Source organism: Sorghum bicolor, chromosome 6 (assembly GCF_000003195.3).
Source record: "Sorghum bicolor cultivar BTx623 chromosome 6, Sorghum_bicolor_NCBIv3, whole genome shotgun sequence".
NCBI lineage: Eukaryota > Viridiplantae > Streptophyta > Magnoliopsida > Poales > Poaceae > Sorghum > Sorghum bicolor.
Genome location: NC_012875.2, coordinates 30,750,494 through 30,822,582, shown reverse-complemented (window position 1 = coordinate 30,822,582; position 72,089 = coordinate 30,750,494). Strand labels below are relative to the sequence as shown.

The 72,089-nt window shown below is 42.3% G+C and overlaps 2 protein-coding genes and 1 long non-coding RNA gene across 8 annotated transcripts; all 3 read left to right on the top strand.

Moving 5' to 3' along the window:
- LOC110436190 lies at positions 6,373 to 10,724 on the top strand. Of its 6 annotated transcripts, XR_002453930.1 has the most exons (7): positions 6,373 to 7,466; positions 8,368 to 8,385; positions 8,468 to 8,562; positions 8,657 to 8,716; positions 9,243 to 9,296; positions 9,510 to 9,681; positions 9,983 to 10,198. It is a non-coding gene; the product is annotated as an uncharacterized LOC110436190 (long non-coding RNA). The 6 variants fall into 6 exon arrangements; XR_002453926.1 differs by adding an exon at positions 10,323 to 10,724 and having other exon boundaries at positions 6,373 to 8,562; positions 9,983 to 10,231; XR_002453927.1 differs by having other exon boundaries at positions 6,373 to 6,998; positions 7,096 to 8,562.
- Positions 19,798 to 21,830, top strand: LOC8058662 (chitinase-3-like protein 1). The gene is made up of 2 exons (XM_002447599.2): positions 19,798 to 21,435; positions 21,506 to 21,830. Exons 1-2 carry the CDS (start codon positions 20,253 to 20,255, stop codon positions 21,724 to 21,726), a joined length of 1,404 nt encoding a protein of 467 aa, XP_002447644.1. The 5' UTR covers positions 19,798 to 20,252; the 3' UTR covers positions 21,727 to 21,830.
- Positions 50,317 to 52,438, top strand: LOC8058661 (indolin-2-one monooxygenase). The gene is made up of 3 exons (XM_002447598.2): positions 50,317 to 50,890; positions 51,027 to 51,491; positions 51,629 to 52,438. The coding sequence occupies exons 1-3, from the start codon at positions 50,375 to 50,377 to the stop codon at positions 52,265 to 52,267; spliced, it is 1,620 nt and encodes a 539-aa protein (XP_002447643.1). The 5' UTR covers positions 50,317 to 50,374; the 3' UTR covers positions 52,268 to 52,438.

The window sequence follows — 72,089 nt, the reverse complement described above, 5'->3', positions numbered from 1 at the left end:
TGTCATATATACCTATTAATGTCTTCTATTCTTTTGTCCACGCCTGTACAAATGCATTAGTAGTGGCGGTTGGCTTAGCCAACCGCCTGTACAAATGTATTTTCAGTTTATTTAAAGTTTTCCTTATATATATTTTTAGAAATTATTTAAATGATTCAAAAAATTATATCTTCAAAAATATTTGTCCTAAATTAGTGAAAATTTTTTTGTTGTGTTCCTCTTGACCAGATACACATGCTAAAAATATAAAATTTCATATTAGAGGTACTTTTGTATGCAGCTTTATTTAAAAGGATTTAAATTGAATATGTTCCTCATATATTGTTTAATACATAAATAATTCTAGGAATACCAGAAAAATGTAAATCCAATTTTGTTATCTTTATTGTATTGTGTAAATGCAATGAAAAATATATTCCTTTGTGCAATTTATCGTTGACAATATAAATGTGAGGAACTCATATGTTTGAGCATAGTTCGATGGAATGGCTTATACGTTTGTGAAGCATGTATGTTATGCCTATCTCCAAATGTCTTGAAATTTTTTTGGCAAGCTTCTACACTCAAATGATAACCCCACACAAGATCTTAGGATTTTCTGGTCATCCAAGCTATTATTACATTTTTCTTTGTGCTAAATGAGATGAAAAATGGTGGACTACACCTAGATCCCACTAGGTTTTTCCACCAACCACAAGGAAGTTTTATTTTCTATGGTATATAAGACCCTGTGGAGAAGTTTGGCACCATTTGGAGTCATTTCAGGGGTAGACTTAGTTCAAGCGCTAATTAGTGGGAGACGTCGCACGGAAATTCAATTAAACCAGATAAAGTAACAAATCACATTAGAAAAATCCCAAACTTGGTGGATTGAACATCAATGGCACTAGTAACCCTTAGTAAAAGTTTGAGACCAATACGATATCAAGTGTTACGACATGGTAAGTCTTAGATGTAGAAATAAGTACAGGATCTTACATGTAGAAATAGAGAAGGGCACATAGCATAAGGTACACATTTTATCATTAATAGATTACATGGCAAATGACAAATAAAATCTAGGCAGCTACTGTTCTTCCTTGTCCATCGTGACGCACCCAGGGCAACGAGCTCTATGGAATGCTTCGCTCAACATTCCTTATCTTTACTCGATGGTCGTCTACAAAGAGAGACATGTCACTGAACTGGTTAAATTCATCCAAGTCAGATGCACCATCAACTCCGATGGCTTGTTGCTTTCCAGGAAAAACTATGTGCTTTGGATGGTCCGTAATTTTCTATCATTAGGAGAGAGGACCTGCTTAGCATAGAAGACCTGTGCAGCACGGTTAGCCATTATCCATGGATCATCTTTGTAGCCTACCTTGCTTAGATCTAGAACTCTAATCCCATAGTTGTCCACTGTGACATGTTTGTCTTCAACCCATTGACACCGAAATACAGGGATCTGAAATGTACCATAGTCTAGTTCCCATATGTCCTCAACGAAGCCAAAGTAAGTTGTTTGCTCACCAGTTTCAGAGTCTATGGCGTCGTATCGAACACCACTATTTTCTGCCATGATCTTTTGGTCCTTGGACTTGGTACAGAATGTGAAGCCACTAATGTCATAGGTTTGCCAAGTCGTGACCTGGCGTGATGGGCCAGATGCCAAGACCTTGATGGTGCGATCCTTGAGTGTTTCCCCATCTGGAATGTCCTGCTCCCTTAGCCATGAGGTGAACTGATTCTTATGTTCCTTCATTATCCATTCATCTGTGTGCCCATGATTATGTTTTTGAAGCTCTTCAATGTGTAGATTGATCAAAGGCTCCATTATCGAGAGCTGATGCAGGACGCTGTGATGTGCTTCGAGGACTGAATTGTAATCTTTTGGGACATATGATTTCTTTCTCATCCTACCTCTTCCATTCAGCCTACCCTCGTGTCGTGACGGAGGCAAACCTATTGCAACCTGGTCTTTTAGGACCCTATTGCAGAATGGACCTCCGGACTCAATGGCCTCTTCGGTTAAGTACCCCTCTACCATAGACGCCTCTGGACGAGAACGAGTTGATACATAGCCATTTAGTATTGACATGAAACGTTCATACATCCACATCTCATGCAAATACATGGGACCCAATGCCTCTATTTGTGAAACCAAGTGCACCACAAGGTGAACCATCACATCGAAGAATGCTGGGGGGAAACACATCTCATACTATGAAACTGTCTCCACTGTGAATTCCTTAAGAGACGCCAACTCATCACGTTCAATCACCTTCTATGAGATCCTGTTGAAGAAGTAGCACAACTGTGTAACTGCAACCTTTATCCAGACTGGATTTATAGTCCTAATGGCAATAGAGAGAAAAGTAGTCAATATGACATGACAATCATGTGAGTTGTAGTTGGTGAGTGTAAGGTATGCTAGAGCAGAATCCAGATGGGACTTTCAATTTCTTCAACCACACACACATCTCATGTTTCTCTTCATTGTTGAGGTTGTAGCTTGCTGCCGGGAGGTGGTACTTCCCATTTTCTAGCCTAACAGGGTGAAGTTCTTTTTTTTGCCTAACTGTACCATATCCAAGCGTGAATTTAATCCTTCCTTTGTCTTGCCCTTCATGTCCAACAAGGTGCCAATTACGCCTTCAAACACGTTCTTCTGAACGTGCATACCATCGATCGCGTGGCGGACGTCTAACTCTGGCCAGTATTCCAAATACTCGAAGAAAATTGACTTCTTCTTGAATGTAGCCCCTGGAGCTGGCTTGACATTCTTTCTTGGTTTTCCATCTTTTGTCTTCTTCCCAAAAACAAATTTGAGTTTGCTGACTATGCGGAAAACTCTTTGGCCTTTACTGTTACCTGATGGAGCAGTAGTCTGTAGTTCACTATTATTGTCAAAGTACTTATCCATCTTTTTCACCCGGTACCTGTGTCCTTGTGATAAGAAGCGTCTATGCCTCATGTACAATATCTTCTTAGATGCAGTTAGGGACACGTAAGCAGTGTCATCTATGCATACCACACAACCAAACTTTCCCTTGAACTGCCCTGATAATGTAAAGAGAGCTGGGTAGTCATTGATCGTAACAAAGATAATTGCTCTCGGTGTGAATGATTCTTTGCGGTACTCGTCGAATATTTGAACACCTGTTTCCCACAGTATCTTCATGTCCTGCATTAAGGGCTCTAAGAAAACATCCATATCAACTCCAGGTTGTGTAGGTCCAGAGATAAGGATGGTTAGTAAAAGGTACTTTCGCTTCTGCATCAACCATGGAGGGAGGTTGTAGATGGTGAGGATCACTGGCCATGTGCTGTGCTTGCTGCTTCTCTCAGCAAATGGATTCATTTCGTCAGTACTCCGTGTGAACCTAACATTCCTTGGTTCATTAGCAAAGTCCTTGTGGTTTTCATTGAAATCTTTCCACTACTGGCCATCGGCTGGGTGCCGAAGCTTCCCATCGTCTTTGTGTTCATCAGAAGCATGCCAGCTCATAAGTTGGGCATCCTCTGGGTTAGCAAACAAGCACCTCAATCGATCGATCACAGGAAGGTACCACATCACCAAAGCAGGAATCTTTTTCTGCGCATAATAGTCTACTTCTTCCTTTTCTTTGCCGATGGGTTTTGAACTACTCTTCTGGGTCTTTTGTTGGGCCTTCTTTCGTTTTTTTCCCTTAGGCACAGAGGCAACACACTCTTCCTCTATGTAGTCTTTATTTGTCTTGTACCTACTTGCACCACACTTGGGACAGCTATCCAAGTCCCTATAATCATCGTCTTGATATAGGATACACTGATTTTTACAAGCGTGGATCTTCTCAACACCCATTTTGAGTGGCCTGATTAGCTTCTTTGCATAATATGTGTTAGCAGACACTTTGTTATCCTTAGGAAGCATGTCTGCGATAATGCTTAAGAACGCATCAAAGCCAGCATCAGAAAGATCATATCTAGTTTTACACACCAACAACTTTAGCACAGACCGCAGTGTCATGAACTCTTTGGTGCAACCCTTGGACTCATCATACAAAGGCTCTTCTGCTGCCTTCATTAGAGCCTCCATACCTCTCATGAAGAACATGTTTAGTGGCTAGACCATCGGTATTAGGTTGTTGTGTCTCGTGTACGAACTCAAACCCGTCAACAATTCCAGTTGTATAAGGCGCAGAGCTACCCTCTCCATGCTTTGTCCAAATCAAGTAATCTTTCATAAATTCTCGACGGACCAAATGAGTAAGGATTTGTTGAATGTCATAAGATACAACAAGATTTCTACAATCCATGCATGGACAATGTATGTGCATCTTTCTTGTTCTTGAAGCATGGTTTTGAGCAGCATCAATAAACCTCTGGACCTCAGTTATGTATGATGGATCTAGTCTTGATAAATTATACATCCAAAATGACCTCTCCATCACTACCTGTAAAACACCATTCATATGATCTAAGGGTTTACAAAGGATTTATCTAGGGTTTATTAGCTAGGGTTTATGGTTAAGCTTGAGATTAAAGGAAAAAACCTAAGTTACATAATTAAAAAAATAATCTAAGTATAGCATAACTATATAAATACATCATTCATTATAAATAGATAGATGATGTGGAAGGTGATAATAAAAAACCTAACTACCATATAATTAAAAGAATCAACAATTATCTCTCTACATATTTAGAACACACCATTGGTTTAATCTTGTAAAAACTAGCTAAATTGAGAAGCAAACATGTTGAGAGGCATTGTCCAACCATATTAAGCAACCCCATCTAACCATATCAACAAATAAAGACAAGAAGCTAGCTATTCTTCTCTCTCACTCATAAAACATACATACATGTGGATAAATAAATTGAAAAATTTATAAAAAGAGAGAGACATAAATTAGAAAACCTAAGTATAGCATAACTATATAAATACAACATTCATTATAAATAGATAGATGATGTAGAAGGTGACAATAAAAAACCTAACTGTCATATAATTAAAAAAAAATCAACAATTATCTCTCAACATAAATATACAAGAACACACCATTGGTTTAATCTTGTAAAAACTAGCTAAATTGAGAAGCAAACATGTTGAGAGACATTATCCAACCATATTAAACAACCCCATCTAACCATATCAACAAATCAAGACAAAAATCTAGCTATTCTTCTCTCTCACTCATGGTGAAACCCTAGATCCAAAAAGTGGCTCAAATTGAGCTAAAATGAGCAAATTGAGGCAATAGGGACATAAACTAACCTCTTTTAGCAACCTCCTTCCTAGAAATGAAGATCAAAAGCTCCCCCTTTTGAGAAATCTGGAACTCCAAAATCGCCCCCAATGAAAGGTGGGTGCGAGATACTGGTCTGGTCGGGGAGGAAGAAGGGGTATTTATACAGAGATAACACAGGCGGTTACTTAAGTCAACTGCCTGTGATAAACGTTTCCAGAGGCGGCCGAAAATCTCTGACACTGCCCTATTTATACCACAGGCGCGTCGTAACTAGAACCGCCTGTGGTATAAAAAGGGGGCGCCAGCTATGAGCCTGATTCTACTAGTGAAATGTCAATAAATGAGAAGAATTTACCAACTTGCTATAAATGCGAAGCTCAAATGCTAAACTATTGGATAAGGGATTTTAAGAGTTTTGGCAAAAAACAAAAATACCAAATATATTTACAAAACTGTTGGAGTTGCTCTAAAGTCATTAAGTGTTTAGATAGTAATAATAAAACAAATTACATAAGTCTTGAGTATTTCGTTAGATAAATTTATTAAGTTTAATTAATTTATCATTAACACATGTTTAATGTAGCTTTACTGTAGTATCATATTATTATCAAATTATGGACTAATTAGGCTTGAAGATTTATATTGTAAATAGTCATAAATCTGTATAATTAGTATTTTTTTTATCTGTATTTTATACTCAGATGCTTATGTGCAAACATGCGATGGATAGAGAGTAAACTCTAATTCAAACGGGCTACCCGCTACAGGTCTACGGTCTACGAAGGCTGCTCTATGTACACTCATAGTTGGCACCATTTTGGTTTTGGAGAAACATTAACCAAATTTGTTGTTAAAAACTAAAAACGGACAAAAACCAGTTATATTGATTCGGTTAATCGGTTAGTGATACATTTTCTCTCCTAAATAAGCCGTCGGCTTCCACGGGAGAAGTGGGTGCCACGTCACCCCAAATCATTCTAACCGTTCGAGCTTCAGTTCAACGTTCCAGATCGCTCGAAGCGGATTCTTGTCTGCACCTGCTTCTACTGCTTCTGGTTATCTTCTCTAGCTTTTCCTCCGCTTCTCTCGCTTCTCGTTAGAATCCAGAGAATCATATATATAGAGCAGCTTCAACTTCTCACTCCAGATTCTTCTTCTCACCCTCTCCTCTCTCTTTGCTCTCTCCCTCTTCATCCCGATGCAGACAGGGGCGACGGCGCCGACCTCGGCGGCGCGCGGCGGTGGCGGCTGCCCTCCTCTTCCTCCTCCTCCTCTTCTGGCTCTCACCTCCGTTTCTCCCTCCCCTTCCTCTCTCTCTCTCCCTCTCTCTCCCCTTCCATCATGGTGCGCCGGCGGGCACGAGGCGAGGGCGCCCCTTGCAGGCGGCGCCCTAGCATGGGTAGGGTCCAGCAGCCCTACTACCTCTCCCCCATCCTCCGCACGGGCTCCTCAACACCTCCTCCCGCCAGGAAACATGTGCTTCGCTCCTCTATGAAACCCTAGCTATCTATATGCGGCTTTCTTCTGATTTGGTTTTTGTTGATTTCAGCTTCCTTCCTTTTCTTCCTTAGGGTTCCTCTACGAACCCCATGTTTGATGCCTTCCTTTGATGCGTGCTTGTTGTGTTGTTGCTGTTATTTGTGCCATGTTTCGCTTCTGCGTTTCAGGTATCGGCGGTCATGAGGCTTCTGCCTCTTTGTCCCTACTTGCTCAACATGGCAAGGAGCTCCTGCATAATATTGTTGAGTCACAAAGCAATAATCTAACAATACCTACCAGGAGGTTGACTAACAGAATAATGTTTGTATTTGTGTTATGAGCAATTTTCTTCATATTAGATTACTGATATTGTCTAATGACAATGGATATACACTGAAAGGGTGTAGAGGATGGATATACACTAAAGGGTTTACTGATTTTGAAGATGGTTAGACGAAATTGAGATTGAAATATTGTTATTACCTGAATAAATTTCAGACTCTAGCATGTACACTTTTCAAGGTACGGTGACTACCATACCAGATGCTCTTTTTAAAGGCCATGCTGAAGCATGTATTAGAGAAAGATAAAATGTATACAAAATACATGATGGAACTTGCCGCTAGCAGCTGCTCTCTCTAATCCTCAAACATGTGTTACTAGGTATGTCGTCTGCTATTGTTGCTGCCACACACCTATTGCTCTAACTAAGACTGGTTTATTGAAAGGATGAGGACCAATCAGGGTCACCACTATAATAGTGGCATACATGTAAGGACAGCTTCCGCGCAAAGTGTTCATGTTTTTTTAGCCTTTTTAGTTGTTGCATAGGCCATGTACTCAGTGCATATTTTAAGTTATATATTATATATATAGGGTCTGAATTAAAATATTTTAAAATATATGTTTTTTTGGCCGTTTTTGTTCCTACAATAGGCCATTTAGTCCTACGATATTTTATATTTAGCCAACATATGGTGCCTGAGTTAAGATACTTTGATGCTTTAAGAATGAAGACACCATTTTTTTCCTATAGCAGCCCATTTAGGCCTTTGTGCATATTTAGCAATCCACAATTTCTTATACCATTTATTGCTCTTTTCAATGATGGCACTTCACAGTCATGATAAAGGATTAGCAAATGCAATGTTCTATCTTCTATCTTGGCATGTTACATCTATCAAATTTCTATGTTTTCTTACATATTCTCTTGCTTTCGTGCTACCTAGGTGTTTTTACCATCCTAATACTTGACAATTTTATAGTCATGTCTGTCATGGTTCACACATTTATTTGAGCATGTGGCAGTCCTACACATCTATAACTCACTTGATTTGGGGATGCCTTTGCACCCATTGTTCTTTTTTTTTCTTCCAATTTCTCTTCTCCAGTGAAATAAAGAAGCTATTCATTGCCAGTTAGGCAGTTGAGTTAATCACAGATTGCCTGCTATGATCTAAATATGAAGATCTCATTTTACTTTCTGATATTGCACTGACCATCTTCAAAATAGAGCTTGCGAGAGCGATAGGGAAGGATTTGTATTTCTTTTTCCTACGTACTGTAGTTTTGTGTTCACGCTTGGTTTACTCCATATTTGGGTTCTTAAGACTTCTCATTTTCGTCATCTTAACACTGCTTTGTTTCCGGTGTGGCTGTCGTGAATGAGTAGAAATCTACTTTCCTCAGGGTACTACTCAATCCTATAGTCATTGTGCCCCCCTTAATATCTACTGGTTGCTACCATTATTTTTGTTCATATTTATTTGCAGGGGGCAAAGTTTTGCTGTAACTAAGGAGATTGGTCACCCGATGACGGTCATTCGTGCAATGAGCTATACAAAAATATTGTCCTGTCCTTTTTTGGGTAAATTGGTTGGCCTTGCCCTTGGCTTTGCAGCTGTTCATTTATCTTTGCCTGTGCTGCAAATGGTAATTTGCTTCTTGGCATATTGGTGCAGACCTACCAACTCCATCGAATTCATCTTGAAGGATATGGTGTTGACATTCACCAGCTTAAGGTTTGTGTTGAAGTTGGGGAAATGATTCAATTTAATATTAATGTGATCCAGTACTAGGTTTGTATCTACAAATTAGACTCCATCTTAATGTTTTTTGTCTTACCATTTTTCCTGATATATCCCAGATATAGAAATTTCATTTTTATCTGAAGCGCCCTTGCTGTCGTTATAGGTCTAGTTTCTTCTACTTCCTCTTATTTCTAAATTTGGTGTTCAAGTCCTTTTTTCCAATGTCAAACAAACTATATGTTCAGTTAGCTATTGGACCTTAGATTTCTAAAAGGTTAGTATTTTCTTCTGACCCTCTCTTTGGGTGTTTTGGTTTGTTCTATTATATGACATAGGATTGTACATTCTTCAGTATGGTGCATTGTGGTTGACTATATTGAAAGCATTCATTGTCGATTGAACTAAGTGACTTATTCCATGCACTTATCTAAAGCTACCTCGCCTGCTAAATTTTTGTGGCTATGGTTCCATGACATGTTTCGATTTTGTTGAAGTGTAATTTACTTTTTGGTGTCAGGTGCAGCAGCACTTCATTTGGTGATAGTTTGTACCTAAGAAGCATAAATGCCCAGTGAGTTTCCCATCTACCTTGTACTTTCCCTAACAATTGTTTATGCATTCATAGCTGATCCGAGTTCCCAACTATCTCTTGCAAATTAGTGCCCATATGAACATCTTGAAGCTACATGCACTGGAAATTGATATTTGGAACAGATCCACAATATATATTGAGTTAACATGTGTTAGTAACTTTTGTAAAACACTATTTTTATACCACGAACAGGTACAAATCCGATGGCTCAGGCATCAGGCAAAAGGCATTACCCCTATCGGTGGCCTTTTTTGAGTGCCCACTAAACCACATCTGCACAACCACTGATGAAAACAGACGCTGAATCTAGATAAAAAAAAGTCATTTCCTAATTTAAAGGTATATCCATGAACAACACTATTAGGTAAGCCTTACTTACATAACCTTTCAGCTTCTTCAGACTTTAAAAAATAGTTACCATGTCTATCCTCTTTATAAGTAAGGCCATTTCATTTCCCTAGATATAGCAAAAATTTTTGAAGGTGACAATATCATTTTAAGAGTTGGCAACTAAACAAGAACCATAAAACGTTTCCCTGTTTTTGCTGATTGTAGCAGCAAGATTGGTCCTTCCTTATTGCACTACTAATTTAAATTGGACACCTTTTTTGGTTTATTGTTTGTATATTCAGTTTGCTCATTGTATTAATATAGAGCATTCACAGGATTTATATAGGTGGCTTGGCTTCTTCAGCATAAACGTTCTATAATATAGAGCATTCACAGGAGTTTTCCAAGCCATAGCACATTGGTTATTCAGATGCTATGGCTTGGAAAAATCCTTTGGATAATATTGTGAAAAAGCCAGAGCATTCACAGGATGTTTCCCTGCTTGTGCTTTGGGCAAAAAATGTTGCCTTCATACAAATCCGATTTTGGAATTCTTGGAGTAGTGGGGCGCAGAAACTTTTGGGGTTTGTTTTTGTTTCATTATCAGTGTGTATATGCATTTAATAGTTTATTATACCCTCCCAAACCTTAGAGTTCTGTACTAATTTCCTGCAGGAAGTACCACCGGCCACCATTCCGATCCACAGGCCGCTTACATTTTTTCTCAATGGTTGTTAGGTTGGAAATCCATAGGAGCTTTGACCTATTGGTTAAGACTCTTAGGTGGTTAACAAGACAAGTTTGTTCCATGCTATACTTTGTACTTGCTGAAAGTAAGACAAATTAAATGAGTCACAAACAAAACTGATTTTATACAAGAGTTTTTTTAAATAAACCTACCGCTATTTACTACCAATTCAAATATACAAGCTTCAGTAATATATATAAAGCTAATCGAGGTAATTGTTTTCAACAATGGTGTTTTCATTTACTTTGGATACATAGACAGGTAGCACTGCATGTCATTAAAGGGTGCACTTCAACGGCCTTAATATTTCAGATTTGCTTTTTTTTCATTTTCAGATTGATGTGAACACTGAAGCTCATGAGGTTCGGCATATCGGTCTTAAAGAACCTTTTCAACTCTACATGGAATATGAAGGTTGTAATCGTCCATCGTTTATTGTTGAGGGCTAGAAGCTGCTCATTAAGAAATGTCGATGTTAGCAACCCTTCAACTGGTTCATAGAATAGCTCGATTCAAATATAAATCAGAGTACACGACCTCAGGGGAAGGGAGGCCCGGAGCTTAGCAAAGCAATCTAGACGAAGGATTGGAGAACTAGAATTTGGGAAGGATGAGAGTTTGAGACCTAAAGATGGAGGCTCGAGGAGGAAGAAGTGCAGTAGGAGATGAAGATGTGTTTCTTCTGAATAATTCTTGATGCCCTGATCTGCTACCGCTGTCATACTTTTATTACTCCACCGTTCTCTTGGCTGCTTGGGCCTTGCGTGAGCACACGTCGGCCCATTAAGCCCAAGGCGTATACTGACATTCCCCTCTTCTTTAGAATCGGCTTGCCACCAAGCCGATGGAGCAGTTTGGCACCACCAGGATCCCAATAAAACGACGAGCTCTTGTTCCGAAGATCAACTCCGCAGCACAATCCACTTAGAATTGTGGTCTGTTCACTGAAAACACCACCACACTTGTGTTGTCTTGACTCTGTTTTCAGCTCACATACTGTCCATAGTTGTTCCCAAAACTGAAGCTCCTCTGTAACCTGTGGCAAGTTGACTAGCACTGCTCCATCAAGCAACTTCGTGTTACTTGAGAGCCACATTAGGTTGATAGCATGCATATCAATCAATATGTTTGAAAGTGATGTCCATGAAGCAAGCTTCTGTAATCTGATATGAACATATTTGCATGTGGAATATCTCTTCTGATGGCAGTCAGAAATTTGGAGATGAAATTGCTCATATGGCTTTGCCCATATTCCAGGATCAGTAGAGCACCGACTTGCATCAGCTAGACAACACAGTATACAATAGGCACTGTCCTTCACAAGCATCACCTGCAGGTACTCCCAGGCTGCAACAATTTCAGTAAGGCAACATATATGGTGGATCTGCTTGAACTGTTTGTCTAATAGCTGTGAGGATTCAATTGAGTTTTCACTGTGCTTGCCCTTTAGTAGCAACCAAACCATGGTGTCCAGAATGTCACGTGGCAGGCAAAGTGTATGTTGAGAAAATGCCTTGAATAGAACAAACATGAGCTCCACTGGCAATTCCAAAGAAAGATAATATCTGAACAACACTTGCACAAAGGCCTGCCATTGTGAACACATTACCACAACAACCAACGTCTTTGTACTGTCCCTGTCAGAGTTCATCATATTTTTTAGGGACTCCATTTCCGCTAACACACAAGAGAATTCACAATGAGCGAAAGGTGGCCATGGCTGCAAACAAATTAAACCACCATAGTTCTGCTGTACTCGCTCTTAAATCAGACCATTAGATGATGCTTTCAGAGTAAAATCATGGCCAGGCTTCTCACTGCAAGTCTGATCGCCTGCAAGCCAAGTACTCATAATAATATGCGCAGCTTCTGAAAATTGTCCTTCATGCAGGAACTCACAGCTAGCCATCCACCATGGGGGTTTCCAGAATCGACCAGAAAGAGACGTGACCGAAAACCTCTCAACCATGTCGAACGACGGCCAAGGAAGAGGACCAACTGGAGTTCTGAAGGTGGAGGCCATTGCCTGTGCTGCCAGCGGATCACTACATCCCAGCTGTAATTGAATGGAAGTGGAAAACAACTCTGTTGATGAAGAGGCAATTCATCAAACACCTATTGGGCAAGGTGCTGGGAACTGCATCCTCCTCCTCGGGCACCACCATCTTCTTCTCGAAGACAGTTGTGTTAGTGGAGTGAAGGTTGGGCGTGACCACGATGTGCTCCTCCTGGATGTGGTCGACGTGAGCGGAATCTGACCCAACGAGGGTGACCACGGGGTTAGCGTTGTCGTGGATGGGAGGCGAAGGGAGGGCCGCGTCACGGTACAGCTCGTCCACGATGGAAGGAGGATGTAGAGGGCGTGCCGCATCGCGGAACGGCTCGTCGACGATGGGAGGAGGAGCCATGACCTCTGACTCGGATGACCCAGCAGTGTCGGTGGCGGCCGAAGCTGTGACCGAGGCGGCGAAAACTGCAGGTGCTACCGAGGCCGCGACCATAGGCGCGGGAAGGACCCCAGCGATAGTAGAAGGTGCCGCCGTGGTGTACTTGTCGAACAGCCGATCCAACCGCGCAGACTGCTCAGCGAAGAGCCTGCGCATCTCGACGAGGAGGAGCTCGGTGGAAGGATTCATGGTGGTGAAGGCAGGAAGTCGATCTAGATCACGTCGATTCCCCACAAATCAACTCACCGTCGAAGGGATTCACGGAGAAATCGCTGGCGACAGCGGCTCACTGTCGATCAACGATCTCGATCCAACCTAGGGAAGGTGCGAATCGATCGATGGAATATGGAATCAAACATGAACAGAAACACAGTCTCTGATACCAGATGTTAGCAACCCTTCAACTGGTTCATAGAATAGCTCGATTCAAATATAAATCAGAGTACACGACCTCAGGGGAAGGGAGGCCTGGAGCTTAGCAAAGCAATCTAGACGAAGGATTGGAGAACTAGAATTTGGGAAGGATGAGAGTTCGAGACCTAAAGATGGAGGCTCGAGGAGGAAGAAGTGCAGTAGGAGATGAAGATGTGTTTCTTCTGAATAATTCTTGATGCCCTGATCTGCTACCGTTGTCATACTTTTATTACTCCACCGTTCTCTTGGCTGCTTGGGCCTTGCGTGAGCACACGTCGGCCCATTAAGCCCAAGGCGTATACTGACATTCCCCTCTTCTTTAGAATCGGCTTGCCCCCAAGCCGATGGAGCAGTTTGGCACCACCAGGATCCCAATAAAACGACGAGTTCTTGTTCCGAAGATCAACTCCTCAGCACAATCCACTTAGAATTGTGGTCTGTTCACTGAAAACACCACCACACTTGTGTTGTCTTGACTCTGTTTTCAGCTCACATACTGTCCATAGTTGTTCCCAAAACTGAAGCTCCTCTGTAACCTGTGGCAAGTTGACTAGCACTGCTCCATCAAGCAACTTCCTGTTACTTGAGAGCCACATTAGGTTGATAGCATGCATATCAATCAATATGTTTGAAAGTGATGTCCATGAAGCAAGCTTCTGTAATCTGATATGAACATATTTGCATGTGGAATATCTCTTCTGATGGCAGTCAGAAATTTGGAGATGAAATTGCTCATATGGCTTTGCCCATATTCCAGGATCAGTAGAGCACCGACTTGCATCAGCTAGACAACACAGTATACAATAGGCACTGTCCTTCACAAGCATCACCTGCAGGTACTCCCAGGCTGCAACAATTTCAGTAAAGCAACATATATGGTGGATCTGCTTGAACTGTTTGTCTAATAGCTGTGAGGATTCAATTGAGTTTTCACTGTGCTTGCCCTTTAGTAGCAACCAAACCATGGTGTCCAGAATGTCACGTGGCAGGCAAAGTGTATGTTGAGAAAATGCCTTGAATAGAACAAACATGAGCTCCACTGGCAATTCCAAAGAAAGATAATATCTGAACAACACTTGCACAAAGGCCTGCCATTGTGAACACATTACCACAACAACCAACGTCTTTGTACTGTCCCTGTCAGAGTTCATCATATTTTTTAGGGACTCCATTTCCGCTAACACACAAGAGAATTCACAATGAGCTAAAGGTGGCCATGGCTGCAAACAAATTAAACCACCATACTTCTGCTGTACTCGCTCTTGAATCAGACCATTAGATGATGCTTTCAGAGTAAAATCATGGCCAGGCTTCTCACTGCAAGTCTGATCGCCTGCAAGCCAAGTACTCATAATAATATGCGCAGCTTCTGAAAATTGTCCTTCATGCAGGAACTCACAGCTAGCCATCCACCATGGGGGTTTCCAGAATCGACCAGAAAGAGACGTGACCGAAAACCTCTCAACCATGTCGAACGACGGCCAAGGAAGAGGACCAACTGGAGTTCTGAAGGTGGAGGCCATTGCCTGTGCTGCCAGCGGATCACTACATCCCAGCTGTAATTGAATGGAAGTGGAAAACAACTCTGTATGATGAAGAGGCAATTCATCAAACACCTATTGGGCAAGGTGCTGGGAACTGCATCCTCCTCCACGGGCACCACCATCTGCTTCTCGAAGACAGTTGTGTTAGTGGAGTGAAGGTTGGGCGTGACCACGATGTGCTCCTCCTGGATGTGGTCGTCGTGAGCGGAATCTGACCCAACGAGGGTGACCACGGGGTTAGCGTTGTCGTGGATGGGAGGCGAAGGGAGGGCCGCGTCACGGTACAGCTCGTCCACGATGGAAGGAGGATGTAGATGGCGTGCCGCATCGCGGAACGGCTCGTCGACGATGGGAGGAGGAGCCACGACCTCTGACTCGGATGACCCAGCAGTGTCGGTGGCGGCCGGAGCTGTGACCGAGGCGGCGAAAACTGCAGGTGCTACCGAGGCCGCGACCATAGGCGCGGGAAGGACCCCAGCGATAGTAGAAGGTGCCGCCGTGGTGTACTTGTCGAACAGCCGATCCAACCGCGCAGACTGCTCAGCGAAGAGCCTGCGCATCTCGACGAGGAGGAGCTCGGTGGAAGGATTCATGGTGGTGAAGGCAGGAAGTCGATCTAGATCACGTCGATTCCCCACAAATCAACTCCCCATCGAAGGGATTCACGGAGAAATCGCTGGCGACAGCGGCTCACTGTCGATCAACGATCTCGATCCAACCTAGGGAAGGTGCGAATCGATCGATGGAATATGGAATCAAACATGAACAGAAACACAGTCTCTGATACCAGATGTTAGCAACCCTTCAACTGGTTCATAGAATAGCTCGATTCAAATATAAATCAGAGTACACGACCTCAGGGGAAGGGAGGCCTGGAGCTTAGCAAAGCAATCTAGACGAAGGATTGGAGAACTAGAATTTGGGAAGGATGAGAGTTCGAGACCTAAAGATGGAGGCTCGAGGAGGAAGAAGTGCAGTAGGAGATGAAGATGTGTTTCTTCTGAATAATTCTTGATGCCCTGATCTGCTACCGCTGTCATACTTTTATTACTCCACCGTTCTCTTGGCTGCTTGGGCCTTGCGTGAGCACACGTCGGCCCATTAAGCCCAAGGCGTATACTGACATTCCCCTGTTCTTTAGAATCGGCTTGCCCCCAAGCCGATGGAGCAGTTTGGCACCACCAGGATCCCAATAAAACGATGAGCTCTTGTTCCGAAGATCAACTCCGCAGCACAATCCACTTAGAATTGTGGTCTGTTCACTGAAAACACCACCACACTTGTGTTGTCTTGACTCTGTTTTCAGCTCACATACTGTCCATAGTTGTTCCCAAAACTGAAGCTCCTCTGTAACCTGTGGCAAGTTGACTAGCACTGCTCCATCAAGCAACTTCCTGTTACTTGAGAGCCACATTAGGTTGATAGCATGCATATCAATCAATATGTTTGAAAGTGATGTCCATGAAGCAAGCTTCTGTAATCTGATATGAACATATTTGCATGTGGAATATCTCTTCTGATGGCAGTCAGAATTTTGGAGATGAAATTGCTCATATGGCTTTGCCCATATTCCAGGATCAGTAGAGCACCGACTTGCATCAGCTAGACAACACAGTATACAATAGGCACTGTCCTTCACAAGCATCACCTGCAGGTACTCCCAGGCTGCAACAATTTCAGTAAAGCAACATATATGGTGGATCTGCTTGAACTGTTTGTCTAATAGCTGTGAGGATTCAATTGAGTTTTCACTGTGCTTGCCCTTTAGTAGCAACCAAACCATGGTGTCCAGAATGTCACGTGGCAGGCAAAGTGTATGTTGAGAAAATGCCTTGAATAGAACAAACATGAGCTCCACTGGCAATTCCAAAGAAAGATAATATCTGAACAACACTTGCACAAAGGCCTGCCATTGTGAACACATTACCACAACAACCAACGTCTTTGTACTGTCCCTGTCAGAGTTCATCATATTTTTTAGGGACTCCATTTCCGCTAACACACAAGAGAATTCACAATGAGCTAAAGGTGGCCATGGCTGCAAACAAATTAAACCACCATACTTCTGCTATACTCGCTCTTGAATCAGACCATTAGATGATGCTTTCAGAGTAAAATCATGGCCAGGCTTCTCACTGCAAGTCTGATCGCCTGCAAGCCAAGTACTCATAATAATATGCGCAGCTTCTAAAAATTGTCCTTCATGCAGGAACTCACAGCTAGCCATCCACCATGGGGGTTTCCAGAATCGACCAGAAAGAGACGTGACCGAAAACCTCTCAACCATGTCGAACGACGGCCAAGGAAGAGGACCAACTGGAGTTCTGAAGGTGGAGGCCATTGCCTGTGCTGCCAGCGGATCACTACATCCCAGCTGTAATTGAATGGAAGTGGAAAACAACTCTGTATGATGAAGAGGCAATTCATCAAACACCTATTGGGCAAGGTGCTGGGAACTGCATCCTCCTCCACGGGCACCACCATCTGCTTCTCGAAGACAGTTGTGTTAGTGGAGTGAAGGTTGGGCGCGACCACGATGTGCTCCTCCTGGATGTGGTCGTCGTGAGCGGAATCTGACCCAACGAGGGTGACCACGGGGTTAGCGTTGTCGTGGATGGGAGGCGAAGGGAGGGCCGCGTCACGGTACAGCTCGTCCACGATGGAAGGAGGATGTAGATGGCGTGCCGCATCGCGGAACGGCTCGTCGACGATGGGAGGAGGAGCCACGACCTCTGACTCGGATGACCCAGCAGTGTCGGTGGCGGCCGGAGCTGTGACCGAGGCGGCGAAAACTGCAGGTGCTACCGAGGCCGCGACCATAGGCGCGGGAAGGACCCCAGCGATAGTAGAAGGTGCCGCCGTGGTGTACTTGTCGAACAGCCGATCCAACCGCGCAGACTGCTCAGCGAAGAGCCTGCGCATCTCGACGAGGAGGAGCTCGGTGGAAGGATTCATGGTGGTGAAGGCAGGAAATCGATCTATATCACGTCGATTCCCCACAAATCAACTCCCCATCGAAGGGATTCACGGAGAAATCGCTGGCGACAGCGGCTCACTGTCGATCAACGATCTCGATCCAACCTAGGGAAGGTGCGAATCGATCGATGGAATATGGAATCAAACATGAACAGAAACACAGTCTCTGATACCAGATGTTAGCAACCCTTCAACTGGTTCATAGAATAGCTCGATTCAAATATAAATCAGAGTACACGACCTCAGGGGAAGGGAGGCCTGGAGCTTAGCAAAGCAATCTAGACGAAGGATTGGAGAACTAGAATTTGGGAAGGATGAGAGTTCGAGACCTACAGATGGAGGCTCGAGGAGGAAGAAGTGCAGTAGGAGATGAAGATGTGTTTGTTCTGAATAATTCTTGGTGCCCTGATCTGCTACCGCTGTCATACTTTTATTACTCCACCGTTCTCTTGGCTGCTTGGGCCTTGCGTGAGCACACGTCGGCCCATTAAGCCCAAGGCGTATACTGACAGTCGATCAGTTCACTTTTCTTCATTGTACTACTTCATTGTCACTATATAGTCAGGGATGAGGAAAGGATCCAATACTTTTTTTGCTAAGTCTTCAATTCCTGATATACTAAGGCCTTGTTTACTTGGCAAAAATTTTGGATTTTGGGTACTGTAGCACTTTCGTTTGTTTGTGTTAAATATTATCCAATCATAAACTAACTAGGATCAAAAGATTCATCTCGTGATTTACAGATATACTGTGTAATTAGTTTTTATTTTCGTCTAAATTTAATACTCCATGCATGTGCCGCAAGATTCGATGTAATGGGGAATCTTGAAATTTTTTGGCAACTAAACAAGGCCTAAATCCTTGGATCATTTCAGTTTCATATATGTATTGCACAATTGAATATTTACACTTAGTCATGGTATGCCTACGCGCGCCAGGCGCGCGTTCTACACTAGTATTATACTTTTGTAGGAATACACCAACATAATTGTATTGGAAAATACCTAAAAAGAAATGAAATGAAGTAATAATACAAAACAGAAAGCAGCAAATAATGCTTCAAACAAATAAACTGTCCCATAGAGATATATTTGCAAATAGGAACAATTTTAATGTCTAATATAATACTTTCTCCATCCTAAATCATAAGATATTTGACTTTTTATCCTAAGTTTGACTATTCGTCTTATTAAAAAAAATATGTAAATATAGTAAAATTTAAATTATTTTTGAAGAATTTTTATTAATAAACCAAGCCACGATAAAAAAAAGTGATATTTTGTACAAATTTTTGAATGAGACAAATGATCGAACTTGTTGTCAAAAAGTCAAATGTGTTATAATTTGGGTGGAGAGAATAGTAAGAAAGAATTTTGGTTAAACCGATTAATGCCAGCTTAAAACGAACTAAATAAACAGTGACAAAATTATCATCGAATAGATCATAAGTTTCAGTTAACTGGTCAAAAGTTTCTATTAACTGACCTTTTGGGGTACTAGGTTCAGTTAATCAATTTCGGTGAATTACCCACCCCTAAGGGTATGCGCACCTTGGATTTGATAATTTATTCATCCATCCATCCGATCCACACTTCCTCCGTCTTAAATAAAAAACGTAAATTCCATTTTCTCAGTCTAACTATCATAAATTTAAGTAAATATAAAAAACTAATATTTTAGATGTCTAATATGTATCGCAAAATTAACTATATAATTTATTTTCACAATAAATTTTATTGAAGATATAAATATTGATAATGTCTCTATAAATTTGGTAAACTTGAGATTGTTTTGCTTCTTATAGGACATTAGATTTTCATTATTTTCATCCGAAGTGAATTCAGTTTTATATTAGTCCAGCCTGTAATTACTTGTGCCTTCATCTGAGTGATCTGACTACAGTATCGTGCGTCCAAATCTCTGAAGTTTGTGCTTCTTCAGTCTGAAGTTGCCTGTTCAGTTCAGGTGCATATAACTTTTGTTCTCAATCTCTTTCTCCGGTGTGCACTGATTCAACTTGGGAGTTGGGACCGATTGTTCTTGGTGGCATCAACGGTCGGGGACCCTCTACCGGTACAGTTGGTCACGGGGACAATCCTTTCCAAATTCCAAATTGAAGTAGCCAATCATCAAGAACAATCCGCTTGTTTCTACTGCTACTACCACCATTTGCATGTGAGCACTATCCCTGAGGCATACTGTAAAGGAGTTTTTTTTTCCCCAGTGTAACCATGTCGGATTGTAATTAGCGAAGTTGTGCAATTCAGTTACCGGAAGTGAAAAGAGCAGGCAACAGAGCTGTGTAGTTGATTGAGCTTTTTGCAGGAACTTTATAGTTTGCAAAGAACAACAACAAGAATCAAACAGGAGCATAGCAACACAAGCAAAGATACCACCAAAATTTCTCTCCATTGAGACCAATACAACAGCAAAGGACACTGCCCCATTGAGTTCCCCACCCAGTCCCATCGGCACCATGAGGGCCACCCTCCGCCTCGCCATTGCCGTGGCCATGGCCGTGGTGGTCTCCCAATCGCTTGCTGCGACGGCTCCTGCGCCGCGTGACGCCCGAGAAACGCCACCGGCGTCGACGACGGTGCGCGCCGGATTCTACCTCGCCGCCGACGCCCGTCTCCGGCATCTCGATAGGCTCGACCCCTCCCTCTACACGCACCTCTACTACTCCGCGCTGGCCGTGCACCCCACCACCCACAAGCTCGTGCTCCCCACGGACCCGGCCCAGGCGGGCCTCCTCGCCACCTTCTCCCCCACGCTCAAGTCCAAGAACCGGGCGCTCGAGACCCTGCTCTCTGTCGGCACCGCCGGCATTGGCGCAGGTGCGGATTCGCAGACCGACCCAGCGTTCGCCGCCATGGCCGCGGACCCGGCGTCCCGCGCGGCGTTCGTTGCCGAGGCCGTCGCGCTGGCCCGGGACAGCGGCTTCGACGGGCTCGACGTCGCGTGGCGGTTCCCGGCATCTGCCGTGGAGATGGCCAACTTCGGGTTCCTCGTTTCCGAGTGGCGCGCCGCCGCGCCGCCGGGGTTCCTGCTCACCGCCACGGTCTACTTCTCCAACCACGTCTTTGACGCGCCGCTCCCGGGCGTGGACTACCCGTCCGAGGCCGTGGCGAGATGCCTCGACTGGGTCAATGTCGTGGCGTTCGGTCTCCACCCGCTCGCCGCGGGTGCGACCAACGCGACGGCCTTCGACGCGCCGCTCTATGACCGGGCGTCCCACTTCTCGGCGAGCTACGGCGTCGTGTCTTGGATCGACGCCGGCGTGCCCGCGAGCAAGGTTGTCATGGGCCTCCCGCTCTACGCCTGCTCGTGGTTCCTACGCAACAAGGCAAACAGCGGCGTCGGGGCGCCGGTGGTCGCCGCGGGGCCGAAGCAGCACGGGAGCAACGCCACCGGCATTATGTCCTACGCCGAGGTCCAGAAAATCGCCGCTGCCGGCGGGGGCAGCCACCGCGCGGTCACCACGACGTTCGACAACGCGTCCGTAGCGTCCTACCTGTCCATGGGTGACGTCTGGGTCGCCTTCGACGGTGCGGCAGTCGTGGCCGAGAAGCTCGCCTTCGCAGCGCGGCGTGGGCTCCTCGGCTACTTCCTATGGCCGGTGAACTACGACGACGCCAACCTCACCGTCTCAAGAAGTGGTCAGTGACTGACTCTGTTCCATTGATGTCCCTCACTACTGATTCTTACAGATCTAGCTCCCTGTCGCAGCATTGGATGTCTGGATGAAGAACGAGATTTCGTCGAATTCGAAGAATGACACCGGCGTCAGGCAGACACAGGGGCCGGTTCGGTTGCCGCCGGCTCTCCAGTCCCCTGCAGGAACGCCAGGACCAGGGCCGGCGCCGACGTCTGGGTCGCGCTCATGGCTGCCTTGGACGAAGCTTGACGCGTTCCTGCATTTTGGGGGGTTAATTCTTGTGTGCTTTTAGTCGTAACAAGCTTGCTATGGTCCTGCATTTGGGATTACTTGAGTTCTGTAATCGAACTATCGAAGAGAAGCATCATTGCATAAATTGTGCATTTTGTATTCTAATTTGGTTCAGGTGTAGCTTAGCAGCATTTTCAAGTATCTTTATTACTATTTTTTCTCTGAAAGCGACAAGAATATCCACTGGTGTAACCAACTGACTAGCCAAACTGACATTGAGAATCCAGATGCTAAGGTGGTGCGCTACAATTTTCATATGCAACGCTTCGAAACAAATTGCTCAATGCATTGGACAATCAATAACGTCCCGTGTGCTTACGACCTCACAACATTATGCCCGAAAATAAACATTGGAACAAGCCGCATCTTAGAAATTTCGAAAGTGAACAGTACTACACTGCTACTGAAATGGGTTCCAGTGACGGGAGCTGTTTTTTTTTTTACACTGATGACAGAGATGGCTCGATATATAGCTGCTTATACAAATTAGTACAAACCGAACAGCCTTTAGAAATACATTTGTCAAGGTGACTGTTATTTGCATGATGTATTTCATGTGTCACAATTTAAACAGTGTTTGTGAGTACCTGCAGAGCAAATACTCTTAGAAGAAGTTAGTGTTAAAGATGATCTTACATATGACGAATTTCTGGTTATGATTTTTGAGACAACAAAAAGAGTCACTAGAAGTCGGGTTATTAAAATGTCCAAAATGTAATAAAATTGGTATTTAGAAGTAGAAGTAAGTTGGGAAAGAGAGGATGATCTGAAAAAGTCACATTCGCACTGTTCAATCTCGAGAACGAGATTCTTTTAAGGGGGCTAGAATTTGTAACACCCAAAAAATTGCTTTATAATAACTAGTATTAAATTGGATTTATTTAAGTATTTTATGGGCATTTAATTTAGCATGTCAATAACTTTTGTTGAAATTAAAACCCATGATAAGGTTAGGAACATGTTTTTGCATATATGTTGGTCATTGTTTTATTTTGGTGTTGTGTGTTTTTGTTTAAAATTTCAGATGAACTCAAATTCTATTTGAAAATGGTTTAGAAATTAGAAAAAAGGAAATACAATTACTCCATCCCTCTCTGGTTTTGGCCCGAAGGCCCAACTCCCTCACCTCCCAGCCTGATATCGTAGCCTACCGGAGGCAACTCGGCCCAGTGCTCCCATGGCCCGCCAAACCATCCCCTCCTTGGCAGCGCGCAATGGCACCGGTCCAACTCCCACGCGGCCAGCTCTCTCGCTTTGGCCCAGCTCACGGTGTCTACCTCCCCTTCCTTTATTCTCCCTGCGTTGAGCTTGACAAGGACCCCAAGGATGGCAACCTAATCCCAGTATCCTCAGGATTTCGTGAACAAGCCACAATCTCCCTCCCTATAAAGCCCGTGACTCTTTCCCACGCTCCCTTTTCCTGATTTTGCAGCACCAGACTTGCCCTAGACACCGCATCGCGAAGGTCAAATCTCACCGATTTTCTTGTCTGCCATCCCACGCTGCCGTTCTCTTCCGAGCTCTCCATGATCACGAAAAGGCCCTAGGTAAGTTTCGGTTGACACTTGTTAACAACCAACATTTTTTATCAATTATCCCTGCATTATACATGAATATCTATTAGAATAGGGTTGTTACTAATAATTTCCATGAGTTTTGGTGAATTATTTATTTTCTAGGGACTATTTCAGAGAAGCGTAAAAGAGGTTTAAAGTGCATAAAAATCACAAAACTTAACCACGAAGAAATCACGCGCCATTAGGATCAGAGAAGGCTCTCGAACATTTGAGAGAAGACAGGATCCGCACGGAGACCCAGTGGGGCCGGCCGCCCCCACCAGGTGCTGATCGGCGCCTGTTGGGTATTCTTAACGTCATTACCAAAAGTAGACTTAGTTTTCATTTCTGATAACAGCGTCAAAAATGTCGAACCTATCTCTCATGCCGCTTAAGCCAAGTTGTCATGCGAAGCATGACATGAGAGATGCTGTATTGAAATATGCAATTGCTCATCTAGATAAATAATAAATGGAATCTGCAAACGCACAGATTAATACCGATGTAGCATTTTAACCGGGAAGTATTCCAGGTATCGTTATTTATATTTTTACCACTAGGAAGGGATTACTAATAATGATGGAATGAAATATGGAACTGAGTATCATTGCATGTGTAATAGAGAGCATTCATCTATCTCATCAATACAGGGGTAAGTGTCACATAAAATATAGATAAAATATGAATGGTGACAAAGATAACTATTCTGATCAGCATAACTAGCCACATATGATAATGATACGCACCTCAACAGATATTCTAGTAAGTCATTAGCATGGAATTAGGATGAACTACAAGAATATTTCCTAAGTTATTCTTAACTATAAAGTCTAGCATATCATAGTTAGTGTAATTATACATGGCAATCATTGCGAGACAAGATTACGCACATGCATAGTGATATTATCAAGGAAGATGAGAAACATAGCAATCACTCCCCTGTAATAATGTTGCTCTGCCTGCCCTATACACAGGAGGGGGACTATATAAGAATCAACAGAGCTGTCACCACCGCGAACCACCCCACGATCCGGCATATAGGGTATAATCGTAGATAAATACGGTATAGGCACCACGCCTACACAATACTTATAATTTACCCACTGTACACATGGATAAATGCTATACGATCCTAAGCATGTATATAATTCAGATTTAACTAAGCCAACCATGATAAACTAAGAACGATATAATTGCAAATATAAATAAGTAGAGCAAAGTCATAATGAATATATTGAAATAGAGCAAAGTCATATTCATAATATTGAAGAACAATGATGAACAAATGAAGAACAATAGAGGAATTACCAAGAATCCTCTTGACAGATCCAGAAACCAATCGAAGATTAACTCCTAGTTCTAATCCTATGTAGCTATGCTAAACTAGAGATCTAGATGATGTGGTGGCTCTAGGGCTTGATCATAGGCTCTTCTCCTTAGATGAATGAATGAATTAAGGTTCGAGAGAGTTGCTCTCATCCAGGGGCCAAGGGCCTTGCTTATATAGCCCTTCTAAATGAACATGGGTCGTCGGATCAAACTGACCTTAATCACGCGGTTTTCCTTGATCTCTTAGGTTGGTGGAGCATGATCCGTGAGGCGAAGCCTGATTGGCTCTCAGGCCAGGGCGGACACCCTAGGGGGGAGGGCAGGCGCCCTGCCCCCGGGCCCGCTCGGCCTCCTGCTCGTTCCCGTGGCTTCTGGAGTCTTCTAGATGACAGAAAATTGCCGCACACTGTTGGCATTTCTTAACGTCATCACTAAGAATAGGGTTTAATCCGTCCTCAGCAACAATGCCAGAATTGTTGTGATAACACTTACTAATGCAATCACCAAGATTAGAGTATAAATCTATCCTAAGCAACGGTGCCAGAAATACTTGTTAGCGTTTCTTAGCGTCGCTACCTAGAATAGGGTTCTGCTCTACTCATGATAATGACATTGGCAGTGTTATATTGGCAGATCCGTAGCATCACCACCTTGAATAGGAAGCTAGATCTACCTTCCCGATAACGGCGCCTTATTACCGTTAGGGTAGGGTTCCACTTCTTAATCATGGTAGTGGCACTAGGATTGCCATGTTGGTATTCCTTAACAAGTCACTAGCTCGGCGCATGTCTAGCAACAGTGTTAAGTATATACCGGGGTGATAGTTCCTTAGGTTTAGAGTTTAAGTACCGCAAGCGGACGAGAATTATCGTGTAGCATTTCAACCCGGGGATTTACCGAGTGTCGTATTTATAGGTTCGCTCTAAGGAAGGCTTAATATGTTAAGGATTCTAAGATAAGCATAGATCAAAGTAATTATGATAGCAATAATGGAATCAAAGGTCATAGCAGGTGATAAACATTTATATGTAGAATAGTGATCCATCACAATCTAGGCATGGCATATGGGCTAAGGAATAAAAAGAGACTAAAAAGAATGAATTGAATCAAAGAATAAACAAACAACCTATTGGAGCAGGTGTGGTCCTAGATACAGATCATGTCATAGAACAAGTTAATCATGTAATTATACTACTTAGATCTAGTCCTGTGTTTAGATGGTTTGGGAGGTTACGCGAGTACTGGTCTGCCAGCAACCTCCGCAACTATTTAGACTCCTACACCCTAGCCGAACGTGGGGGAATGCCAAGGACGGACAGGGCTGTCACCACCTGCCGCCATCCCCTCAACCGTGGACTAGGACAATGCATTTACCCGGCCTTTACACACAAGCACCATGCTTACATACAAAGAACCTACTCGGACTCCCCCGGGTCCCCGACCCTACGGATCGACAGGTAAGAAGCCCGAGCCTACTCAAAAGAGCATGATCAACCCCCCATCTTCACACAAAGCTATTTCTAGGCAATTAATTAACATGAAGCAATTAGACTAAAGTCCTAAGTGAGAATAATACAACATACACTTAGCACTAGTTCATATAATACACTACTAGCCCTAGGGTAGCATTATGCTATAAGAACTATATACTAAAATGTATGTCATATCATTTCCACTAGAACTATATTCTAGTTCATATGCTAGCATCATAAAACATGGCCTATGATCTATATCATATACCATAGCATAAGAACTATACTTTAGTTCATATGAAGAACTATATCGGACATGATAAGGCATGGACTTGGAGTAAAGATATTTTTTATTCATACCAAAGTTTCTCTCCAAGGAGCCAAGCCCTCCTTGATAGCTCACCCAACTCTCTCTCTAAAAGCTAAAAGGAAAAACTAAGAAGAGGTAGTGCCCAAGTGCCTTGAAGGTGGAGTGTTGATTGTGAATGTGATGAGATGAATGGAGCCTCCCTCTCCCCCTCCTTAAATAGGTGGGGAAGGTCGGTTCCCCAGGGTGTAAACTGCAATTTGCACGCGGGGACTGCGGGAGGATAGGCTCAGCACCGCCTCTGCGAAAGGCGGTGCCGGGATGGGCTGGGCTAGGGTCGGCCGACCCTAGGGGGCGGCCGCCCCCTGGTGGGCCCCGCTGGCCCCGGCCCGAAGCCCGCTGCCTTCCTCTCGGCCCCCTGAGTCCAGATCCAACTGCAAATTGATGCACTTCTATATTGGGCTTTTGGGTACTTGTTTATTTGCGCATTTTTTGACGTGTCGGATTGCGCCTTTTTATTTGCTTTCCACCTGTATGCCTGTATATGATCTGCAAAACACAACTTGCACTACATGTGGAACTTGGTAAGCATTTAATAAGTATATGTGAGTAAAATACATGCTTTTCTTCCTTTGCATGGACTATGTTGGCGGGGTAAATATGTCATTAAGAACCGCCAACAAACTCCCCTAAGCTTACCCCTTGCTCGTCCTCGAGCAAGAAGCTAAGATCTTGGTTGTTGATCAGGAGTTGCTACAATATTTTCACTTCTATCTAGTACATACCTTCAAACAAGAATTCTCCTTTGAATTTTGAACAGATATGTCATGGGGCTTATTGCTCATACCTTGGGTCCTTAAGCATTTGCAGGATGGATTTGATCAGATCCAGCGCTATGTCCCCAGTTGTTTACTTCACTTTTGTTCTAGAGTTTTTTTATTTTCAAAACTTAGCACATTTATTTGTCAAATTAAACAATGGATCCAAAGAGAAAGTTAATCATACCATTGAATTTTTGAAAACTTTTTCTTTTCCATCATTCTCTTTTTGTCTATTAGAGACACATGGCTATGTGGCTAATTCTACTGTTGGGCACTTGTCCTTTTTTTATTTTTTTTATTTTTATTTTTTCGAGGTTCCAGACACATGTCCCTTTTTATTTTCTCGTGATCTTTCTTTTTTGAGGTTTCGGACACATGTCCCTTTTTATTTCCTCGGATGCATTTTTTTCTTTTTCATTGCCATATGCCTTCTGACAAACTTTTGAGATGATAACATAATGAAATATTTTTGTTTTCAATGGTATGACAACCTCTCAAAGGGTCAACAAAGCTTAATCTAACTCGATGTGATTATTTTATTTTTGTAAAAACTCCAGAACTCTAGCGTTGTTTAGAACAGGATACTAGCAGCTCAGATCATCACAAATATATCCATTAGTTACTTTAGACTTTAGATAGAGCATTTTGCAACCCACGCATTTAATCATTTTATTAATTTGGAGAATTCAAGGTTGAAACTAGATACTGGAAAGAAATTACGATAGAGCAACTATTCATCATTTGAACAAGGAAGAAGCATATATCTTACATCACATATAAGAGTGGAATTATATTTTTGTCTTTTTAGCATTTTTCATCATTTTTTTATATGCAATAATTAAAACATGGAAATTTCATAAAGTAAACATGCTAATTTAAAATTAAGGATGCACGAAAATAAATATGCAATGCAGATAACCTCGAGATTGGGGGTCCTCCCCCAAGCTAGCTTATGGTCGGTGTTTATTATTATTATTGTTTAATTTTTTTTCAGGGCTTACCTTTTTAGGTCTGGTGAGCAAGACCTTTTTCTCCCGTGCTTGGTGATGGATCTCCTTGTCTAGGAGAAGTGGACGGAGATGCTTGTTCCTTCTTTGGCCTCCACTTCATCTGATTGGTTTTTGGTGGTGTGGTGGCCTTTTGGATCTCCTTCCATACCTTCTTTGGTGGAAGGGGACTCTCTTTTTCTTCCGGAGCCTTGTTTTGCTTACAAGCTTTATTTTGCTCCTCATGTTTCTTTTTGGGAGCTGCCTTTTTCTTTTGCTCCGGCTTTTGTGTAGGTCTTTTTACTGATTTAGAGATGCTATAAATAATTTCAGGCTGTATCTACACCTCTTTTATCTGTTTATTTGGTCCATATCTAACCCAGATCATTGAGCATTGCTCTTGATGCCTTGGTTTGAACTCAAACTTCTCCTCCTTCCCATTGATGTGTAAACTGATCTTTCCTTCCTTCACATCAATCTGTGCTCCTACGGTGCTCAAGAAGGGTCTCCCAAGGATCAATGGTGATTCCTTGGTTAACTCCATATCAAGCACCACAAAGTCCACGAGAACAAACAGTCCTCTGATTTGTACTGGTACATCTTCGGCTATTCCCGTTGGATGCCTGACCGAAGAGTCGGCCAGTTGGAGAGTCATCGTGGTTGGCTTGAGTTGAGTGAAGTTGAGCTGGTCAAATGCATCACACTTACGCTTGCTCCTAAATCACATAGCGCATGATCAAAGCGCTGAGTTCCGATTGAGCTTGTGATTGTAGGGCACCCCGGGTCCTTCCTCTTCTCCGGGAGACGGTTGAGTATAGCAGCGCTACACTCTTCCATCAGCTTAATTGTTTCAGTGGATGGCAGTGGGCGCTTGTTATTGATGATATCCTTGATGTACTTGGCATAAGAAGGTACATGTAGAACGTCCATCAAAGAAACGCTTACATGTATCTTCTCGATCATCTCAACAAAGCGAGTGAATTGTTCATCCACAGCTAGTTTTCTATTTCTTGTGGGAAATGGCAGGTACGTGGTGTCCGTGTACCCCAATGGGTCTTTTGGTGCCATTTCCTCTTCTTCTGGTCTGACATCTTTTTGGGTTTTCTTTGTTATCTCCTGTTGCTCTTTGTCCTTCCCTGCATCAGCGTTAGGGTTCGGTTGATCACGAGTGGTCTTACCACCCCTCGTGGTCACCGCTTTTACATTTTCAGAATTATTTTTATATTCAGTAGGAAGGGCAGCAGCAATCTGAGCTATTTGTGTTTCAAGCATCTTATTAAAGCTCAGTTGATTATGAACAGAAGAAGTCAAGTTTTCTAATTTCGTATTTACGTTTTCTAAAACCTTATCATTGGACAGCAACTTTTTAGTTAAGTTTTCATTTATTTTAGCTTGTCCAAGAACTAGGTCTTTTAATGAAGGTTGATTCGAATTAAAACTCGAATTACCTTGGAATGAAGAGCGTGACTGATTATTCCAACCATTACCTTGGTTGGCGCCTCCTTGTTGCCGGACCCATTGTTGATGTAGGCAGCGTCTTCACGGGTTTCGAGGCAATCATTCCCCGAATGGCCAACTTCTCCACAGACCTCGCACATCATGTGTGAGTCTATGGCCTGCACCGAGTTCGAGGGGTTCTCTTGGTTCCTCACGGTGAGTTGCTTCATCAATAAATCTATTTTTGCGGCAAGCATATCCGTCTCCTTCACGGTATGCATGCCTTTTTGTGTTTTGGCAGCTGGTGGTTGAGTTCTGTCCTCCCCCCAGCTCTGGTGTTCTACCATCTTCTCGATCAGGGCCTTGGTCTCGGCGGTGGTAAGTGATAGGAACGCGCCTCCAGCGGCGGCGTCTAGGTGTCCCTTTGACATGGGCGTGAGCCCATTGTAGAAGTTATGGAGCACCATCCAGTTCTCTATGCCGTGATGGGGGCAGCTTAGGATGTACTCTTTTAGCCGCTCCCATGCTTCAGGGATTGTTTCGCTGGCATTTTGTTGAAAACTGGCAATCCTTCCCCTCAAAGCATTGGTTTTGCTTATGGGGAAGAACTTGGCGAGGAATGCCGTAGAGCATTTTGCCCACATGGTGACAGCTTCCTTATCTTGATAGAACCACCTCTTCGCCTTCCCCACGAGGGAGAAAGGAAAGAGGCGGAGCCGAATGACATCAGGAGTGATGTCCTTCATGACAATCGTGTCACATAGCTCCAGGAAGTGTTGAAGGTGTGCATTCGCATCCTCGCTTGGCAAGCCACAGAATGGGCTCGCCTGCACCATGGTGATCAGGCCGGTGCGTAGCACGAAGTTCTTGCCGGCCGTGTCAACAGCGGGGCCAGTGGCCACGTTGGTGACAGCGAGCACGGAGAACTCGCGGAGTGTCTTCTCGGCGACCATGAGTTCGTTCGGGGTTGGTGCGGTACCGGATGGTTCACTTGTCGGTGGAGTAGCAGAAGACGAAACGGTTTGAGACCGTCTAGTCCTTAGGAGTGCCTCGGGATCGGAGATGTAGTTTTCCGGCAAAGAGAAACCAGGCATACACTATTCCTCCTGTTTCATCCGCAACAGGGAGAAAACAGGCAGAGTTAGCCTGCATAATAATTGACTCATTACGCACATCAGATTACTTGATTATATTTATCTAGAATCATTTTCATATTAGCCTTCCCCGGCAACGGCGCCAGAAATGCTTGTTGGCATTTCTTAACATCATCACTAAGAACAGGGTTTAATCCGTCCTCAGCAACGATGTCAGAAATGTCGTGATAACACTTACTAATGCAATCACCAAGATTAGAGTATAAATCTATCCTAAGCAACGGTGCCAGAAATGCTTGTTAGCGTTTCTTAGCGTCACTACCTAGAATAGGGTTCTGCTCTACTCATGATAATGACATTGGCAGTGTTATATTGGCGGATCCGTAGCATCACCACCTTGAATAGGAAGCTAGATCTACCTTCCCGATAACGGCGCCTTATTACCGTTAGGGTAGGGTTCCAGTTCTTAATCATGGTAGTGGCACTAGGATTGCCATGTTGGTATTCCTTAACAGGTCACTAGCTCGGCGCATGTCTAGCAACAGTGTTAAGTATATACCGGGGTGATAGTTCCTTAGGTTTAGAGTTTAAGTACCGTAAGCGGACGGGAATTATCGTGTAGCATTTCAACCTGGGGATTTACCGAGTGTTGTATTTATAGGTTCGCTCTAAGGAAGGCTTAATATGTTAAGGATTCTAAGATAAGCATAGATCAAGTAATTATGATAGCAATAATGGAATCAAAGGTCATAGCAAGTGATAAACATTTATATGTAGAATAGTGATCCATCACAATCTAGGCATGGCATATGGGCTAAGGAATAAAAATAGACTAAAAAGAATGAATTGAATCAAAGAATAAACAAACAACCTATTGGAGCAGGTGTGGTCCTAGATACAGATCATGTCATAGAACAAGTTAATCATGTAATTATACTACTTAGATCTAGTCCTGTGTTTAGATGGTTTGGGAGGTTACGCGAGTACTGGTCTGCCAGCAACCTCCGCAACTATTTAGACTCCTACACCCTAGCCGAACGTGGGGGAATGCCAAGGACGGACAGGGCTGTCACCACCTGCCGCCATCCCCTCAACCGTGGACTAGGACAATGCATTTACCCGGCCTTTACATCCAAGCACCATGCTTACATGCAAAGAACCTACTCGGACTCCCCCGGGTCCCCGACCCTACGGATCGACAGGTAAGAAGCCCGAGCCTACTTAAAAGAGCATGATAAACCCCCATCTTCACACAAAGCTATTTCTAGGAAATTAATTAACATGAAGCAATTAGACTAAAGTCCTAAGTGAGAATAATACAACATACACTTAGCACTAGTTCATATAATACACTACTAGCCCTAGGGTAGCATTATACTATAAGAACTATATACTAAAATGTATATCATATCATTTCCACTAGAACTATATTCTAGTTCATATGCTAGCATCATAAAACATGGCCTATGATCTATATCATATACCATAGCATAAGAACTATACTCTAGTTCATATGAAGAACTATATCAGACATGATAAGGCATGGACTTGGAGTAAAGATATTTTTTATTCATACCCAAGTTTCTCTCCAAGGAGCCAAGCCCTCCTTGATAGCTCACCCAACTCTCTCTCTAAAAGCTAAAAGGAAAAACTAAGAAGAGGTAGTGCCCAAGTGCCTTGAAGGTGGAGTGTTGATTGTGAATGTGATGAGATGAATGGAGCCTCCCTCTCCCCCTCCTTAAATAGGTGGGGAAGGTCGGTTCCCCAGGGTGTAAACTGCAATTTGCACGCGGGGACTGCGGGAGGATAGGCTCAGCACCGCCTCTGCGAAAGGCGGTGCCGAGATGGGCTGGGCCAGGGTCGGCCAACCCTAGGGGACGGCCGCCCCCTGGTGGGCCCCGCTGGCCCCGGCCCGAAGCCCGTTGCCTTCCTCTCGGGCCCCTGAGTCCAGATCCACCTGCAAATTGATGCACTTCTATATTCGGCTTTTGGGTACTTGTTTATTTGCGCATTTTTTTGACGTGTCGGATTGCGCCTTTTTATTTGCTTTCCACCTGTATGCCTGTATATGATCTGCGAAACACAACTTGCACTACATGTGGAACTTGGTAAGCATTTAATAAGTATATGTGAGCAAAATACATGCTTTTCTTCCTTTGCATGGACTATGTTGGCGGGGTAAATATGTCATTAAGAACCGCCATCACACACATTAATATCTCTATGTAAACCTAACGTGTGGGCCTTTCCTCCATATTTCCTCATAACCCCCTGCAGAAATAGACAAACACCAAAACTCATAGAATTCTGTCAGACAAAACCCTAAGTCTGGGTGTTGGTTGCATTTAGATCCTTTTCCTTGTTTATTTGATAGTTAAATTTGGTATTTAAGGATCGTCAACAAGTCCCCCAAGCTTACCTCTTGCTCGTCCTTGAGCAAGGATAGGCTCAGTGATGGATCAGAAGTTGCTGCAATGCCTTTGTATGTTGACGGTACACATGCTTTCAAACAAGGTCTCATCTCTAAGTTAGAGCAAACTGTTAAGACTTAAAACTTACTCATTTTACCTTCCACCATGGGGCTTGCAACCGTCACTTGTGTTTTGAGCAGTTAAAAGATAGAACGGTCAAGTCAAGCGCCATGTCTCTTGTTCTTTGATCAACTATAGCTCTGGAGTTTTTGTAGATTTTCAAATAAAACTCAAAGATTCCTTATATGACTCTCTCAAATCTCTCTTTTGTGGTATTTCTAGATCCTTACCAAGGCAGTAATAGTATATTCCTTCTCTCAAAGTATATGGTATTCCTGGTATGAGGCATAGTGACATTGTCTTACTCTCTCATCCTACTCTAATAAGGCTTTATAACTGGAGTACGATTGCCATGAAAGAAAGGTTCCTTAGAAATTTCAATCCAGAATTTATGGGTGTCAAAATTTTTTAAGGCTTCTATTAAATCTAAACATGCATTTGAAGGAAAGCCTAAAAGATCGCTAAGAACTCTCCTTGTTAAACAGAATTATTGGGTAAACAACCTAAAATAAACTCCTATCTGGGTGAGTTGAAGGGTGCATAGAAATTCTATGGTTAAAAGCTTTGACCCTAACTCAGTGATACATGCAAAAGAACTCCAACCAACAAACTAGAAAAATAGTGTAAAGTTCAGTGGCCATACCTGTTTCGTAGAGAAACACATCATCCAGGACCGATGTGTGGACGAAGTTCCTGCTCTCTAATTTATTGTAGATGTTCTTTTCTCTCGCATCCTTCAAGGCAAGGTGAGTTGCCGTGAGGAGAATCCTTTGTTCAGCAGAGGAAGATGGTGGCTCAGAGTCGACGGGAGGATCGGTGCTCATGTCGAAGCCGGCCCTTGATGAGGCGTAGAGGGATGAGCTCCTTGTGGTCCTTCCTGAGACCTTGTTGGCGATTCCCTTCGCCTAGCTTTTCATCCTACAACAAATTCTCAGACAAAAACAACACTAGTGCAAGGGGGTTAGTCAAAGGTTAGCGGTTAGCCGTCCAGATGTTAGTCATTCTTTCAAGATTAAGTCTAGTTGCTTGTTTGGATCTTGACAGAACCTCCCCTTCATTTTACATTTCTTAATCCTAGTTGGACAGCATTTCCACTAAGTTCTCTCTATGAATTCTCGCAGAACTACCTCTCTTTCACTAGCTCTTGAGCTCTTGCTCACTCTCCCAAATTTCTCTCCTCATCTCTACTCTTTCTAAGCTCTCCTTCTCTCCCAAACTCTCTCTAGACTGCTGGAGGTCGAGAGCTCAAAGTTTGTCTACTAAAATGGCTTGTGTGTGGTGCGTGGAAGTGAAGGGAGGAAGCCCTTTTATAGAGGAGGAGGTGGCTGGGCGGGCACCCATAGGAGGTGGGGCGGCCACCCATGTGTGTGCTCCTCCGCCACTCAAATTTTGTGGTTGAAAACTTTGCTTCAATCCTAAGCAAAGTGAGTGGAAATTTGGTGGACTTGGCTGGTGGAAAAGAGGAGGGTGAGTGGAAGAGAGTAGGTGGTGATGTGATGTATGTTAGGTGAGGTCTATGACATGTGGGACCCATGGTGGTGGACCCTCCATGTAAGAAATATAAAACATATAAATATAATGCAAGAATTAAAAATGAGAATAAGCTAAGAATAAATATATAAACTAAATCAATCTTTTTATGCCACCACAATAAATATTTTTAACAGGTTGTTACACAATGAAAAAATTATTTATATGGGGCGTAGAATTTTATAATGTAGTAATGTAAAGTAAATATATATAAACTGAAAAGGTCAGTACGGGTAAATACCGAGTTACCTTCCAGCGAGGGTTCGAAGTTTAGTGTCCTTCAAACTGGACCTTTGAAATTATTTATTCCGCTGATGGTTCCAGAGTGGGTGACTCTGGTGATTCATCTGTCTTGTCTTGATCTACCATCTTCGCAGAAGAGTTGAGCTCTTGTTTTGGCTTGAATGTGAACTGCTCTTCTTGACTGTTGATGGTGAATTTGATAGATCCTTTCTTGACATCAATGTGTTCATTGGTAGTGCTCAAGAATGGTCTCCCGAGAATGAGTGACATTCTTGAGTCCGGATGCATATCTAGTACGACAAAATCTACTAGCACGAAGAAGTATCTTATCTTGACTGGAATATTTTCGGTGATGCCCAATGGATATCGGATAGATTGATCAGCCAGCTGAAGACACATTGATGTTGGCTCAAGAGCAGTGTGATTAAGCATGTAGTAGACAGACGCGGGCATCACACTGACACTTGCTCCAAGGTCACAGAGTGTATGGTTGAAATGCTGATCTTCAATTGTACATTCGACGGTCAGACATCCTGGATCCTTTTTCTTTTCTAATAACTTGTTGAGGATGGTCGTACTGCACTCTTCTATGAGCTTGATTACTTCAGTGGATGGCAGTGGTCTCTTCTTGTTAAGAATGTCTCTGATGTACTTAGCGTATGTAGGGACCTATATGGCATATAGCAAATGTATATTGATATATAATTTTTGAAGTACCTCCATGAACTTATCAAACTACTCATCTTATTGTGGTCTTCTATTCTGATGAGGAAATGGTAGGTAATTGGTGTCTCGAAATTCTTGTCTCATCTCATGGTCTTGGACCGGTTCTGGTCATATGTCTTCAGGAATGTTGTTCTCGTTCTCCACCATTGTTGGTAATGCTGATGGTATTGCCATTGGTCTTGGACCTAGCAGAAAATAGCAGGTGAAAGTGAAGGCAGAAGAAAGGCTACACCCATGGAAGTGTAAGGAAAACTTGGCTCCCCTTTATATAGGGTAGCCTGTGGCAGTTCAGCTGTTGATGCCTAATTGAAACCTACAATCTCTGCCTTTCGTGATTCTTGGATAGAAATCGTCACGTCAACAGCAGTTGCAATTAAAGGAACAAAAGTATCTAGTAATGGCCATATTCAGCACACTAGGGGGAAGGAGCAACCTCCCCCCCACAAGGGGGAGGCCTAGGTTTTGAGCCCAGGGCTCTCAACAATGGCCCACGCTCAAAAGGGGGAAAACTATTGGGAACCTTCTTCTCCCCCAGCTGCTTTGGATGTGAAGGCTTTGGGATCGGGAGCGGAGGCCTGATCGTCAGTTCGTCACACCTCACTGGGGCCTTCATGTTGTACTAGGCGGAGGTCCATAGAACAATTTACATTGACTTGGCCAAACTTTGTGAGGTGCAAGTATAGAAGAGTATGGGCCTAGGCCGAAGAACTCTAGGAGTCAGGCGCGGATCCTTTAGCTGAAGATAGGGTGAAGGATCAACGCATGATTGACACCAACTCAGCCAGCTCTTGCGTGATGCGGCACCCATAAAGGATTGGCTAAAGGCGGTGGATCCCCGAAGCCGAGCGAAAAATCCTTCGTACAGGAGAGAGTGAAGGATCTAACACCTTTAGTGGAGGAAAGATGGAGGCCGAGGTTGTGGTGAACATGTCACATGTTTTCCCTGGGCCACGAGTAGGGTTTTCAAGGTCATCACATGGACCTGTAAAGGGGCTGTAAGAGGAAATTACTTAGATAGCCTAGAGAGTAGCTGACTCAATGGTGGAGTATGCTAGAATATCCCACCACCGTCACGGGGCATGGTACGTAGTACCGTGCTGTAATGGGGATCTGAGCCATTGTCGACACTTACTAACACCACTTGGGTACTAGGTTGTTATCCCTAGCATGGCACTAGAGTGTACTAAGGTATTTATGAATATGAAGGCTCTCTAGAAAATAATCTATTCTATCCGCAAGTGCACAGATAAAATACCTCATTATAGCATTTCACTAGGAAAAGTATTCCGGGTATCGTTATTTATATTTTGCTTAAGAGAACGGCGAAAGCGAAAATAGGGGTAAAATCTATCAAGGCATAGACTAGTGATAAACTTGCAATAACATGATTACTTAATGAGAAACTCGTCACACAGTCACTTGCTTTAGCAGGGGGTAAGCCATAATAATAAAGATAATGAAATACAAGCTGATGGGTAAATAACACAGCGATTAGAAATAGACTACTCCACATAAATGTAAGGTGACGTCAGATTAGCTAGAGAATGGATTCTAAGTATCTACTATCTACTAAGTCACAATCTACTCTAGGCATCTACAAGATCATATATAGCACAAAAGATTCTTTATTCACGTATAAGGAATATTGCTAAAGTAAATCAGAACATAGCAAGACTTACTCCACAATATAAATTCTGCCTGTCCTACTGACGGAGGGTGGACTATATAAGAATCAATGAAGCTGTCACCATCGCAAACTACCACATGACCCGACCAATAGGATACATTTGCAGGTAAATAATATCTAAGCACCACGCCCACATATGATCTACCACTTAGCTCCCTCGAGTCAAGAGCTAAGCGCTTTGCAAACTTATACATAAACTCATTATCAATCATAACTATATCAAATATAAAACTAGAGCAAACTAAGAACATAATAAATAGAGACATAATGCAATTAGAATAAAGTAGTAGAGAAAGATATGAAATAATACCAATCTTTATTGATGAAGATCCGAAATCCACAGCGTAATGCTCTACTTCTCTAATTCTATCTAATCAATCCTATAGAACTTGAAGGAATTGGGAGTAGCTAATTCTAATTCTCTACGGGAGAGAACTTCCTAAACCCTAACTTTGATGGCTTCCTCTGATAATGATTTCTCCTCCTCCCATGGGGTGGAGAGGCCTTGCTTATATAGCCCCCTCAAATGAATGTGGGCTGTCGGATCAAACTGACCTTAATCGCATGGTTTTCCTTGAAGATTAGAGGCGGTGGAGCACGATCCGGGTGACCTGGCCTGATTGGCCACTGAGGTTGGGCGGGCGCCCAAGGGGGTTGGGCGGGCGCCCTGCCCCTGGCCCCGTCTGGCCTCCCGTTCGCTACTTTGGTTTCTGGATACTTCTAGGTTGAGGAAAATTGCGCGACACGTAATTATCTCGTTGTAAAACTGACGTGTGGGCCTTCTCTCCATATTTTCTGATAACCCCCTGCAGAATAGACAAACACCAAAACTCGTGGAATTTTGTCAGATAAAACCCTAATTCTAGGTGTTTGGTGCATATTGATCCTTTTCCATGTTTAGTTGATGGTTGAATTTGGCACTTAAGGACCGTCAACAAACTCCCCCAAGCTTTCCCTTTGCTCGTCCCTGAGCAATCAGCTAAACTCAGATGGATCAGGAGTTGCTTCGATGTTTTCTTTCCTGACAGACACACATGCTTTCACATAAAAATTCTCCCAGATTAGAGTGAAGTGTCATGGAGCTTAGTACCTGCACTTAAGTCTTAAGTAATTGAAAGACAAAATAATTAAGTCAAGCACTATTCCTCCTGTCTATACTTCACCTTTGTTCAGGAGTTTTGCATACATTTTCAAAAATAAAGCTCAGAGTTCCCAGCTATGATACTCCAATCTCTCTATATATGGTTTTTGTGGATCCTTACCAAAAATGTCACTTACCTATAACTAAGGGAATGTTTATGTGAAGCTCATAGGTGTGAAAAACAGCTCATACATATGTTGTCTAATCGAGTCATGGATCCCAAGGAACTCAGCATATAATTAAATCAAGATGTGCATGTGTGGTGGAGTAAATGATAGTAATGGTGAAAATATATAAGTAATGATAAAACATACTTCTCATTGCTCCTCATATTGCTATCTCTCCTCCTCTCTTGATCTTTGCTTTGGGAGAGCATGGACTATCTTTTTCTTTTCTCTCTTTTTTTCAGGTGGGTAGTAAATACCCCTAATTCTACTGTCGGACACTTGTCCATTTTTTCCGCTCAAGTGGGCATCTTTGTACCCCTAATTCTACTCTAGATACTTGTCCATTTTTACCTCTCGTCTCACTCTTTTTCTTTCTTTTTCGAGGTTCCGGGCACTTGCCCCTTTTTATTTCCTCGCATATTTTTGCATAACCCATGCTTCTTCTGCATTGAATCTTTTTGGAGAGAGAGAATAACAACACTTAGGACAGTGAGTGATAATATTTTTAGCAATTTTAATGAATGGTGGTGGATGGTGTAGTAGATGTGTGCAATTGAATATCTTGATTTAACCACATGAAAAGCTCCTAAGAGTCTACATAGCTCGATCAAACTCAATGTGAATATAGGTAGCAAAAGATGTTATAGCAAGTATGGCTGTGGTAGGAATTTTGTCATGCTAGAAACTCATCATGTGATTTGCATGTTTTCAAAATAAATCTCCAGAACTTAGTGCAGTAAGAAAAAGATAAATAGCAGCTCAAACTTTATATCATGCCTTTCTCTTACCTAGGCTTTAGTTTTAGGTTCGTAATCCCATAGATATTAAATTTCAAGTTTTAGCAATTCTTGGAAGAATTCTAATATGAAAGCTAGGTACTTGAAAGTAAGTAAACAGAACAACTGTTCATCATTTCCATCATGCATCTTTTTGGTTTTTTTATGAAATATTAAAACAGAAAAATAAATAAGAAAAACAAATAAAAACTTACTCGATAAAATGGGGAGGAACTCCCCCAAGCTAGATGTTGCTCTGTCGGTCCTACCCAATGTTCCAGAATCGCATCATAGTGGTGATGTTGTCGTTCATCGTCGTGGTGTCTTGCCTCAGTCCTTGTACTGCAGCGGCATGGTCCTGGTTCCACATTTGTTGCTGTTCCAGGAGTTGTCCAGGTTCTGCTTGCCTATCTTGGATGGCAAGAAGGGTGTTGTCGGTGCGATTGAAGAAGGTGCCGGCCTATTGGTAGTAGTCATCGGAGAACACATAGGAGGCGTCGGAGTACCTTCCTGCATCAAATTGGGGCTGGGGCCTAGACCCTGAAGCTCCAAACGGATCAGTGGAGTACTGCCTGTACGAAAAGGCGGGTTCGCCCACTGGTGATCTGGGCCTTCTGGGCACGTCTCTTGTGTTGGCTCCTGTGGCTGAGCATGTTGAACCCACGGGTCCCGAAGAACTCGAGGGTTGTAGTTGCGATAATGCAGGTGTGCTGCTTCTTCCGGCCTGGAATCAGCTCCATACCAGGTGCGTTCTTGATGGGTGGTCATCCTTTCGGATGCCACTCGCTGTGGAGCTCTCTGGTTTACCGGTGCCACTGCAATCTCAATCAAATAATTTTGAACGACATAGAGGCCAAGTTTCAGGTTAGGTAACCGAATCTTGCCTTTATTATCATACAACATATACATTACGTTCCCTTCTTTTTTCAGCATCCGAGCTTGTCTAAATGTGTCATAGCCATGATAAATTCGTAACTCGTCAATGAATTCCAATGACGAGGTTTCTAGCAAATTGAGACTAGAGGCTAGACGAGTGATGAGTGAAGTACAACTGACAGGTCCCTAAAGACTAGGTATACTAAGCTAATGAGAAACTAAAAGAGTAACAAGTGAAGTGGGTGTTTTATTTATAGCAGCATAAAGAAGTTGCAGATCTCCTACTCTGACTTTTCTAATATCATCGCGGTGGAAAAGGTTATACCCGAGCCATTTGTGGAACATCCGGAGAGTAGGATGTTCCATGTCACTGGTTCGGGCTTGAACATAATATTCATCCCTAGAAATCTCCCTCCAGAACTGGTGCCTCTCAAAATTCGGCAAGTCGGAGTCAATGTCCAGGATGCATCTTGAAGAGGAACCGAGATGGTCGCTCAGTTCTCTCCAAGACAACCTAATGTCCTATTTGAACATCCGAAAAGCGATTCCCCCCTCATAATGTTGCAAAGTGAAGAGAAATTCAATAGTGAGAAGACGGGAACCTAGCTCAGTTATGTCCCAAAAGTTTGTCCATCCCACCATCTGGAAAATCAAGTCAAATTCAGTATCCATACCTGTTTCTTACAGCAGAATAGGATCGAGAGTGGGGGTGTGAATGAACTCCCTGTTCTTCAGCTGCTGGAGAACTTCCTCCTTGCGGGTCTTCAGTCCAAGGTCTCCTTTCTTGAGGAGAATCTTGACTCATGTACCAGACGAAGACGATGGAGCTTGCGGGGGCATCGGGTCGATGCTCATCTCCGATTGGTGCGAGGAGAGTCGGGATGAACTCCTCGTACCCATGTTCTTGAGGGCCTTGCCCACGCTCTTCATCTTCTTCAACATCCTGTAGAAAAATTGACACAAACAAAAACTCGTGGAGAAATGTGAGAGAAAAATGTTAGTAGTTAGCTGTCCAAGATGTCAGTCGTCGAGGGGTTAGTCATCCGAGACAAGTTTTAATTTTGGCAGCACTCCCCCCTAAGCAACTTTTAATCCCGCTTTGGACAGCGGGATCACTACTTACTAAATGGACCTTGCTCTCACTCAAAAACTACCAACCTCTCTTCCACTCTTCTCTTCCACTCTACTCTCCTTCTCACTTCACTACAAGAGCTCCTTCTCTAGAAACCGAAAACTGAAGTTTGCGTGGTTTTCTGGAATGCTTGTGTGATGAAGATGGAGGCAGGAGGTGGCCTTTTATAGGAGGCTAGGGGGATAGGGCGGGCGCCCTCCTCTGGTGCCCTTTGTGGCTGATGTTTCTCCACTCCCTCCTTTGCTAGCTCTTACGCAAAATAACGTTGAGTGTGTGGTGGCTGGACGGTGGAAAACGTCTGGTGAGTGGAGAAATGTTGGTGAATCAAATAATGTGATGAGATGTGTGTGAGGTATGGTGTATGACATGTGGGACCCAAGGGGTGTGGGTCATGCTTCTAGAAGGTTAATATAAATAAATATAATGCAGAAAAAACTATGAGAACTAAAACTTATTGAAAATGATCATGGGAAAATATTTTTGTGCCTCCACAATAATTAATAAATATGAGTTGTCACACACCATAAATATTATTTATATGGGGCTTTTGATTATTATAATAATGCTATGAATAAATATGACTAATGCAAGAATTTAAATGATGTGGATAAATACCGATTTACCTCCCGACGAGGGTTTGGGATTTTTAGGTCCCCCAAGGTGGACCTCCAAATTTTCTAAACTTCTGAATTACCTTCCTCCGAAGATGGTGTCTCCAGTGGTTCTTCTTCATGAGCTTCCTTCACTGTAGAGTCTCTCTCTGGTCTGGGCTTGAATGTGAAGTGTTCTTCTTGTCTGTTTATGTTGAACTTGATTTCTCCTTTTCCGACATCAATGTGGGCGTTGCGGTGCTCAAAAATGGCCTTCCGAGGATGATGGACACTTTTGAGTCGGGACACATGTCCAGTACCACGAAGTCTACTGGCACAAGGAAATCTCTTATCTTGACTAGGATGTTTTCGGCGATGCCCATCGGGTGTTGAACTGATTGATCTGCTAGTTGTAAGTACATTGATGTTGGTTCTAGGGTTGCATGTTCAAGCTTCTTGTAGACTGATGCTGGCATCACACTGACGCTTGCTCTGAGATCACAAAGTGCATTGAAGTGTTGGTTTCCGATCGAGCAATCGATGGTGGGACATCCTGGATCCTTCTTCTTCTTCTTCGGTGGTTTGTTGTGGATGGCCGCACAACATACTTCTGTCAGCTTGATCACCTCAGTGGTGGGCAGTGGTCTCTTCTTGTTAAGAATATCTCTAATGTACTTTGCATATGTGGGTACCTATATGGCACCAAGTAGAGGTATGTTGACATATAACTTTTGAATGACCTCTACAAACTTACCAAACTGCTCATCTGACTGCAGTTCTCTGTTTCATCTGGGAAATGGCAAATAGTTGGTGTCGTGGAAATCTTTCCTCATTTCTCCAGTACTTGGTGGTTGTAGCAAATCTTCTGCTTCAACAGGGCTTTCTTCTTCTATCACTGCTGGTTGCACTGGTGCTGATGTTCTTTGCTTCTCTTTTGGATAAGGGGGATCCTTGGTGGCTTTCCCTCCTCTAGTAGTTATGTTCTTTATCTGCTCAATGTTAGTGGCAACAGGCAATACAGCAGCTAGCTTTGCTAATTTAAGCTCTACCTTTTTATGAAGAGTGTTTTGCTCATCAAAGGCAGTTAATAGAAAATCCATTTTATTGTGTATATCTTTCAGAGATGATTCATTTGTATCTAGCCTTTGTTTGACTTCATCATTAGTTTTAGTTTGTTGAGCAATTATCTCTTTTAATGAAAGTTGCTTGAAAGTATTACCTAAATTCATACCTTTGCTATTGGATTGGCTCGAAGTAGGTTGATATTTGTATGTTGTCTCAATGGCCCTTTGATCTTATTTGAACTTGGCCCTCTGGTCAATCCAATGGAGCAAATTTTCCATCTTAGTTGATAGTGCACTTACTTCTTCGAGTATTTCTTCAATTTAATGACATTGTTGAGCTTTGTCTTGGAACCAGCTTTGGTTTTCGGCTATCTTATCCAAAAGTGTTTCTGCTTTTTCAATTGTAAGCTCCAAAAATGATCCCTTAGCAGATGCATCTAGGCACTCACGAGCCTTCTGGGTTAATCTATGGTAGAAGGTCTACATAAGTAATCATCTGGCCATTCCATGGTGAGGACAATCTGATATGTATCCTTGAAAACGCTCCCATGCTTCTGGAATGGTTTCTGTCTTCTGCTATTGGAAACTAACAATATTTCCTCTTATGGTAGCTATTTTGCCTATAGGGAAAAACTTTGCTAGAAAGGCATCTGACAAATTCGTCTAGTTGTTGATGTTATCTTGATGGGTGTAGAACCACTTCCTCACTTTCCCTTCTAGTGAGAATGGAAAAAGGCAAAGCAGTATGACGTCTTTGTTAACTCCGTTGATGCTGATTGTGCTTCCAATCTCTAAGAAATTATGTAAGTGTGTACTAGCATCTTCATGTGCCTTTCCACTGAATTGTGTAGCTTGCACTAAGTTGATGAGGCTTGACTTGAGCTCGAACTCGGGTGCTCCTTCTTCTACTTCAAATCTTGGACTAGTTGGAATGTTCTCAAGACTTGGAGCAGAGAATTCTTGCAAGGTCTTTTGTGCCATAGCTTCAGCAATTGGTAGCTAGCTTCTTCTTTCTTGATTGCTTTGGTTCTGATGATGAATAGTTGAATGTACCAAAGTCCATCCTGATCTACCTTGTATAAAAATATAAACATAGAAAAACAACAGGGTGAACCAGCCAAAGCAGAGGTGCCTTGTTATGATTTCTCATTTAGTAGCCATTTATGCAATTATTTCTCCATAGTCTAGTCTAATATTTTTATGTGAATAACCTTGACCGACTTCCTGACTTTCCTTACCGTTCCTCGGTAACGGCGCCAAAAATGCTTGTCGACACTTACTAACACCACTTGGATACTAGGTTGTCATCCCTAGCATGGCACTAGAGTGTACTAAGGTATTTATGAATATGAAGACTCTCTAGAAAATAATCTATTCTATCCGCAAGCGCACAGATAAAATATCTCATTGTAGCATTTCACTAGGAAAAGTATTCTGGGTATCGTTATTTATATTTTGCTTAAGAGAACGATGAAAGCGAAAACAGGGGTAAAATCTATCAAGGCATAGACTAGAGATAAACTTGCAATAACATGATTAATTAATGAGAAACTCGTCACACAGTCACTTGCTTTAGCAGGGGGTAAGCCATAATAATAAAGATAATGAAATATAAGCTCATGGGTAAATAACACAGCGATTAGAAATAGACTACACATAAATGTAAGGTGACGTCGGATTAGCTAGAGAATGGATTCTAAGTATCTACTATCTACTAAGTCACAATCTACTCTAGGCATCTACAAGATCATATATAGCACAAAAGATTCTTTATTCATGTATAAGGAACATTGCTAAAGTAAATCAGAACATAGCAAGACTTACTCCGCAATACAAATTCTGCCTGTCCTACTGATGGAGGGTGGACTATATAAGAATCAACGAAGCTGTCACCATCGCGAACTACCACACGACCCGGCCAATAGGATACATTTGCAGGTAAATAATATCTAAGCACCACGCCCACATATGATCTACCACTTAGCTCCCTCGAGTCAAGAGCTAAGTGCTTTGCAAACTTATACATGAACTCATTATCAATCATAACTATATCAAATATAGAACTAGAGCAAACTAAGAACATAATAAATAGAGACATAATGCAATTAGAATAAAGTAGTATAGAAAGATATGAAATAATATCAATCTTTATTGATGAAGATCCGAAATCCAGAGCGTAATGCTCTACTTCTCTAATTCTATCTAATCAATCCTATAGAACCTAAAGGAATTGGGAGTAGCTAATTCTAATTCTCTGCGGGAGAGAACTTCCTAAACCCTAACTTTGATGGCTTTCTCTGATAATGATTTCTCCTCCTCTCCTAGGGTGGAGAGGCCTTGCTTATATAGCCCCCTCAAATGAATGTGGGTCGTTGGATCAAACCGACTTTAATCGCACGGTTTTCCTTGAAGATTAGAGGCGGTGGAGCACGATCCGCGTGACCTGGCCTAATTCGCCACAGAGGCTGGGCGGGCACCCAAGGGGGTTGGGCGGGCGCCCTGCCCCCGGCCCCGTTTGGCCTTCCGTTCGCTCCCGTGGCTTCTGGACTCTTCTAGGGTGAGGAAAATTGCTTGGCACATAATTATCTCGTTGTAAACCTGATGTGTGGGCCTTCTCTCCATATTTTCTGATAACCCCCTGTAGAAATAGATAAACACGAAAACTCGTGGAATTCTGTCACATAAAACCCTAATTCTAGGTGTTTGGTTCATATTGATCCTTTTCCATGTTTAGTTGACGGTTGAATTTCTCACTTAAGGACCGTCAACAACCATATAAAAGGGAGTGTAAATGTGATCTTAGTGGTTGGTTGGAAGCTTTTAATCCCATTCTTGTCACCCAACGCCTTCCTTTATTACGCAACGCATGGCGCCCTTGCAGCCCCGAGCAACGACGTCCCCTACTTTTGCATTGATCTTCGCCCCTGCCAGGCCAGAGGTCCTGCTCCTCCTAGTTGCCGACGAGCCCTATGCTCACTTCGCCAACATCTAGCTTTAGCTTAGTATGAATATATTTTCTATCTTGTTAGTGGTTACCTTAAATGGCATAAGTATGGCTTGACATGTTAGGTATAGTGCTACCTCTATCCTTGTGTATAGGCTGCATGTTACGTTCCATGAGAAGGGAGGCCCTATATTTGCCTGCCGAGTGAATCTAATGGCCTTAACTTGTTAGACTAACTTTTGAAAGGCTTTATAGTGAACCCTACCAACCTCCTTGAGAAGGGGGTTAAGAGACTAGATATTTCGGACGAAAGGGTAAACCACGACTCATGGATAAAGATGTACAACATCTGCAGAGTGTTTATTAAACTACTATACTAGCCGTGCTCACAGACACGAGCGGCCTTGGGGACATTTATATTAAAAATGATGATGCTTATTACGTTAATATGTTTATTTACTTATCATTATGCTTTGAGTTAATTATGCTTACATTGATCACGTGGTTATAGATTTATATGCTACCTTGTTGCTACTACATGATAACTATGTATTACACATACAAGCTAAATACAGTTAAACTAGTTTCAGCTATTTGAGCCTCATAAGCCCCTAGTTATGCTTGTTGAGTATAATATATGCTAATTGTTGCTATTTCACAACACCTTAGGATGTGCTAACGAAGAAGACTGGATTGAGGACTAGCGTAATGAGTACTAGGGTTGGAGTCAACCAGTCGACTGTTGTCCCTGTGTGGTGCTTCCGGCGAGAGTTTATTTATTAGAACTTTTATTATTATCAAGATTATGTTATGAATATTCATTCATTATGTGATAAACATTGTGATGATGCTATTTGAGATCTATCAACTTATTTGTGTGACGGTTTCTAGGGTGCACATGAGTCCTATTTCATTCTTGAAATTTGGGTTTCATAGCACACTACATAGTATTCCTTGATATCTTCTCCAAGTCAATGAAAACATGTGTAGGACCTTCTCCCTAAACCGCTCCATAACTTGTCTTATCAAGAAAACTGCTCCTATGGTTGACCTTCCAGGCATGAAACCGAATTGGTTCGTAGACACCCATGTTGTTTCTCGCAGTCAATGCTCGATAACTCTCTCCCATAGCTTCATCGTGTGGCTCATCAACTTAATTCCCATATAATTAGTGCAACTTTGGATGTCTCCCTTGTTCTTGTAGATTGGCACCAATATGCTTCTTCTCCACTCCTCAGACATTCATTGATCTAAATTTGTTTGATAATGTTGTCTATGTTGCATGCGGACCAAAGAGTAAGGGGACTCTAAAAACTAGTGCCAGGTGAGTTTCTGATATGCCTTGACATGTCCTGCAAATTTTGCAAAATTCATGTCCTGCAAGGAAGACTAGGCTTTTAGCCACGAAGGGATTGCTCGCCAATTTCCAATTAATCTGCTGCTGTGCTATCCTTTAGCACTCTTGTCAATTTAATCAGTTGTCACTGACTAGTCAATTGAACTCTGATCATTCTATGCCATTGCCTGTCAAAAGCTCCATGGCATCCAGTTAATAAAAAAGAGCATGAAATTTGAATGTGTAGAACTCGATCAATTCTTTCGTCAGCTCGAGTTCAGTGTTAATTCTTGTCTTTGCCAAGTCATTCCAGGTAATAGATGCAGTAAGCTTGATACAGACTATTTATGATTTTCAGCACACAAAGGAATAAGTTTATTTTAATTTGGGGCAGCTCATGATTGCTCAGGCATCATTTTTGCCTCAACACCAAGTGAACCTGATGGTAGTCATGATGGTTCAGATTATACATAATTACACCTATATTATTTATAGGCTGCACCGGTGTAATTTACAGCATAGAATATGCCTTTCTACTACCAATTTTCTGGTGCTATTTATGAGTGTGACAACTGTAACTAATTAACATGTAACTATGATCAGTACCCTTTTTTGTCCATTTTTCTTGGAAGTTAGAATGTTTTAGTGAAACCAATTTTTCTCCCATCTCCCATTTTGGCATGGAAGCGGCAAAGTTATGAATGACACCTGACAGATGATGATCAGTGGTGAATTTGGTAAATTCATGTTGTTGTAGTAAACATGTGTAGGATTTTAAGTCTACATTTTGCAACTATTAATGTTCTGGTAGGCACTTGGAACTAGATAAATAAATCTTTGTAATTGTAATTGCTAAATTCAGCATACAATAGGCTTAGCTTTCTGTTGTTTAATATAAATACATGGTCTGAATGTATATAAAGGCCCAGACAAAGATTTTTTTTCCTTTTCACTAATACAAAAAAACTTAACCATGACCTTTTTAAACCCCCTCGGAGGTGGGCACAAATTTGAACTGCCTCGGTTAATGCATCGGATTAACCGAGATGTTCATTTTTTATTAACTAAGGCGGTCACAAATAACCGCCTTGCAAGATCGATTTACGGAGGCGGTTATAATAGTGGCCTGGCCCAGCAAAAAGCCCACTCGGCTCGGTAAGTGGTCATGCTATATAAGTAGAAGAGACCCTAGGTCTCCCGTACCACCCCATTCCCTGTGCCCCTCCCACTCTCGCTGCCCCACCCTCCCCCTCAGATCCACTCACACCGCTACCCCCTCTCCCTCCGCATCCCTCTCCGTCTCTCTAACTCCCTTTCACTCTGTCTCTCCGACTCTCTCTCTTTCGTAGGTGCGAGCGGCTCTTGTAGCACACGAGCAAGGGTGCCATAGCCTTCTCCGACGTCCACGACCTCGAGCAAGGGCGCCACAGCCTTCTCCCGCGTCCACGGCCTCCAGCAAGGGCACCACAATGTCGAGTAGGGTCACCATGGCATGCTCCCACGGCCACGGTCTCGAGCAGGGGCGCCACAGCCTTCTCCGTCGACCATGGTGGCAGCGCACCTCTCTCCTTCCCCAGTGGCGCTAGCCTCACCTCTCCCTCTTCACAGGTGGCAGCTCAAGGAGGTCGGATTCGGCCGGTAGCGCTGCAGGGAGTTCGGATTCGGCTGGTGGCAGCACAGGGAGGCTAGATCCGGTGGCCATGGTGGTAGATCTGCTGTGGGAGCCCAATGGTGCTGCTAGATCAGACGAGTGGCGGTGCTGCGCCTAGATGGGCTTGGTGGGCCTCATTGATGGGCTCTATGGGCTCCATTGATGGGCTCGCTAGAATTTTTTTTTGTTTTTTAATTTTATTAACCGAAGCGAGCATCAAACCGTCTTGAAAAAGTCTCATTAACTATGACCTTTGATGTGAGGCGGTTTGCTAAAACACCTCGGTTAATCTTTTTTGCTCGATTAATCTTTTGTATAATAGTGTCTGGAAATTGTCATAGACACGTTTTGGCTATATATACGCGTTACTGATGACTCATTAGAGACATCATAGACACGATTTGGCTACACATGTCACGATGTTTCTATACCTGTCACTGCTGGCAATCATTAGTGGCACGGTTTTATGCGTCACTAAACTTTTTACATAGAGATGCAATATAAGTCCAGTTTCAATGGTAAGTTTCACCTTCTAGTTTGTAACACATGAAACATTGACGTGAAACGAGGTTCTCTCACAGTGTAAAATTTCATTGCATGATTTCATAGCTTATTTTACTATTTTCCTCCCATCTCTATCTTTTCTCTCATCCATCTCTTCCCGTATGAAGCCGAGCGGCTCACATGAAACACCTGAGCTCCTCAACACGGTTTTCATCCTCATTTTGTGGTATTGGAAACGCCGCCTATCTCGTTTCGTGGCCATGAAACGAACTCCTTCTCTCTCCTCGTCATTTCATGTAGTTTGCTCATGTAGTACCATCTTAGATGTGCATGAAACCTTTCATAAAATTCCATTGAGACTGACCTAAGTGACTCGTTTAGCTAATAGATTTAATAGTTCATTACTAAAGCTAAATGCACCTTTTAGTCAAGGATCAAAGCATGGCATGGGCAAATTATTTTTAGCGATAACTAACAATTAGTCATCAAACAGAACTAAAAAAATTGTATAATTACTTTTCATTGTCGCCTATTAACCATTCGGACAATTATGAGATGATTTTTAAATTGGAACCGAGTAACTGGCTGCATTATTGGAATTCGACATTAGCAAGTTGGTGCGGGCTTATCATTTTTGTCGGTACTTTAACAGAGTCTCTCTCATGCGTCTATATAAGATCCTCATTCAATAATTGCCACATATGTCCACAGCTAGCAAAAATACATTTCTACTTTAGTACAAGTCCCGCATGGCTCAAGTAGTTTTTGATCAGCTCGCCTGCGACTCACCGACGGCAAAAGTTTTTCTCCTTGTGCTCCTCCCTCTCCTACTACTCTTCGTGCTGCTGCGCTGCTTCTTCACCACGGGGGCAGCGAGGAGTAGTCGAGGCAGAAAGAGCCTGCCTCCCTCCCCTCCTGCGCTGCCTCTGATCGGGCATGTCCACCTCGTCGGTGCGCTCCCGCACGTCTCGCTGCGGGCCCTCGTCGAGCGGCATGGTGTCGATGGCCTCCTGATGCTCCGCCTAGGTGTGGTCCCAACTCTGGTGGCCTCCTCCGCGCGCGCTGCGCAGGCTGTCTTGCGCACGCACGATCAGGTGTTCTCCTCCCGGCCGCGGTCCGTGTGTGGGGACGTGCTTCTGTACGGGCCGTCGGACATCGCCATGGCACCCTACGGCGAGCAGTGGCGTTTGGCGAAGAAGCTGTCCACCACGCACCTGCTTAGCGCCAAGAAGGTTCAGTCCTACCGCACTGCCCGTAAGGAAGAGGTAATGCAATCAATCACGACCAACACGGCCATTGCATTCCTAATCAAATACATTTACTTCATTGTTTTTTGAGCAGTAAATTAATATATCTACTCTGTCCACTGAACACTGATCCGGCCATATGTCGTGCGTGCAGGTGGAGCTAGTAATCAACAAGATCATCCATGGTGCGGCAGCAACACGCACGGTGGTGGACATGAGCGAGCTGCTGAGCAAGTTCACCAATGACATAGTGTGCCGCGCCGTGGCAGGCCGGTCCTTCAGGGTGGAGGGCCGGGACAGGGTGTTCCGAGAGCTGATCGACGAAGGCGCGGCCCTCGTGACCGGATTCAACCTGGAGAACTTCTACCCTGCCCTCGCCAAGGCCGCGGGAGGCGTTCTCGTCTCGCCGGCGCGTCGCAAGGCTGAAAAGTTAAGGGATACGTGGGACATGCTTCTCGACAAGCTGATCGACGAGCACGCGAGCGAGATAGCTGCTGCTGCAACGCGTGTTGAGGATGCTGGTGGTAGCGACCACGAGGAGTATGACTTCATACATGTGTTGCTGTCCGTGCAGCACGAGTATGGGCTCACCAGAGAAAGCATCAAGGGTATCTTGGAGGTGAGTTTGCCGATTCCATTAATTTCCTTCCTTAGTTTACGTCAGGCCGATTGAGAAGAGATTGAATTCTGCTCGTAGGACGTTCTACTCTTAATCCATTTTTTATACAAACATAATTAAACCTGATGGAACTGCAGGACATGTTTGCAGCAGGCACGGACACAACGTACCTCATCCTAGAATTTGCCATGGCTGAGCTCATGCTACACCAAGATATTATGGCCAAGCTACAGGATGAGGTTAGGAGCACTAGACTCTGCCAAGAAGCCATCAGTGAGGACAGTCTCTCCAGAATGACTTATCTGAAAGCTGTAATCAAAGAAACGCTTCGTTTGCACCCACCGGCTCCGCTCCTCATCCCGCATCTCTCGTTAGAGGATTGTGATGTCGTTGACAACTTCAAAGTTCCTGCTGGCACGACTGTGCTCGTTAATGTCTGGGCAATCGGCCGGGACCCTCGGACGTGGGATAATGCGGAGGAGTTCATGCCAGAGAGATTCATCCATGATGGAGAAATCGGGGGAGTCGATTTTAAAGGGAAGGACTTCCAGTATCTGCCTTTTGGGTCAGGGAGAAGGATGTGTCCAGGGATGAACTTTGCATTAGCCACCATTGAGATCATGCTGGCAAATCTTGTGTACCACTTTGATTGGGAGCTGCCTAAAGGAGCAGAGAAGATCGACATGAGTGAAGTGTTCGGGTTGACAGCGAGGCGGAAAGAGAAGCTTCTCCTTGTCCCTATCGCACGTGGTACGGTGTGCCCATCAAATGGGTAGGAAGAACTTACGTTTGAGTTCTGTTCCTTGCAGTGGTGGTTGCTTGATGTGTACCTAAAATGGACCTACTCGCTTTGTCGTTTTTCTTTGCAATTATGTGTCCGTACATGTTCTGATATCTATATATCATATTAATGCAACATCGACAAGTGATATTGCGTGTTCGAATTCCGTGACTGTGATTTGGCTTAATATTTTCAGTTTTATAGGAACCTCGTGCGAAACGTGTTTACACAGTAGCATTAACAAAGGACAATTTAGCAAAGCAAAAGTGGCAAGGTAGCATAACTTATCGCTTTTGTCACATAGACGAGATGAACACTTGTTCTTTGGTCGTTGATTCGCTTGCACGTTTTGGTCGATAACTAAGCTGGTTACTTAAACCACATACATTAAGCTGCACGTTCGGGCATTAGCACCGGTCGCGAAGAGCCTATTGCTCCGGTTCCCGAGCCGGTGCTGCCCTTGCAGACTAAAGGCCCACCCTTTAGTCCCGGTTCGGAGAACCGGAGCTAAAGCCTCCCATTTAACACCGGTTTGTTATACCAATCATTTTAAAGGGTCCTGTCAGGATTGTCACGTTGCAGAACCAACCGGTGTTAAAGGGTCCTGCCAGGGTTGCCACGTTGCAGGACCTTTTAACACCGGTTGGTATCACTGACCGGTTTTAAAGGGTTACTTTTTTTCTTTTTTTTTCGCGTTCATTTCTTCGGTTCTGTTTATTATTTTTATATAATAATGGTAGGTTTGTCAATACATATTTTATGCTGATATAATAATATATATATTACACGCATATCAAGCATATAAAAATGAAAATTGTAGGCTTAGCTTTATAATTAAGCTTTGTCTATAATAAAATGAATAGACCACATCAATAATTAAATAGATAGATATTTAAAAAGCTTTATATATAGTTTTATAAGTACAAAATTCGTAACACATATATACATAGAGTTTTTTCTGCTAATCTCTAAAACTGATACAAATGATCATCGTTGTTTGGAATAAGAGTTTCATTGCCGTTGAAGTGAAACTCGCTGTTTGGATTGATCAATTGCTCGTGGAGAGATCCTGCTATCGTCTCTTGAATAGCTTTGATGCGGTCTTTTTGCATGACCTTTTCCCTCAACCATTCCGTCTTCAATTTGAAATAAAAACAATATAATTCAGGAGATAATGAAAAGAGACATATAACGTACTTTGAGCGTCTCTGTGGATGTTTGATTGACTTGTACCATCATGAATTTGCACACGTAATATGCACATAGGTTGTTCCCCCTTCTTGTCTTAAACACCACTGTATGATATATTAAAAAAGATTCACGACCGCGACAATAAGAAAGCTAAAAGTTTACGAAAGTTTGCTAGCTAGTACAATGGATGAATTATATTAAGCGGCTCTTTACAACCAATGAGATGTTCACGGTAAATAAATCTTTCCCAAACCCTACACACAGCCATTGTGGATCGTCAACTAATAATTACAGAGTCATATCATGATATTCTTCTAGCTGAGATCGACATTACGTACCTTTGAATAATGTTTATATTTTCTTGTGGTTTTCTCATTGAGTCATAGATTATCAATCAGTTCTTGGGAATTTCAATGACCATGAGTATCCAGTGAAAGCTGTTTACATATATATATAGTCAGGCCTATAACTATATAAAACCCGAATCGAGTAATAAAAAGTAAAATAAAATATGCATACACTTAATAACTATATAACTCACTAGAAGTTGTAGGGAAGAGTATTTTTTGTTTTTCTTTGTGGTTCACAAAGAACCTCATAAGATTGGTGCCGATTTCTGTCTCATGAGATGCTGTCCACACTGCCTGTGGAGCCTTGAAAACAATATAAGGGTCAACAAACCCAATACTATTGTCATTTTTGCTTCTGAGCTCTCTCATTTGGTGCCTGCATATATACATACAAATCATAAGTGGAATCATAAGTGTTTAAGGATTATATACATATAATTAAACAAGGTAGAAGTTTAATAAAAAAATACTTACAGACAAAAGTACCTGATGAGAGATCTGTCGAGAGTATTGATGTGACATAATTGGTGCAATTCTTCGAAATGGACGTATATGAGGTCATCTCCACGGAAGTAGTGATGTTGTCGAATAGGAACAGAAATCCAATTATCTCCCCTTTTAGACGCCTCCATGCACCACTTGTTTATTGCAAACATTTGTGTGCCGAGCTCATATAAATGCTGAGGGTTCATTAGACTTCTACCTATTTCAAATCTTGCCCTCCATTGATCAACTACCTCAGCCTTTTCAAAAGTTTGACATCCAACAATGGCGGCAACGTCTTCAATATTTAGACCACTCTGTCCAAAGTAATGCTCAAGCGAATCTTGCTCGGACAAGATTAAAGATTTCTTTGGCATCAAGTCCTCATTTGAGCCGTATTGATTTGGCACAATCAACGGGGGCACCGGTTTTGATACTTCTCCGAGCTGTGAGACCCCCTTTCATACTCTCTTTGTAGGCTGTGAAGACTTGACCAGAGAGCGCTCATAGTCTGAAAGTGCTGGCTTTTTCTGAGCTTTCCGCTGCTTCTTTTGCTGGTCCGCCACTTTCTTTCTCGGTTCCTCTGGCTTTACATAAATGTACGGCTTTTCTGGGTTTCGCCGCTCTTTCTTTTCCTGCTTCAATTTATCGAAAAATTGTTTTACCTCAGCTTTGGATGTAGCAATTACCTCCTCTTCACTCTTGTCATAAGATAATTTCTCTGGTGTCTTAGCTTTCTTTGCTGAGGTAGCCTTCTTCTTTGGAGGTGGGACCGATGACTTTGGTCGTTCTGAGGCGGACCGCTTCTGACTACCTCGCTTTGGAGGCGATGGAATCGACCGTGTACTCTTTGGAGAGGGCGGTGCAGGCAGTGGAGGTGGTGGGGCCGATCTTTTTGGTGTTGTGGAGAGTTGGAGACCTCGGTGGAGGAGTTGGAGACCTCGGTGGAGGAGGTGGAGACCATGGTGGGGTCGATGTGGCCGTCACAGGTGTTGGAGGAGATCCAGCATTGTCGCCGCCTGCAGCACTATGATGCTCTGGGGAAAGAACTGGACTTAGGTTGGAGGAGTCCCTGCAAAGAAAACAATAACAAGTTATGTGAGCAAACTTTATTTAAATGTAATACATAATAAGTAATATAAGAAGTAAAATCACGCTAAAACTACGGTGAGGAAGAGGCGACAGTGACATTCCTAGAATAATTATGAAGCGCTTGCGCCAACAAATAAACGTCTTTTTAGCTTCACCTAAGGTCTTCTCTCAGTCTCCTCCTATTTCTAGAGGCACACTGCCACAACTTTTCTCAACCCTATGAACCGAGACGCTAGCATATCTAGCTGGTACAGGTCGATAATAGATTCTTGGAGTTCTCGTTCGGTCGATAGGGTTGACAACACCTATAGCCACCTTTTTTGTTGCATTCCCATCTGGTACATGCAGCTCACAAGTAGTAAAAGCCTCTGTGACATCATCCACAGGGAAGTGTAGCTTTGTGTCATCCTGAATGGTTGGTACTTTCGTGGATGCTCAACTGCTTTTCAACTGGCCTGGGGGGCTAATGTTAACCTCAGGCTGTGATGTACCTTGCCCTTTCGTCATTTGACTAAGTGCTTATTGTACTTGCCTTTTAATCTCCGCCTGCATCCATTCTTCATGAGATTTCTCGCGCTCTTGTGACTGCATAACAAAAGCTTCCAGCCGACGGATCCGCTCAGCCTCCTCGTCCTTCTTTCTCTGGCGGCATCTGTAGGTTTCTTGATCAGCTTGGAATGAATGCAGCCATAGAACTGCCCCATAGCCTCTCGTACGCTCACCGTGCTCAGAATTTTCAAGCGTATACGTGAGTTCATCTTTCTTCCTATTAGGCCTAAACTCACCAGACTAAACCACCTCTTGTGCATGGAGTAGTCTCTCTACTGCTCTAGAGATTTCTTGGCCCCAAACTAGCGTCCCGGTGTTTAGGTCCACGCTTCCCCCATGACCGTAGAACCAATGCTTGGAGCGCTCGCTCCAATTCTTTGCTATTGTCTTGGGTGTGACCCCCCTAGCAAGCATCTCCTGTTCTATACGGTCCCACTTGGTAACAGCACTCTTATAACCATCTAATCCCATATGATGGTGGTATGTCTTTTTACTTGAATTCTCTTTGTTCCTAATGGCTTGTTCCTCGCCCTCTTCTGATATTTTGTACTACACGAAATCATCCCAGAAGGCCCTCAGCCTTACATATTGCTTGAGGTTGAAATTTGGAGTCTCGTTTTTCTTGACAAATTTATTGTACAAAGACTTCTTCCAATTCTGGAACAGTACCGCCATCTTCTTCATAGTCCAATCATAAATTCGCACCTTCAACTCTTCATCGTTGGTGTCGAAGGTGAAAACCGCCGTGACGGCTTTCCAAACTAAGTCGTTGTCACGATTAGAGACAAAACTGATTTCAGGAGCACCTCGCTTCTCTCTCCATTCACGAGCACTGATCGGTATTTGGTCTCTCACAAGGCATCCATAGTGACCAACATATTTATTTGCACGTTCACCAAGTGGTCTGCGTGTAGCTATCTCAAACTCGGAGATGACGTAGCGGCCCTGCAACAGCTTCTTTGGTCCTCGTGGAGGTACGCTTCTTCCCGTAGAGATCGATGCAGAAGGCTACACATAGATATAGAAACAAAAATACGAAATTAATAACCAAGTAAGTCTAAAACCTAATGTAAGAGATGCATTATATATGTTTACATTTACATACCTCGCCAGTATTTCCTTCTTGTTGCACGATAAGTTGTTGCTTAGGCGCATTGCCCTCTTGTTGCTCAGTCGGATTGTCTTGCATGATCTCGTTGTAATCAATAAAGTACTGACTACCGTCGTCGATCATATTTTGAATGACATCTTCCATATAATCAGGATCATCGTGAGGATGGTCGGCCATTTCTATGTCTGCAACCATACATATATATATATATATAAGATAAGAAATACACTAGAATAATATAAACTGCTAGAGTGCTCCAAACTAAAAAATAATACTAAAAAATAATACTAACAATAACACTAGAATAATATACTAGCACAATATATTTCATAACAATTCAAAACACTAGAATTCATAATATACTAGAATAATATACGAAAAAGTCTTATAAGCCAAGTAATACACTAGAATAATAAACTAAAAAAATTATACTAAAAAATAATACTAGAATAATAGTACAAACAATAATATATACAAAACACTAGAATTAATAATATACTAGAATAATATACTAAAAAATCTTTTAATCCAAGTAATACACTAGAATAATATACTAAAAATAATACTAAAAAATAATACTAGAATAATAGTACAAACAATAATATATACAAAACACTAGAATTAATAATATACTAGAATAATATTCTAAAAAGTAATACTAGAATAATATACTAGCACAATATATTTCATAACTATTCAGAACACTACAATTCATAATATACTATAATAATATACTAAAAAGTCTTTTAAGCCAAGTAATACACTAGATTAATTTACTAAAAAAATAATATTAGAATAATAGTACAAACAATAATAGCACAATGAATTTATGATAAACAATTGTATATATGTATATATATATATCATAACAATTCAAAACACAATATATATAAATGTATATATGTACATATATATAAAAACACAATATATCATATATAACATTCATTTATTATATACATTTATTATATATATACATATATATATATTATATATACATTTATGATATATATATACATTCATTAATTTTGCAGATTAGTTAGCCGGAGTTTGATCGATCTAGTACATAGGAGCGAGGAGACGGCCGGAGTTCTCGACATGGAAGATGGTACGACGGTGGCTGGCGCTGGTGGGCCGCAGCGGCAGCGATGGTGGAGGGCTGCGGCGGCGCTGGAAGAGACGATCGCGCCGGCGCTGGGAGATGAAACGACGACGACGAAGATGAACGCGGCGGCGCTGGAGACAAAGACAAAGACGAAGAAACTGCCAGATCCAGGGCAACTGTGCACTTATATAGGGGAAGACCCTTTAGCACCGGTCCGTAGCTGAAACTAGTACTCAAGGTCTTTAACACCGGTTGGTAACACGAGCCGGTGTTAAAGGGTGACCTTTCAGTATCAGCTCGTGTTACCAGCCGGTGCTAAAGGGACCCTTTAGCACCGGTTCCGGTCACCGGACGGTGCTAAAGGGTCCTTAGGCGGACTCAGGCGGGGTCCTGAAAATTTCAGGACCCTTTAGCACCGGTTCCAAGAACGGGCCGGTGCTAAGGGCCTGTTTAGTTTCAGGTTTTAAATTGTTTATATATGCACTATACATTATTAATTGTATAGTAAATTAAATATTTTACATAATATTTTTCAAAAAGTGACATGTATTGTATTTTTTAATGTACACATGGAAAATTTTAACCTTAAATATTTTACTGTATTTTTTTAATTTGCAAAAATATATTATTCCAATAAATTTTTTTAATACATGAAAAACCTTTTTTTAAATATCTTACTGTACACATGAAATTTTTTTTAATGTTTAGAATTTTGTTAATACAAAAATATATTATTCCAATAAATTTACAAAAACTATACCCAATCAACAGGAAATCTATTTTCACATCATATCGACATTGAACTTTTCATTTTTGTCATTTATTACTCAGAATGCTAGTAGGGTACAATTTTCATCAAATAAAAAATCTATTTATCATATAAAAATGTAGATCTTGAGGAATACACCCTTTGACCGAACCCTAGATGGTCCCAAATGAAAAAGTCATGAATACAAAGTTTGTTACACTCATCAAGTTCTACATTTGGTCTAATGATCAACTTTTCATTTGGAAAAGTTTGAACCACTTAATTTTGAATTTTGAAAGAATTCATAGCCACGCATAAGTTTTCAGAACCCTAGATGGTCTCGAATGGAAAAGTCATGAATACCAATATTGTTCTACTCATCAAAATCTACATTTAATATATAGATCATTTTTGCATTTGACAAAGTGTTGGGATGGTGTAGTTGAAATCCACAATTGACGCATACAGTTTCATATAGTTTGTGTGGGATTCAAGATTTGGTGGGTATTGTTAACTTAAACTTTCTCAAATGGAAAAATTGTCTATATAAAAAGTTTAGATCTTGATGATATCTAACAACTTGGTATTCAAAATTTTTTCATTTTAAGTAATTTAGTTTGTCATTTGACCAAGTTTGACCAAAACCCATCTTGGATTTTAAACAAATGTGCTAAGGATTGGCTCAAATTTATCCAAATGGAAAAATGGACAATATATCAAATGTAGATCTTGATGATCTCTAACAACTTTGTATTCAAATTATTTTTATTTGAAGTTATCAAATGGGTCATTTGACCAAGTTTAACCAAAGTCAAAGCATTGGTTTTTACAAACACACACTTTGACTGAACCCTAGATGGTCCCAAATGGAAAAGTCATGAATATAAAGTTTGTTACACTCATCAAGTTCTACATTTGGTCTAATGGTCAACTTTTCATTTGGAAAAGTTTGAACCACTAAATTTTGAATTTTGAAAGAATTCATAGCCATGCATCGGTTTTCGAAACCCTACATGGTCTCGAATGGAAAAGTCATGAATACCAATATTGTTCCACTCATCAAAATCTACATTTAATATATATACCATTTTTCATTTGATAAAGTGTTGGGAAGGTGTAGTTGAAAATTCGCAATTGACACATATAGTTTCGTTTAGTTTGTGTGGGATTCAAGATTTGGTGGGTATTGTTAACTTAAACTTTCTCAAATGAAAAATTGTTTATATAAAAAGTTTAGATCTGGATGATATCTAGCAACTTGATATTCAAATTTTTTTCATTTGAAGTAATTTAGTTTGTCATTTGACCAAGTTTGACCTAAACCCGTCTTGGATTTTAAACAAATCTGCTTAGGATTGGCTCAAATTTATCCAAATGGAATAATGGACAATATATCAAATGTAGATCTTAAAGATCTCTAACAACTTTGTATTCAAATTATTTTCATTTGAAGTCATTAAATGAGTCATTTGACCAAGTTTGACCAAAGTCAAAGCATTAGTTTTTACAAACACACACTTTGACCGAACCCTAGATGGTCCCAAATGGAAAAGTCCTTAATACAAAGTTTGTTACACTCATCAAGTTCTACATTTGGTCTAATGGTCAACTTTTCATTTTAAAAAGTTTGAACCACTCAATTTTGAATTTTGAAAGAATTCATAACCACGCATCGGTTTTCGGAACCCTAGATGGTCTCGAATGGAAAAGCCATGAATACCAATATTGTTTCACTCGTCAGAATCTACATTTAATATATAGACCATTTTTGCATTTGACAAAGTGTTGGGAAGGTGTAGCTGAAAATCCACAATTGACACATATAGTTTCATATAGTTTGTGTGGGATTCAAGATTTGGTGGGTATTGTTAACTTAAACTTTCTCAAATGGAAAAATTGTCTATATAAAAAGTTTAGATCTGGACGATATCTAACAAATTGGTATTCAAAATTTTTTCATTTGAAGTAATTTAGTTTGTCATTTGACCAAGTTTGACCAAAACCCGTCTTGGATTTTAAACAAATGTGCTTAGGATTGGCTCAAATTTATTCAAATGAAAAAATGGACAATATATCAAATGTAGATCTTGATGATCTCTAACAACTTTGTATTCAAATTATTTTCGTTTGAAGTCATTAAATGGGTCATTTGACCAAGTTTGACCAAAGTCAAAGCATTGGTTTTTACAAACACACACTTTGACCGAACCCTAGATTGTCCCAAATGGAAAAGTCATAAATACAAAGTTTGTTACACTCATCAAGTTCAACATTTGGTCTAATGGTCAACTTTTCATTTGGAAAAGTTTGAACCACTCAATTTTGAATTTTGAAAGAATTCATAGCCATGCATCGGTTTTTGGAACCCTAGATGGTCTCGAATGGAAAAGTCATGAATACCAATATTGTTTCACTCATCAAAATCTACATTTAATATATAGACCATTTTTGCATTTGATAAATTATTGGGAAGGTGTAGTTGAAAATCCACAACTGACACATATAGTTTCATATAGTTTGTGTCGGATTCAAGATTTGGTGGGTATTGTTAACTTAAACTTTCTCAAATGGAAAAATTATCTGTATTAAAAGTTTAGATCTTGATGATATCTAACAACTTGGTATTCAATTTTTTTTTTCATTTTAAGTAATTTAGTTTGTCATTTGACCAAGTTTGACCAAAGCTCGTCTTGGATTTTAAACAAATGTGCTTAGGATTGGCTCAAATTATCCAAATGGAAAAATGGATAATATATCAAATGTAGATCTTGATGATCTCTAACAACTTTGTATTCAAATTATTTTCATTTGAAGTTATCAAATGGCTCATTTGACCAAGTTTGACGAAAGTCAAAGCATTGTTTTTACAAACACACTCTTTGAGCGAACCCTAGATGGTCCCAAATGGAAAAGTCATGCATACAAAGTTTGTTACACTCATCAAAATCCACAATCCTCACATATAGTTTCATACAATTCTCAGAATTCGTACATTTTACAACACATACTATTAAACATGACTTTATATTAAGCCGGTACAAGAGTGAACTTCTTCTTGACGTATGACCCTTGGTTATGATCCTGCAGTAACCATGGAGTATCCTCATTGTTTAACAGAATGCTTGGGTCTTTGTTGACTATGAAGGGCAGAATTCGATCATTCCTTTCGTAATCGCCTCACATGTCTGACTCGTCCTCAATTCCGACAATGTTTCTTTTCCCACAAAGGACAATGTGGCGCTTTAGCTCATTGACAATTGAGTGGTCATCATTTTTTCCTCTCTTAGGTTTTGTAGACATGTATTTCACATAGAACACCGGACTCACATCTGCAACAAGGACGAATGGTTCATCTTTGAACCCACTATTGTTAAGGTCCACGGTTGTCATCCCATACTCTTTGTCGACTGTTACCCCACCTCCGGTCATCTTCACCCATTGGCACCGGAACAAAGGAACTTTAAAATTAGCTGCATAGTCTAGTCCCATATGTCTTCTATGCGTCCATAATATGTTTGTCTGCTCCCATTTGGATCCATGGCATTCACGCGTACACCACTGTTTTGGTTGGTGCTCCTTTTATCTTGGCCTACTGTGTAAAATGTGTTACCATTTATCTCATACCTTTTGTACGTGAGGACATGCCATGATGGTTGCTTGCCCAACAAATAAAGCTGCTCATCAATGTTTTCATCACCCTGACATTTTTTGCGCAACCAAACGCCGAAAATTTCCATGTGCTGACGCATTATCCAAGCTTCATTCTTCCCGAGCCACTGGACCGTAGGAAATCTTTGTGTACCTCAACATATGGTTCCACCAATGAGGAGTTTTGGAGAACTATGTAGTGTGCTATATTGAAGTAATCGTCTCCCATACCATTATATGTTTTCTTCCCAAGTGTTGCCTTTCCGCTGAGTCTGCCTTCGTGTCGAGATTCAGGAATGCCAATTGGGTCAAGGTCTGGAATAAAGTCAACACAAAACTCTATGACCTCCTCTGTTCCATAGCCCTTGGCAATGCTTCCTTCTATCTGGGAACAACTATGGACATATTTCTTTAGGACACCCATGAATCTCTCAAAGGGGAACATGTTGTAGGAACATAGGACCGAGAATACGAATCTCTTTGATCAGATGAACTAGGAGTGTGTAATGATATCGAAGAAGGATGGAGGGAACACCAACTCAAAGCTAACAAGACATTGAACGACATCATTCTGCAGAGTAGTGTTGGGCATTCTTAACGTCACTACCAAAAGTAGACTTAGTTTTCTAATTCTGATAACGGCGCCAAAAATGCCAAACCTATCCCTCATGCCACTTAAGCCAAGTTGTCATCCCCAGCATGACATAAGAGATGCGGTATTGAAATATGCAATTGTTCTTCTAAATAAATAATAAATGAGATCTGCAAGCGCACAGATTAATACCGATGTAGCATTTTAACCGGGAAGTATTCCCGGTATCGTTATTTATATTTTTACCACTGGGAAGGGACTGCTAAACATCAAAGTTGATTACAGAATGGAATATAGAATTGAGTATCTATCATTGCATGTATAATTGAGAGCATTTATCTATCTCTTTCATATAGGGATAAATGTCACATAAAAGATAGATAAAGTATGAATGGTGACAAAGATAATTAATCTGATCAGCATAACTTAGCCACATATAATAATGATAATCACCTCAATAGATATTCTAGCAAGTCATTAGCATGGAATTAGGATGAACTACAAGAATATTTCCTAAGTTATTCTTAACTATAATGTCTAGCATATCATAGTTAGTGCAATTATACTTGACAATCATTGCGAGACAGGACTACGCCCATGCATAGTGATATTATCAAGGAAGATGAGAAACATAGTAATCACTCTCCTGTAATAATGTTGCTCTGCCAGCCCTATACACGAGAGGGGGACTATATAAGAATCAATGGAGCTGTCACTACCACGAACTACCCCGCGATCTGGCATATAGGCTACAATCGTAGATAAATACGATATAGGCACCACGCCTACACAATACTTATCATTTACCCACTGTACACATGGATAAACGCTATACGATCCTAAACATGTATATAATTCCAATCTAACTAAGCCAAGCATATAACTATGATAAACTAAGAACAATATAATTGCAAATATAAACAAGTAGAGCAAAGTCATAATCAATATATTGAAGTAGAACAAAGTCATATTCGTAATATCTATTGATATTTGGGAACGCAATAAGAAATTGATCTGCAAGCACACGGATATTGGTGAGCACTTCACCCGGAAGGTTATCCAGAGTATCGTATTTATTTTTTTACCACTAGGAGAAAGAGTGCATCTGACTAACCTGGTCTATTACTACTAACCCTTTAGGCTACAAAGAATGTTTCTCGATGTGAGTGATAAATAGAGAAGACTACAACCGTAAGGATGATCAACTGTTCTATTGGGGAGGCTAACGGAATTTAGACACCACAAAGGATGTTCAACCTGCACCTATAAACCCTATCCTTCCTGCTAACGGGATATGGTCTGCAAAGGTAACTCGGAAATGTCACGTTCCTTGCTACTACCACGGTCTAGCTAGTCAGGGAATATCTATGAGTATCCTAGCCCAAACACCACGTCTACGCTAGAGATGATTACTCTAAACTCTACGCGAAGAGATTAAAGTAAACTCATAAACCAAAGAACAATAAAACAAGAACTTACTAGAATTTAGAAGTCGAAACACTGAAGAATCCTAAGAGCAAGCTTTGGGTTAGGATAACTAGATCTCGCAGGTACAAGCTCGCAGTAGACACCGACAGGCCGGGCTTCCTCCGATCTACACCTCCACTCTATCTCTCTCAATCTAGTAGAAACTAGAAGATCTATTTCTACTTACATTGGATGCTAAGCCTAAAAGAAATTTTATTTAGAGGAGAGGTATTCCTTCGAGGGCTCCTCTCAACTCTCTGATGAACTTGTCTCCTCTAAGGGCTAGGGGTCTGGTTTTATAGTCCCCTCAAGTGAACGTGAGCCATTGGATCAAACCGACATTGATTGGACGGTTATCCTTGATCCTTTAGGTCAGTGGAGCGTCGTCCGCGAAAAGAGTTCTGATTGGCATCCAGGAGGGGGCGGGCGCCCTGGGCCAGGCCCCTTTTGGCCTCCGCTTTGTTCCCGTGGCTTCTGGAGTCTTCTAGTTGGTAGAAAATTGCGCGGTGCGTTGATATCTCTATGTAATCCCGACATGTGGGCCTTTCTTCCTTATTTCCTGATAACCCCCTACAGAAACAGATAAACAACAAAACTTGTGGAATTCTGTCAGATCAAACCCTAATTCTAGGTGTTGGTTGCAAATTGGTCCTTTCTCTTGTTTATTTGATAATTAAAATTGATACTTAAGAACCGTCAACAAATACCCCCATACTTAGGCTTTTACTCGTCCTCGAGAACAGGATGGTTAAGAACAATATCTAGGGTAAAACATTTTAACACATTCTTCATATCTGCAGGGTGTTAAAATCCGCTGTGTACTATAGTCAGGGAAGTATATGGTTAAGAATAGAGATCCTTTCTTCCTTTCAATCCTGTCACTTGGAGTTTTTGTATATTTTTGAAAGAAAGTTAGCATACCTTTTATCCTCATAGGTTCTCTCAGATCACTCATTATCTTTTATATATCTCACTGAGGCTGTTTTAATTTGCAAAATTCTCAAGCATACTTACCTTGTATTTATTGCCTGATCAAAACGGGATCCGAGGAGAAGAATGCCATACTCTTAGATCAAAGACTTTGGAAATTAAAATCTTTGTCAACTCTTACTGGCATATTGCTTATTAGAGGGACCATGGGCTATCATTTTCTTTCTTTTTCTCTTTTTTTTAAGTGGATACCGAGGTACCCCTAATTCTACTGTCGGACACTTGTCCATTTTTTCTGCGAGGTTATCGAGCACTTTCTCCTTTTTATTTCCTCGAATTATTCATATTTTTGCATAGCCCATGCCTCTAATGCAATAATACTTCGGAAGAGTGAATCTTTCTGAATAAATGTCTTGATCTTAGGAGCATGATAAATCTCTCAACAAGGGTCTAACTCATTTTGAATAAACTCAATACAGAGTAGATAGCTTTTATAATCATAATTATTTTTAGTTTTATCAGGCATATAAAACACTGAGGATGGTAGCTAGAATTTTAAAGATTTTGAAATAAATTCTCCAAGCAACAATGATATCAAGAATAAGAAACTCATACTCTACCATCTCACATTCCACAATGTCTTAAGTAACACAGGGTTTTAAAATGATTTTTCAATAATTGCAAGTTTCAGGAAATATCAGAGAGTGAGATTAATCGTGATTAGAAACATTTTTTTATTTTATCATGTCGGAAACAATATTCTGCATATATGTATAAGGTAAGTGTGCAGAGTGTGTACCTGAATCGTGGAGTGGTGTAGTCGAAGTGTGTTTGGCATGTTGAGGGATCTCCCCATATTTGTTTTCTGCTTTCTTACACAAAAATAAAGTAGAGACACACAAAATATAATAATAATAATAATCTTTATTAATCTTGAGGCATTTATTACAAATAACTAGTAGCAAACTGACGATAATAGTAGCAAACTGATGATAATAGTAAACCTAAACCGAATTTAAAGATAAATAACTAAGATGCATTGCCTCAAGATCTAATCTAGATAACTTAGCGGCGCTCTAATTCCTTGATCTTCTTATTGGCACTGGCCAGATTCTGCCTAAGGCCTAGTATAACGGTGTGGTGGTTAGAGAGCTGCCTAGTGAGGGAATTAACCGAGGACTGGAGGTCTTTGATAACTCTGTCTAGCCTGCGAACGTCCTCATCAATATCTACTATGGTCTTGCGATGCTTGGGAGGTGTCTCAAAAGCATTGAGAGCATGCTTCGAGGCTGCCTTTGGAGGGATGAAACGGACTTTCGCTGCTCTAATCCCTTCAAAGTAAGGCCTCTCCTCCTCCGTAGTGTAGCGGATACTGCTGATCTCACCGCTCCGGTTGGTCTTGACTCCAACGACCCTCTCATTGGGTCTGGGTGGAAGGATCCTCGTGCCGGCTGGCACCTTGATGGTGGTCTTCGTCTTGGATGATGATCCCTTGAGAAGTAGGGGTTGTGGCGGTGCGGTGAGAACTGGTTGAGCATGATAGGATTGGGCGGAGCTGCGCTGGCGTAATGGCATGGCTTCTAGCTGTCGCTTTGTGTTGGCCACGACGAGAGCACGGGCGTCGGGGTCTTCCTTAGGCTCCATGTTGAGGTTGAAGGGGACGACTTCCCAATCATCGGGGAACTTCTCGGCCATTGGAGCAGCGAGGGACTAAACAAGCTCTAATTGAAGAATAAGAGAAGGCTTGGGTGGATTGGTGTTTGAAAACTGATGTCAAGGGTCTGTTTATATAGGGGTCAAAAAGTGCCTCTAGGGGTTGTTCAGGTTGCTCCCGTCGATGTGCGTGAGAAACTTTCCATCTGAGGGATTATTCGGATTACCATAAGTGTGTTTTCCATAACGGAGGAAATCGAGACCGAGAGGGGGCAGGAGCTGGGCGCCCGCCCACTTGATCAGGGCGCCCGCCCTCTCTCTGGCTCCTCTGCGGGCCTGCTTCCTCGAGCGTGTTTCTAGATGCAGACTTAATTAGGAAAATATATGTATGACCCAAAAATGTCAAATTTAAAAGGTCGGGCTCTAATTCTCCATGGGAAGGTAAAAATGAATTACGTCTATTTCTTCTAATTCTTTATTGGGCTCTAAAAATAATTTAAGACGTTGACCATTTACCTTGAATAACGTACCTTCGTCATTTTGAAGTGTGATAGCTCCGTGGGATGATGAATTGATTACCTTGAATGGTCCTTTCCATTTACTCCGGAGTTTTCCATGTCCGAAAAGCTTCACCCTGGAATTAAAAAGTAATATCTTATCTCCGGGTGCGAACTCCTTCTTCTTGATTCTCTTGTCATGCCACCTTTTGACTCTTTCTTTATAGATCTTCGAATTGTGATATGCTTTCTCTCGCCATTCTTCCAATTCTGATAGTTGCATTCTTCTATGTTTTCCAGCGACATCTAGGTCCATATTCCATCTCTTTATGGCCCAGTGTGCTTTGAATTCTAACTCAACCGGTAGGTGGCAAGTCTTCCCGTACACCAATTGGTATGGAGACATTCTAATTGGGGTCTTGTATTGTGGGGGTATAAACCCCTATACCCTCATGGGCCTATATGGGCCGCACCATCAGAGGTGGCTCGGCCCACAGGATGAAGACGTGCGGCGCACGACTGGTCGGCGTGCACCGCAAGGCTACAAGATATTGTACCAAATAGGATACTTCGCTTGTAACTCTGTCCCTTCAGGATATATAAGGAGGGGCAGGGGTCCCCTAGAGGACAGATCATAGATCATATTCTCTCAACACAAATCAATACAACCAGACGCAGGACGTAGGTATTACGCCAACTCGGCGGCCGAACCTGGATAAAAAGCTTGTCCGTGTCTTGCGTCACCATCGAGTTCGTAGTTTGCGCACCGTCTACCGATAAACTACTACCGTGGGTATACCCCAAGGTAGACTGCCGACCAGCTTTCGTCGACAGTGGCGCGCCAGGTAGGGGTGTGCGTACAGCTCTCCTAGACGAACAAGATGGCCATCATCCCAAACTTCGTGGCCATAGCGGGCGGCTTCACATTCACCGTCAGCTTCAACAGCTTCACCACCACGACCGCGAAGGAGGCGTAGATCCAATCTGTGCCGATCACTTCTTCACCGACGTCGGCTGCAGCTCCAACCACGCTGGCTACGACTTCGACCACACCAGCAACATTTCCGACCACGCCGACAACGCGTCGCACGTTTCCCTGCTACAAAGGGAGGCAGATCGACAACACCGACCTGCTCGGGCCATCGACCAAATTGTTTGGCCTACTTGCTCTGACCACCAGTCGCAATAATAATCGCCGCGAAGAACGACCCGATGACAACAGCGACCACCGTCATGACAAGTCGAAAAGCTCGAGGGCCGGACAATTTTGTCGTCACCGACTAGACTTTCTTTCAAAGATAAGTGCACTCCTAATATTTTATTTATTTTTGGCATAATATTTTTAATATTATTATTATTCAAAACAACTTTTTTAGCCGACTAGTTTTTTCTCCTACACGAGCTTTCCAGAGCCGGTACTGTCTCCGACTCCTCCCTACACGTGCACGAGATCCGCCCTCTGCGTTCCGGGTGGTCGGCAGTAGCTCTCTGGCGAGGCTGGCAATCCCACGCGTGTCTAGGTTCCGCACCTCATGCTGATTGTTGGCTAGACCAGAGCTGGTACAAGCTCTAGGATGAATTAACTACTTGTGCTAATTTTATAACAAAAAATCTAAAACTTATCTTAGTACTGATTTTTTATCTAAAAGTTATTTGTACATCATGTACTACCAATTCTTTATATTTATTTTTCAGGAGTTTGGCCCAGTCGACAAGCTACGCTTGGAGACTCGTCGACTATTCCCTACGCTGTGCCCGGGGACTGCTCCGACCACCGAGCACGTTAACGTTCCCAACCACACTCGGGGACTTGTCGACTACTCTCTATGCTGTGCTCGAAGACTGTGCCGACCACCGAGCACGTTTACGTTCCCAACCACGCTCGGGGACTTGTCCACCGGTCCCTACGCCGTGCTCGGGGACTGTACCGACCACCGAGCACTATACGCTCGGGGACTGGTCGACCAGCCCACCAATTTGAGAATTCGGGGACTGTACCGACCACCGAGCGTTATATGCTCGGGGACTGGTCGATTAGTCTATTCAATCGCAGACGGACTGGTAAATTCAATTTTTTAGACCTTGCTACAAGGCTCATACTTCGCCTTCCAGCAAGCTCGGGGACTACATCGGTACGATGCATCTGGCGATGCATCTCAGTTTCAGAATTTCTTTGAGGACTTTTCTTTTGACCCTGGCACCACGTGCCTACGTCACCTACTACCAGGCTCGGGGACTAAGTGGGCACACTTCACCTTGCGGTGAACATGCTTGCTTTTTGAAAGACTATACTTTTCAGAAAAGTAAAGTGGGCACACTTCACCAAGAAAGAAATCTTTTTTAATTTAGAGCACCATGCATTCTTCAAACAGCCTGCTCCTTCGATGTCAATGTTGATCAACTGTTTTTTGAGTTGGTCAAAATACTGTTGCAACTGTTTGGACGACTTTCCTGCTTATTGAAGACGTCAAGCCTCATTGATCGAAGAAGCTCAAGACGGCGTGTTACATCACAATACATGGTGCTCGGGGACTAGCTGTGGGGGTATAAACCCCTATACCCTCATGGGCCTATATGGGCCGCACCATCAGAGGTGGCTCGGCCCACAGGATGAAGACGTGCGGCGCACGACTGGTCGGCGTGCACCGCAAGGCTACAAGATATTGTACCAAATAGGATACTTCGCTTGTAACTCTGTCCCTTCAGGATATATAAGGAGGGGCAGGGGTCCCCTAGAGGACAGATCATAGATCATATTCTCTCAACACAAATCAATACAACCAGACGCAGGACGTAGGTATTACGCCAACTCGGCGGCCGAACCTGGATAAAAAGCTTGTCCGTGTCTTGCGTCACCATCGAGTTCGTAGTTTGCGCACCGTCTACCGATAAACTACTACCGTGGGTATACCCCAAGGTAGACTGCCGACCAGCTTTCGTCGACATGTATGCTGTCCGGTATGCCCAGAGTGCATCGGGTAACTTGTCTTTCCATGCCGTTCTCATTTCATTCACTGTCTTTTGAAGAATATTCTTGATTTGCTTGTTGGAAGTCTCTGCTTGGCCACTTGTCTGAGGATGATAGGGGGTAGCGACGCTGTGACGGATTCCATGTTTTGATAGATATTGCTTGAAGCATTTATCGATGAAGTGTGCTCCTCCATCACTTATCACTACTCTGGGAACTCCAAATCTTGGAAATATAATTTCTTCAAACATCCTCTTTGAACTGATATTGTCGGTATGCTTGCAAGGTATTGCCTCTACCCACTTAGAGACGTAGTCAACTGCTACCAAGATGTACTCACACTTCTTTGATGGGGGAAATGGACCCATGTAATCTATTCCCCAGACATCAAAGAGCTCAATCTGAAGGTTGTTGGTGAGTGGCATGGCATCTCTTGTGTTTATGTTTCCGTGCCTTTGACATGGCCCACATCTTCTGATATATTGCTTCGTGTCTTCATACATTGTAGGCCAGTAGAATCCACACTGCCAGATCTTTGAATGTGTACAGAATGCTCCATAATGACCTCCATATGGTGATGAATGACATCTGTCGATGATCTTCCATCCTTCCTCAGTGGTCACACATCTCCTGAGTAAGCCATCAGAGCATACTCGGAAGAGGTATGGCTCATCCCATATATGTGAACGACTTTCTTGAATAAGCTTCTTATTGTTTGCTCCTGTTGGTACATACCCTGAAACCATAAAATTAACAATATCCGCATACCAGGGGTCAGACCTGTTAATCCTGTAGAGCATGTCGTCCCGGAGTGAATCATTGATGGGGGTTTCCTGTGGATTCTTAAAATACATTCTAGACAAGTGATCAGCAATAGAATTTTCTACTCCCTTTTTATCTTTTATTTCTAAGTTAAATTCTTGGAGTAATAAGATCCATCTAATCAGGCGAGGTTTAGCATCTTTTTTAGTGAGCAAATATTTTAGTGCAGCATGATCAGTGTAAACAATTATTTTAGCTCCAACTAAATAAGATCTAAATTTATCAATGGCAAAGACAACAGCCAGAAGCTCTTTTTCAGTGGTTGCATAATTAAGTTGAGCTCCTGTCAACATTTTACTGGCATAAGCAATTGCATGATGCTTCTTATTTTTAGTTTGTCCCAAAACTGCCCCCACAGCATAATCACTAGCATCACACATAATTTCAAAAGGCAACGACCAATCAGGGGGTTGAATGAGTGGTGCAGAGATGAGTACTTTCTTTAATAAATTGAAAGATGTTAGACATGCATCATGAAATTCGAAAGGAGCATCCTTGGCTAGCAAAAGAGTAAGTGGTCTAGCAATAAATGAATTTTTGAATCTGCGATAAAAACCAGCATGGCCAAGAAAGCTTCGAATTCCTTTTATATTCACAGGTGGAGGTAGTTGTTC

Coding starts and splice junctions, on each gene's coding strand:
- LOC8058661 (XM_002447598.2), top strand. CDS start 50,375: ATGGCTCAAGTAGTTTTTGATCAGCTCGCCTGCGACTCACCGACGGCA. Junction 50,891..51,026: donor GCACTGCCCGTAAGGAAGAG/GTAATGCAATCA, acceptor TCGTGCGTGCAG/GTGGAGCTAGTAATCAACAA. Junction 51,492..51,628: donor GCATCAAGGGTATCTTGGAG/GTGAGTTTGCCG, acceptor ATGGAACTGCAG/GACATGTTTGCAGCAGGCAC.
- LOC8058662 (XM_002447599.2), top strand. CDS start 20,253: ATGAGGGCCACCCTCCGCCTCGCCATTGCCGTGGCCATGGCCGTGGTG. Junction 21,436..21,505: donor CCTCACCGTCTCAAGAAGTG/GTCAGTGACTGA, acceptor TCCCTGTCGCAG/CATTGGATGTCTGGATGAAG.